Source organism: Nothoprocta perdicaria, unplaced genomic scaffold, assembly GCF_003342845.1.
Source record: "Nothoprocta perdicaria isolate Ctin4 unplaced genomic scaffold, notPer1 scaffold_241, whole genome shotgun sequence".
NCBI lineage: Eukaryota > Metazoa > Chordata > Aves > Tinamiformes > Tinamidae > Nothoprocta > Nothoprocta perdicaria.
Window position 1 is genome coordinate 202087 of NW_020455468.1, and position 72089 is coordinate 274175.

The following is a 72089-nucleotide window of genomic DNA, read 5'->3' on the forward strand; positions in this document are numbered from 1 at the left end:
AGTTTCTTTCACATAAAGTTCTTGGGTAACAGTAAAAACTCTAATTCAGCTTTCGTATTTCATAACTAATAGTGTTGAGTCTGCTGGTACTCAGGAATATTAATGCAGGACTTCAAAGAGAACAAACATGCAGCCATATAACTCCTTTAGACATTGCTTCTGGAACAAAATACAACAGGACAGACTGGTGCCTAGTAATGTGTAGCGGAGGGGAGATCTGAGTTCAATTCTTGGTTACCTTATATGAAATGTACTTCAGTACAAAAAAAAAAAAAAAAAATCTGATCCTTCAAAACATTAGCACTCCTGTACGCAAGAGTTGGCCTTTTATCTCAGTGAGACTGTTCAATGCAGAGACAAGCGGGGACAGGCAACTTAGGTTTGGTAAAAAACACGAAACCCCGATAAAAAGACTTGGCTGACACATACGCTGGGAAGGATAGACACAGTCCTTCCCTTACAAAAGGCTTAGGAAGCCGTGGCAGGAGGGTCACTTTCAGAAGGAGTCAGCCAGGCCAGAAGGAACGTGTGGGCGTGCGACAGGCACTGGCACTTGCTGATGCTCGGCTAGCACTTGTAGAGAAGGCGATAACAAGTGCTTCTGTTCCTCTGTGTATGCATGGCAAATAGGCTGTGCATAACAGGCTACAGGAAAAATCCACATCAGAGAAACATTAAAACATAGTGTCTTCCTTGTATGGCCCTGTGATGGTATTCCCACATGGAAATAAATGAAGTAAACACACTGGACACTTCGTTTTGCTTTCTTAAATTCATTTATTCCTCAGAAGAGGAAAACTTTGATTAGACTGGAGATACTTGGATTGCAGAAAGGAGGATGTCGCCAGAGAAGTCAATGTTATATGGTAGCTTAACCTAACATTTACACTCACCATTTCAGTGGGTAGGCTGGTCTGGAAGGCATATAGCAATTCTTCATATCCTTACTTTAGTTTCCCTCTAAATTGGCTTTCTTAGTAACCTCAAAATCCTCTTCGCACTTTCAGGAATAAGGCTTACAAAAACAAAGTCTTTCAAAACAAATTGTTTTCTTGGTGCCACATACATAGTTTGCAGATAATCTAGAAAAAGAATCCATATAGAAGGGCTTTTTAACCCTTGTTTTCAATACATGTAACTAGAATGTGTCTGAAGAGTACGTAGACAAATAGCACAGGCCCTCACTAAGATACCAGATTATTCTTGAGAATTTTTGTCAATGCTATATTTGAAAGTCCTTTTTATTCAGAATAATTACCCTTGAGCTCTTAAAATTTCAACTTCCTGTCTGACCTAGGCCATTTTTGACAAACCCTCTCCCCCTCCACATAATTTTGGTACTTCAGGTAGCTTACATTTTTGTACAGCAAGTTTTGTCAAGGATTTCTGACATATTTGAGGTATGGACTGTTTTGGAATCTTTTACTTTATTTTATTTTATTTTATTTTATTTTATTTTATTTTATTTTATTTTAGGGTGGTAGGCTACTTTTGTTCTCTTCCTGCCCTGAAGAGTTCAAAACAACTTTGATTTCTAATTGACATTCTATTACTGTTCCAGTGATAGGGTCTCTGTTGTACATCATCTATAATTAAATCAGGTAATACAGTAGATACAGGTATCTATCTTTCATTAAAGAGACTTATCTTTCAAGTATTCCTTTATCAGCTGTACATGTGTTCTGAAATAAGTCATAGATATTTTAGCATTGAGTTATATGACCAAAGAGATTGGAAATATTCAGATATTCTTAATAGAGAAAAGATTTTCCTTTTTATATTTAGAGGGAGAATTGACTTTAATAAAGTTTCGCGACATCCTCCAGAGAGTATAATCAAAGGATTTCTGTTCCTGTCCAGGTAGATGACTTCAGTGATCTATTTCACTATTCGTTTTCTCACTGTTCGGTAGCACTGCTAAAGGTAACAAGAACAGTTCTAGTCATGGAAAAAACTTGTTCATTGTTCTTTAGTAATGTATGTTTCACATGCAGCTTTGATGTGAAAGATGTAAGATCTTAAAATTAGAAAGTAGTCATTTAACTTTGATGTGGCATGAAGAATTAGTCTGCAAGAAATTGACTGTCTGATAGAAATGCAGGCAAAAATGAATATTCTCTGCCACAGTATCTTGCTGTGCATGCAGCAAATTGATAGACAAATTGATAGAAAAGTGCATAAAGTACTGCTAAACCAAAATGATAGTGTCTTGTATTCACTACAGTATAGTTGTCTACTTAAGGTAGAGGATCATAGTGGCAAAAGATTCAGGTTCTTCATATATTATTTTTGCATATATGACAAACCAATATATTTTGAATATAATTGCATATAAAATTTCACTTTTCTCAAGAAAAAAAAAGGCTTTTATATCTATTTTTAAGGGTAGATGTATATACATGCCCAGTATTAAACTAAATAAAACATAGGTTTATAAGTGCATATATGTATCATGTAATCTATGTTTTGTCTTTATAATGGGTGTCTACTGTCTACCTAGGACCTGAAGTTTTCTAGTGCTGAGCAATTCACTCAGGGTGATAAGATCAGAATATTAATACTATGTTCCTGGAGTCCTACTGAGTACTTAGCAGATTTCATCTGTTATTGAGAGTTATAAACTGTACCCAGCACCTTGTGATTAGCATTTAAAAACAAACTTAAAATAGAAATTTTAATAGGGTTATTGTGGATTTTTTAACGTACATCTATGTGATTTCCAAAATGAAAAAGTACCTACCAGATAGCTCAGTGAAATAGCAATTATCTCCATAAAATAGTTCGTAACAGGTCCTGAAAATGTGTATCCACCCTTTTTTATGAGATTGCTAAAGTGCTACATAAACTTAATTCATCATCTGACTGCTAAATTTTAATCATTTACATGATATTCTAGGTCAAGGAAAACCCAGAGTTTGGGCAGATAAAACAGACAGAGCTTTTTAAAGAGATGAATTCTTGGTTGTATTAACACAATTTGATTCTGATTTGCCAATACAATTAGTGTGCACACACACACTATGAGATGAGAGCTGTCATATCTAACATTATGTTCACAGGAGAGGAAAAAAACAATTACCTTTGCCTCAAGAACATTAACGCAGAAAGCTACTATACAAAACTGAATGGGAGCATAACTGCTATTTTCACAGTGTCCAAGTTCCATCAGTATTTAGAAGGATGAAGTTTCATGTTTTTGGCAGATCTTCTTCCTCTCATATCCTATTTTTGAATCTCTCTTGCTTATTCCATTTCTAGTTCTCAAAGAAAAAAAAAAAAAAAAGGCAGAAGTGGGCTCTACTGTTATCTTCCTGCACCTGTTTTCAAGAACAAAAATTCTACATTAGCTGATTATGCAGATGGCTTGTCAAGATTAGCTTTTTCCTTCAAGTACCAGAAACTTTTCCATTTTGGAGAATAAGAAAAATGATTCCTATACCTGATTAATACAGTTGGATATTTGCTAACAAGTACTTGATAATCTTCAGAATAACAGATATTGAAACATGTTGTCCATACTGTTCACTGATTATTTCTTCATAATGCTGTTTATACAGCTGCATGATTAACTATTACTCAGTGCTGACGCAGTTCTTATTGGCATTTCTAGCTATTTTGATCCACTCAAAGGTAAGCCACAGAAGAGTTACTAGTTCACAACCTCTGAGACAAGAACATATGAAAGTAATACCTTAAGCTTTATAAAATTAGTGCTTAAATATATATATATTTAAAATATATATAAAAATATATATTTTTTATAAAATTCAGCACAAAAACATCATCTTATTTGATGAGTAAATAATACAGTCTCAGGTGGAAAAGACATCTGGACCCATCATATCATGGAGGCTGTAGAATAAAACAGTAAATCAGTCTCCATTCTTGCTGTTAGCTTATAAGCACTGATGCACATTTCTGATTCTATACTACCCAGTCTTATAGAAATACTTGAATCACTTAGCTGGTAGTTTAACTCATAGTATTCTGCAACCTTATGTTATTAATGAGTATCTCTTCTGTGTATGTGTGTGTCCAATAAGTTTTTTTCTTCATATTCTCCATACTAGCTATGCAGGGGAGGAAGTGCTCATGGAGAGAGAGATATAGGGTAAGTGACTTAGTAGGAACTTGAAGCTTCTTACTGTTCTGTATCTCTTCTCTCATTGCTAGCTACTAGCTTATTTTTCCCTCTCTGCTGGCTTTAGGTGATTTACATAAAAATGGGGCATGTATGTCTGTCTTCAGGAATATCAAGTTTTCTTCTTCTGTCTGTTATTAATAACAGTCCTGGAACTTTAACCTTCTTTCAGGTAAATGTAGTCATTCCTTCTACACATGGCAGAAAGGATAGAACAACAACTCAGCAGGACTGGCTCAGTATTCTGTCTGATATGTCTGTACTTGAAAACAGGCTGCTTTTTATTTGGAGTTTTATGACTTCACTTTCAGCTTCACTTCATACAGCTTTTTTACTTCTGTCACTGTAACTTGGTATAGAATATAGTTGGGAGTATGTAATATAGCATATATGTTGATTGTTAACAATTTTTTTAAAGAAAAATAACATAAAAACATACATTCAATATATGCTTATGCAAGTCTACAGCACAGCAGTGTAAATTTACCATAAAAAAAACCTCATACTGTATTTTATGTGTAATAACATGTGTAAATGTATTTTTATACATTATATACATAAATGTATATGAGTGCTTATAAAGATGAGGAGGAAATTGAGGAACTTTGCTCAAAAGATAACTGGTAACTAACCTTTTCATAAACTTTTTCTCTTGAAATCTCTGGTGGTAAAAATATTTTAATGGTACTTCAGAACATAGTCTAGGAAAAAATATTTTTAATTGTTTTTGTGCATACAGTAAAAGAACAGAGCCTAAACAGAATGTTCAATATCAGAATAGCAATTACATTGACTGTCTATACAGCAGTGCCAATTTCAGTTAGACTAATATTGGCTTAGAAGGGGGGTTTCCTTTGTAAGTGTTCAAGTAGTTCAAGTTCTAAGTAGTTTTAGCATGAACTTAAACACTGCAAAGAGTACAAGGAGAAATTCATGATCATTGCCACTATATAGTTTAAAATTAAATTGCCCAAACTGTGGAAAGTTTTATGTTGTTTCTGCAAATATTCATTTTTAAATATAGATTTCCAATAGCTTGTGGTTATCAGAACATATGCTGCCGCCTAAAGCGTGCACAATTTAGGGATAGTACAGAACATTAGCAGATTGCTTAAAAGGGTTTTTTTTTAGTCGAAAAAAAGTGATCTTTGATCTTTGTTAGTTTCTGAGGACAGTACTGTTAAAATTATTATTTTTAAAACTGATTTTTAACACAATGTTAAAACTAATATTTTTGCAATGTTAAGAAATGGGTGCTTTCACATCCTTACTAATTGAAATAACCTGGAGAAAGGAGGGATATTGACTATTTCAGAGCTTATTTCATCTTCTCTTGCATTGATAAATCATGATATTTTTCTTGTTTTTATTTGATGCTCTCCAGATTTACCTTCTACATGTTCTATCTGAACTTTTTTTCCCGGCTCTTAATATGTTTTTGATGTCAGAGAAATTATGCTATTGCAGAATGTTTAGAGAAAAAATGTTAAATTTCTGCTTTGGGGATCTTATAACAGATTGTTGGAAGTTAACCATGATGCAAACAAGAATCTGGTTGTTTGGGTTGGGAAGCCAAAGATGTATTATATAAGATGTTGGCAATCTTTTTTATCTTCAATCAATTACAGAAATTGCATTGTCCCAGTGGTTGCAGGTGGCTCCTAAACAGTTTTCATTTTGCTCTGACTATTTCTGTTAACTGAGCTGTTACAGAAGTTTTCCACTTATATATACCATGGCATGAAAGACTAAAACTTCTGTTTTAGCTGTATTACATTCAGATTAATTTAAATGCTTTGTATAATATATCCTCTAAATGGTCAATTTTAATATCTTTTGACTTAACTGGAAACTTTCCCATTACCATTCTTCAGTGGGTCTTGGTAAAATGTTGAAAATATGTGTAAATCTACATAGGAATATTCTTTATTAAGGATAACTCACTACAGTATGGAAGCTCTTTTTCCGTGTCTGTATATTCTTACTGTAAACACAGAAAAAGAGTAGGAAGGGAAGGAAATGAATTCTGACTTTTGTTGCTCAAGATGTAAATAAAATTGACTCATTATTTTAGTAATATTTAAAGAGGATCTCCAAGTAGGGGCCACTACTGTGTGGAATTTAGGGGGCAGTCTGCAGAGAGAGCGTCAGCTCCATGCCCGGAGGCTGCTCCCCCTAAGGAAAAAGGAGCACTCGGAAGAAGCGGGGGGTGATTGTTATGGGTGACTCCCTGCTGCAGGGCACAGAGGCACCCATCTGCAGACCCAACCCCTTATCCAGGGAGGTCTGCTGCTTGCCAGGGGCTCGAATACGGGATGTTACAAAGAGGCTCCCCTGGATGGTCCGAAACACTGACTATTATCCCCTGCTGCTATTTCACGTGGGTGCTAATGATGCCATGGGGAAACTTTCCAAAATCAAGAAAGATTACAGAGCCCTAGGGTTGGCAGTAAAAGAGATGGGAGCCCAGGTAGTGTTCACCTCCCTCCTTCCAATGAGGGGAATGGATTCAAGTAGGAAAAAACAGATATTTGACATCAACAACTGGCTGCACCGCTGGTGTTGGCAGCAAGATTTTGGATTCTACGATCACAGGACTCTGTTTGACAACCACCAGCTAGTGGAGGGTGATGGGATCCACTTCACCAGGAAGGGCAGGCGTGTGTTTGCCAAAAGACTTGCCAGTCTTGTTAGCAGAGCTTTAAACCGAGCAAGAAGGGGGAAGGGGAGTGTCATATGGACTGGGGAATCAATCCCATATGACCTAAGTCAATGGCCGTCCAACAGGCCTATGGTGGTGGGGAAGTATGGCTAGGGCGTGATTGTAGAGGGTCCACTCTCATGCCTCCTGGGAAAAGTTCAGGCTGTATTACCTCCCTGAAGTGCTTATACACCAATGCACAAAGCATGGGGAATAAGCAAGACGAGCTGGAGATCTGTGTGCGGTCCCAGCACCACGATCTCATAGGAATCACAGAAACGTGGTGGGATAGCTCAAACAATTGGAGCGCTGTCATGGAGGGCTATGTGCTCTTTAGGAAGGACAGGCTGGGAAGGCGAGGTGGTGGAGTTGCTCTGTATGTGAGAGAGCAACTGGAATCCATGGAGCTCAGCCTGGGAGTGGATGATGAGAGGGTGGAGAGCTTGTGGGTAAGGGTTAAAGGGCAGGCCAACGTGGGAGACACTATGGTGGATGCCTGCTACAGGCCACCTGACCAGGAGGAGGAGGTTGACGAGGCCTTCTACAGGCAGCTGGAAGTTGCCTCACGGTCGCAGGCCCTGGTTCTCATGGGGGACTTTAACTTCCCTGACATCAGCTGGAAAGATAGCACAGCAAGGCACAAACGGTCCTGGAAGTTTCTGCAGCGCATCGATGACAACTTTTTGACGCAGGTTGTGGAGGAGCTGACAAGGAGAGGTGGGCTGCTGGACCTCATACTGACAAACAGAGAGGGCCTTGTTGGAGATGTGAAGGTCGGGGGCAGCCTTGGTGGAGTTCAGGATCCAAAGAGGAGGAGGCAGGGCAGTTAGTAGCCTTGCCACCCTGGACTTCAGGAGGGCCAACTTTAGCCTCTTCAGAGACCTACTGGGAAAGATCCCATGGGCTAGGGCTCTAGAAGGAAGAGGGGCCCAGGAGAGCTGGTTAGTTTTCAAGCGACATTTCCTCCATGCCCAGCAACAGTGCATCCCTGTGCGTAAGAAGTCAGGCAGAGGGGGCAGGAGACCTGCGTGGATGAGCAGGGAGCTCCTGGCAAAACTCAAGCAGAATAAAGCAGTATACAGAATGTGGAAGGACAGTCCCCTTGGGAGAAATACAGGAGCGTTGTTAGGGAATGCAGGGATGCTACGAGGAAAGCCAAGGCATGCTTGGAACTAAATCTGGCAAGGGATGTTAAGACCAACAAGAAAAACTTTTTCAAATATATTAACAACAAGAGGAAGGTCAGGGAGAACGTGGGTCCACTAGTGAATGGGGTGGGTACACTGGTTATGGAAAACACGGACAAAGCAGAGCTGCTGAATGCTGCCTTTGCTTCTGTGTTTGTCAGGGGCAGCCCTCTAGAATCCCAGGCCCTAGGGACACGAGAGCTGGAGAGAGGAAAGCTTGCCTTGGGTAGAGTGGGTCAGAGAGCACCTAAGGAAACTCGACATCCACAAATCCATGGGCCCTGATGGGATGCACCCCAGAGTGTTGTGGGAATTGGCAGATGTCATAGCCAAGTCGCTCGCCATCATCTTCCGGAGGTCCTGGAGAACGGGGGAGGTGCGGGAGGACTGGAAAAAAGCCAACGTCAGTCCAGTCTTCAAAAAGGGCAAGGAGGACCCGGGCAGCTACAGGCCGGTGAGCCTCACCTCCATCCCCGGAAAAGTGATGGAACAGTCATCCTGGCTGCTGTCTCCAGACACATGGAGGAGAAGAAGGTGCTCAGGAGTAGCCAGCATGGATTCACCAAGGGGAAATCATGCTTGACTAACCTGATGGCCTTCTATGAAGGGGTGACTAGCTGGATAGATGAGGGCAGAGCAGTGGATGTCATCTATCTGGACTTGAGCAAGGCTTTTGACACCATCCCTCACTGCATCCTCCTGGGCAAGCTCCAAAGGTGTGGGATAGATGAGTGGACGAGGAGGTGGATTAGAAATTGGCTCAGTGGCAGGGTGCAGAGAGAGGTAGTCAGTGGCGCGGAGTCTAGGTGGAGACCTGTAGTTAGCAGTGTCCCCCAGGGGTCAGTCCTTGGTCCAGTCCTGTTCAACTTATTCTTTAACGACCTGGATGAAGGGCTGGAGTGCTCCCTCAGCAAGTTTGCCAATGATACCAAACTGGGTGGAGTAGCTGATAGCCCTGAGGGCTGTGCTGCCATCCAGAGGGACCTGGACAGACTGGACAACTGGGCGATGAGAAACCTCATGAAGTTCAACAAGGGCAAGTCCTCCTTCACTTGGGGAGGAATAACCCCGGACACCAGGGGTCAACCAGCTGGAGAGCAGCCACGCAGAGAGGGACCTGTGCATCATGGTGGAGGACAAGATGACCATGAGGCAGCAGTGTGCCCTGGTGGCCAAGAAGGCCAACAGGATCCTGGGGTGCATTAAAAAGAGCGTCTCCAGCAGGTCGAGGGAGGTGATCGTCCCCCTCTACACAGCCCTGGTGAGGCCACATCTGGAGTACTGTGTCCAGTTCTGGGCTCCCCAGTACAAGAGGGATCTGGAGCTGCTGGACAGAGTCCAGCGCAGGGCTACGAGGATGATCAGGGGCCTGGAACATCTGCCCTATGAGCAAAGGCTGAGAGAGCTGGGTCTGTTCAGCCTGGAGAAGAGAAGGCTGAGGGGGGACCTGATCAGTGTGTATAAATACCTCAAGGGAGGCAGTGAGGAGGAGGGGGGCAGCCTCTTTTCAGTGGTGGCCAGCGATAGGACTAGAGGAAACGGCCACAAGCTGAGGCATCAAAAGTTCCACAGGAACTTGAGAAAACACTTTTTGACAGTGAGGGTGACATAGCCCTGGAACAGGCTGCCCAGAGAGGTTGTGGTGTCTCCTTCTTTGGAGATCTTTAAAACCCGCTTGGACGCAGCCCTGTGCCACGTGCTCTGGGTGACCCTGCGTGAGCGGGGGGATTGGACTAGATGACCTCTGAGGTCCCTTCCAACCTTAAGCATTCTGTGATTCTATGATTCGATATATTGCAGTACATACATTGCTTACAGTATACACATTAAGAATCTGAAGCATTTCCAATCATTCAAATTGTAAATCTAGTCTTCAAATTCTTCAAATAGTTATTTTTTTTCCTGAATTTCCTATCAGACTCATATTTATAAAGTCCACTTATACTGGACTCCAAATGGTGAGAGGGAGGGTGGACATCTATCTTGACATTTCACAGGATTCACACATTTCATAGAGTGTGAGAAGAGGGAAAGCATGCGGCAATTGTTTTAACACATTTTTTTTCAACCAATCTCTTGTTTCAATGAAATATTTGGACAGTTTTCTACCTATGTTAGTCATTATATACATATATTGAGAATCTAATTTCCACAGAAAGCAAACTATTCTTAGCAAGACAACTCATCCAATAGTTTCTCCAAGGCTGCTTGTATTTTTCTGCCTCTGCTACCTTTTGCTCTGGGAGTGATCTTTCCTGCCCTACTTGTGTGAGCCTATAGGTTTTCTGTCTTCTGGCCTCTGGAAACCATTAATTTTCTTCCGTCAGAAAGTTGCTAAAGGGGAACAGGTTGAAAGAGATCTTGTAACTAGACTCTGTTAGTACTTTCTGGCACCCCCAATGCTTTGATCTTGCAGCTGGGAGATGATATACGAGAAACGGAGAAAAAGGAACACCTACAGTCCAAGATCATGCGCCTACCGAAGAGGTACACAGGATTGTCTAAGATGAGGCTAAGCTGATACTTTCCCTTTCAAAACTGTCCACTCTTTTCTGTGTGCACATTTACTGTGCAAGCCTACAAGTTGGAGTGTTTTCTTTGAATCTGTTATATTGCACAGCAAGTATTTCCAGGTGAAATCCTGCTGGACCTTAGACTTTTAGAACTGTGATGAGTGTCCTCCTGAGTAGCATACAGAGTAAATGCAATCTTTCTTGTAAGTGATTTCTCTCTCTCTCTCTTCTCTTTTTTTTTTTTTTTTTTTTTTTTTTTTTTTTTTTTTTTTTTTTTTGTATCCTCAGCAGTTCTCAAACCGTACCTGTCTTAGGGGAAGGCTGAACTGCAGGAAGAGAAACAGAGTTTTCCAGCTGAGGAAATTCCTGTCTAAAGAAACTACTATTTAACTCCTTCCTGAGCTTCCTTATTCTGAGGAAACACAAAATCTTTTGACATATCAAATTGAAAATGTATTTTGATATTCTAAGTCACCATCTAATGGATGGTGCACTCTGGCTCGTGGGCTAGCTTAAGACATATACTGTGAATATTTTTTCTCCATCTTAGTTATAACCTAATGAACTTGCCTCATTATCCAGTCGTATACAATATTCACACTCCTACTGTAAACTACAATGTTCAAGAGAGGCCTGGCTTCTCCCTTTCCTAGTGCTAGTTTAATATCAGGATGAGAGCCGCTACTTGAGTCAATACCTTATACAAAGAGGTAGCAACACCTGAACTAAGGAATTGTTAAGTGACTCTTGTTAGGTCTGTGACAGTACTGATGCACTGTCCCAGAGCATTGCTTGTTTGATGGTTCTGCCACCCCTGGTCCTCCCATTTCTTTCATCTTTTGGTGTTCTGTGAATTACCAAGAGACATCCTATGCCTAGATGCTGAAAATCCAGTGCTCCCATCAGAAGTGCATTAGACTTCATTGTTCTCTAGCATAGCTCCTTAGAGCTAGCCAAGCTATACCCTAAACATAACTCAGTCCTAAATCTGGGGCACAGGCAGCAGTGAGCAGTCTGACTGCAACCAGAGTTGCAACCAGCTTGCTGGTCTTCATGAGGCAGTAGGTCTCCCTGTCATGGATTTATGTTTAATTCATGCTGTTGCTGTGAAGGAGCAGAAAGTCCATAAATTGCCTCATGGTTACATCAGTAGCAACCTGTTCCTAACTCACTCTTAGTACAAGGAAGGAAGGGTGGGAAAGAAGATGTTTAATTTTTTTATTCAGGCAAAGTTGTATGGATAAGTAAGCCTGTTCCTGCCAGGCATGCTGAATACTGTTTGCTACCTATACATGCAAACTCTTCCCTATCAGTTCAGCATAAGTGCTAGGAAATACTTCTGCATACTCCAGATGATGACTCTGATGTGGGAAGGAGTGGCCATGGAAACTTGAATGGACACCATTCCTCCCATTACTGGTTGTGGCTGCCCCAAAAGTACTTGAAGATCTGTCAGGTAGGATGTGAGAGAAAGAAAATGGGACTGATTACTGACAACTCCACCATGCACTAATGCAGAATTATGTCTTGAAATACATAGATTCCAGTGCAACATATGCTGAGCACACACACTGGGATAAGTTCTGCCATTTTTCCTGGGAATAATTAAAAGGAAGGCTGTATTGAGTCTGATGGGCTCTTTACTTGTTTGTGTGTGTTCAGACAAAAAATAAAAAACAATCAAAAAAATCCTGCTCTCACTTCCCGTACAGAATATTAAATAATAGCCCTTTATACACTGAGGTTCGTCTTCCACCTCCTTTGGTTTGAAGCTTTTCTCTAGGAGCTCCTTTTAATGATGCCTTGAGGGCTGCCTCACTTTTACCAGCTCTATCAGAGTAAATGGATGATCTGGACTCATTTCTTCCTCTTTCTCCATGGAAACGCTTTCTCCCAGTTTTCACAGTCTCTAATGAAACCTGACCCTTTTTGAGATGAGGTCACCAAGAAACCAAACACCTCCTCAGACATCTGTTATTGAGGTGTATTACAAGTATTCCCCTTCAACAGGGAATGCTAAGCCAAAGTTAGTGATGGATGCTACAGCTGCTTAGTTGTTTTCCAGATTGTATAAATACTGTATATTGTACTCTGGCTGAAAAGTGTATGGTGAGTAAAGATAAGAAAAGTTTTCTGTTATGTAACTGTTCTAATTTTGGTGCTTTGCACTGAGTGGCAATTTCTTGGGGATGGCAAGTTTGATCCTTTCCAGAGAACAGCCAGCTATGCTCAACCTGCAATACTGCAGAAAGGAAAGCCTCCATTAGAAACAAGAGTCTTGTTCCTGGGACAAAGAAGGCCCAGTGATGAGCTTCACAGGTGGTGGAAGGGAGGAGAGATTTCCTCAGCATCCAGGGGATATTGCCTAGAGTCTCATTTAGGAATACCTTGCACAAGTTGCCATATTGTGAATGAACATACCAGATAAGAGCACTTATTCTGACAAAATGCAGTAAACAAGCAGGAAATTGGTTTGTTTTTTTTTTTTTTTTTGGACTCCTTGCACAGAAAATCTGATTTTCTGAAAAAGATATCATTTTCTAATGCTAATTTGTTTTGCCGTGTTTTCAAACCTAATTTTAAGGAGTTGAAGCATTCTTCTATTTTCAAGCAGACAGAGAGGGGAAATGCCACTTCCACAGTCATATTCATGTATAGAATCTCTACATAGGGAAACTGGCTAAAGTGATAGATCTGTCAGCCTACCTTGAGACTGTTGTACAGAGAACAGATGAAAGAATAGTTTTAGCTGAAGCCTGACTGAAGCCTGAACCTCCTGATCAACCATCATCAGCAAATGCTGGTCGTGATCATTTTTGAAGCCTGATCACAAACTACTGATTAGCAAGAAGGTGAAGACCAATGCAAACATATCATACAGCTAAACAGATTTATTTTTCTGAATTTTGAAACTAACATGCAGCTATTCTGTGTATCCCAGTGATTCCCAATGCATCCAGACACATAAACAATTAAAATATTTATACACTATCCTAAATGTCTTTTCTCACCTGCTATTCTCTGTAAAACTCAACATTGAATATAGGAAAGAACAAGTGAGACAAACTTCTTCCAAAGCCTGCCATAATAAATTGGGACTTAACAGAATTCTTCTAATTGTAAATTTTGGAGATTTTCCACGTAACGCTGTGAAATGAAACTTTGTTTTCAGGCTTTTCCTCCTCTGTTTGTTTATTCTTAATTTCTAAGTATTGGCCTGGGGGATCCTTTTCCACATTGCTTATATCTTTTTTCTGTGGGAAATTTGATCTTTAAAATATTCAGAGGCGGACAGAACATCAATGTGTAATTAATTTTTTTTTACCGATCTATGTGAAGTAAAGGGAGGAGAAGAAGATAAAACAGATTAAAAAGGAGCCTCAGGAAATTAAGACAAATTGTATAGTTAGTATACATCATGTTGACCAGTAGTAATTATGGAAAAATGACTGTTATATTATTGTTTTCTTGAATTGTTATTAAACAGGTGGAAAGAAAAAAGTCTTACCCTAACTGCAGGAACAACCTGCTACATATCAAATTCTTGTTTAGAAGCCCTGTATGGATATTATTAACGTCCTCCTTTACAAATGTATTAAATATGAAAAGCTTTCAAGTATATTAATATGACTTTATATTGTCATAAAGATTATGAATTCCAATTGACCATTATGGTATTGATAATGACCAATTGACCATTATGGTATTGACATTTATGGTATGTACACTTGGTATGCTGGAAAGAATAAGGTTTCATATTGTAATGAAACTCCCTTGTGAATGCCTACAATAGTTTCTATAAGATCTGAACTTCACTTTTAGTTGTTAGGCCAATGAAATGGGAAAGTTATGGTCAGTTATGAAAAAAAATGCTTTCATTTATTTGCTGTTTTTTTTTAGGTAATGGGAAGATTTTTGTAATGAAGATTTTTGTAAGTAGGAAAAGATAAAATATTAATTACCTGGAAAAGAAAATATCTCATAATTTGGGAATTTATTTTAAGAAGCATTATTTCTATTCTCTATGAGACTTCAAAAGATTTTTTTTTTAAGGAAACATCTAAGTAACTGTAGGCAGAATATGTTGCTGCCTTTGTTTTCATTAAACATAGACGTATTTGTCAACCTTGTGTCTGCTGTTCTGCACAGATAGACAGATCCTACCTTATTGTTTTCCTCAGTCCTAAGTCTATTTCTTGAAATTCTTGTGTGAATACTTAACATTATGCATGGAATCACCCTGTAACATTTTTCACTTGTGGAACAGAAGTAAGAGAAAAGTAAGGAAGTTACCTTAGAGAGACATACCTTTTTTTCTGCAGCTATCAAAATGGTCAGGTGGTATTGACCACTGTTGACTAGGTATTAACACTAACTAGAAAAAGAAGAGAGAGACAGAACTGAATTTTCAAAGGAAGGTGATTTTTCAGTAGGGAAACTCCCAGTCATTTACTTTGTGTAAGTAATTAATATAGTTATAATAGTTAATATTATGTAATTATTCCTTAATACTTTCTTTCAGCTACTAAATCTACAGTGGTGTGACTTCATATGTGAGGCTGAAGAACCCATCCCTGCTAACCTCTTTTAATTCAGTTATGTTTAAATATCCTGGTTACTGACTTTTTTTAACAGACTTACAATACGTGTAACTTGCATAGTGTACTGCATATTCAAAGCACTATGTAGGCATAACAGCATAAGCAATCTCTGTCCCCAAAACAGCAGTGGGAAAATATTAGATATATTTCACAAAAGAAGAAACTAGAAGCAGAAAGCTGAAAGAACCACCTCAGTGAAGAATAACTGGCAGAGACAATTAGGAACTGCACACAATTTCAGTTTTTAATTCATTTATCTGAATTATGCTGTATCGTAGGGATGTGACTGGTGACTAGGATACTAGCTAACTCTGTGACTGTTCTTTTCGTGATATTGAAAGAAAAACAAAAAAGGAGAAAATCAGCTGCAATGGTACATCTATCAATAAGAATTTTAAATTAAATACTTACAAAAAATAATTATAAAAGACAAGCAATTGGGGCCTTATGCATCCCTTGAAGGATCTGATAAATGACTGTCAATACTTAACTGTTTGAATGAGGTGTCTATAAACTTCTTAAAAAAATGTAACCCTGCATTGTTCCTAGATTTAGTTAATTTTAAAGACACCCTGAGAAAGTAGTTAATTGGTAAAGGTGTGAAGTACATAGTTTAATTACAGTTCATTAGTTTATTTGGGTGGGGGTGGATGAGTTGTTTGCTTTTAGAGAGGTGAATTTAAAATCTCCTATTATTTCTTATAAAATACAGAAAGGCATTTGCTCTTATTCCATGTTAGTCTGCATATCAGAGGAACACATAATTCTTTCTAATGCTCTGTAAAACTGTTTGTTTTCTGAATACTGGTACTTAGCAGTTTGACTGAAGAATGAAGAAAAGAGGTATTCTAGCATGAAAGTATTTCATAATGGTTGTAGCAGAGGCTGTGCATAAGTGATGTTCACAGAATAGATTTTTCTATCTGTTATTCTAGAAACAAGGCAAATTAATGGAAGTTTCTGAATACTTTTTTTTTCTGAATAGTATTCTATATTTTTGATTCAAAAAGAAATAAAGGACCGATTATAGTCTGTTGCTGGTTTTATTTCATTTTGTTTCAAATGGCAGCTAAATATACCTATGATCACAAGACTGATAAAAATTTTGTGCTCTATATCACTGGTACATGAATCAGTGAGAAGGTAAAAGTAAACAGCTACAGTTTTCATACCAAGAAGATACTCTCCTTTGTAGTTGTTTCCATTCTGTCAGACCTGACTGAAATAGGTGGATTTATCAATACACTTCTAGCAGGCTATGAGAACCCATGTTGCATTATTTTCCTAATGTCTAGAATTGCTAAGATGGGCCAATTTGATGCTTCTAACAGGTTGTGAGACGGAATAATCACATTTTTGTATTCATGACCTAATTGTTATTAACAGTAAGTAATTCTTCTATCATCACAGTGATAACATTTCCATAAGTATTTTTATAATGAGAACTCTGTAAGGTGTATGTAGGTATAATTCCAGTAGTTTGCCTTTCATAATCTTTAATATACTGTTAAATTTAGATCTACTTAAGTTATATTGCATTATAATAATACAGTTAAGGTAGACTTTATTATACATAAGGAGAGGCCCTGCTATTTATGCACTGACCTTTAAGACTTGAGAGTTTAAATCTGGATTTCTTGAGAGAAGCACCTAAAAGTTCTTTGAGACTACAGGTCAGTGTGTCATGGACAGAGCCTCTCTCTATTAATGAAAGAAACTTAAAAATCCACTCTTGTGGAAATCTCTGGGCTGTATTATCCAAAACACTTTTGTGAATCCAATCATAGAGCAATACTGGAAGCTGGTCTGGACAGTGAGGTAACATTCTTTGGTGGGACTTTTGTAGGACAAAAATCAGACACATCTCATCATGACTCGTGGTAAATACTATTTTCCTCTTAGATGTCTTCACAGGTCTGTACACCTATCCAGCCAGTTCTTTAAAGTTTGAGGATCTTAAAATATATTAGTTTCAAATAAGAAGTAGTAACTAGATACTAGTTACTAGATTACTTACTAGATCCTACAACAGTGCAAAATTGAATGGGATTTTTTCCTTAATTGCTGGCAAATGACCTTCCATTATTCTGTTATATGGTGGAATACTTCCAATTCATGAAACAAACCAAGGAAGAGAAACAAAATTAATAATGTATGAAAGCACACTTCAGGACTGCCTCATTTTGTGTGTCTTTCCAAGCTTATTTTATTTAAATGGTAATAGGATTTTTCCAGACATGAGAAAGGAATTTGTATACAAATTCTGCTGAGAGTGGAAAGTGATATTGTAAGTTGAGTATACTTTGACAACAAGAAATATAATAATTAAGAGCTATTTAGTTTTTACCCTATTTGTTTCTGCTGGAAACTGTCAAGAAAAAAGTATATGCTTTCTCTTTTTTTGGTGTCAGCCAGAGGATAGGTGGCCATTTATGTACAGTTAAAGTAAAATCTCTTTGGAGTTTGGGGATTTTCTGAGTTATTTTTAATGAAGCAGTGAGCCACTATATATATTTTCCCTCAAGCTTTAAAGTTTTGGGTCTTATTTCTGTAACCAGTTCTTTTCGAATAGAGGTCTGAAATGGAATTTGCATGAAAAAGCAGATTGCAGCTTACAGGTTGAAGGCCTTTTCTTTGCTCATCATTAATAAGTCAGACGTTGCAAAACAAGAAATCCAAACTTTAAAACTTAAACTATTTAATTTTTGCAGACATGTTTTGATAGGAAATGGGTTAGGAAGCATTCACATAAGTGTTTGGAGCTGGTAGAGGACAAGCGAACGAATCCTTCAGTTTGACTGCTATTACACTTCACTCCTTTCTCAGCCATCTTAGCTAAGTGTGTCTCACAGTCATGGATACAGGTGAGCTTCAGCTTGTTTAGGATGCTACAGCTAAAACAGTCTTCCTACTTGTCTTCTGACAGTGCTACCTTCTGAAGGTCTTAAAAGTTTGTTGCATTTGCTTCTTTCCTCTTCCTTCATCATGTTTAAACTCTTTCATTTAATCCCTGCCTATCCTGGAATATTAATGCAGTTTTGAGGCAAATTTCATTGTTTTCTTTTCCTTATGAGAAGCAAGAGAGTAAATCAGAAGGCCCACTCCAGGCACATGTCAATGTAGTCCAGCCCCTCAAGGACACATAATAAATTGAAACTGCAACTGGATGGCTTATAGCCACACACATGTGGTGGGAACTTATTGTTCAGAGGACTGGACAAAGTCTAATCCAGTACAAAGCCCTAATTACACAGACAGAGCCTTCAGTGCTATCTCCTTCTATTATATTGATCCATTCCTGTGCCATACTAGTTACAAATATAGCCATAGCTAGGAAAGCACAGCCCAGAGTTTTAATTCTCAGAGTAATATTCAATATGCTACATGATTCTAGAACTATCCTGAGACATAAAGGATCCCAGACCCACCTCTCTTTGTTCACCATGAGCTCATTACAGTGTTCAATGTTTTCCTTCCTAACAGATGGTGGCTTTTTGGTCTTCTTTCAAGCATCATCCCAATTCATCCTGCTGGGAGTTAACTCCTGCCACTCTTCTTGAAGGCAGTGCTGGAGGGCATCCCACCTGGATTGTCTTTCCATGAAGTGTGGCGGTCAGGATGAGTGCCATGCTTGTTGCAAAATGATTATATCTCAGCCAGATTTATCTCTTCTTCTCCCTCCCCTCTCCCCATTTTTTCATCTTGAATAAAAGCTGCACAGTTTGTATGATATTCTAAATTGTCATGAAGGGAACTCTTATAAGGAAAAGACAGGGTAACAATTGTACAGAACCTATATATAAATACTGGAGAAAAAAATAAGAAAGAAACAAACCTTATCCATTTGGTAGTTTTTTTGGCCCTGATTTTATGCTGTTTCTCAACATAATACAGCTAGGCTGAGTATTCTTCAGAACATCAAAGCCTGTGTAATTCTTTGTATGTAGAAGATTTGAGGGACTTTTTCCTTAAGTGCACATAAAAGAGTCAGGACTTTGTCCTTAAGTATTTAAATCCTCTTTAGACAGAGCCGAGTGATTTCTTGCATTTATATCTTATGCTATGGTAAAATAACTATATGGTGTATTTATTTATTTGGGTCGGGGAGACAGGGTGGAATATGACCTGAAAGGAAACAATTTCTGGATCGCTGTGTATGACCAAAACACCATTCAATATATGTGTAAGAACATTTCATCTACAAAAAAAATGGTACATATTACCTCACCTACAAGCAATGTGTTTACTGAATGTAAGAAAATTAGACACATTGAATGAGACAACGTCACAATTTACTTATTAGATACAATAGAGACATAGATAGTAGGTAAGAATGTGCTTATGTTTAGGCACAAATGTTTAATGTGAAGCACATTAAGAATGTGCTTCACTAAATTCAGAACCTAAAGAGTCAAAGGGGCATTGACAAACTTCTGTAAAATGTGACCAAGGACATTCTGTTCCCAAATCACTCACTGCTATGATAATATCTTTATATTCAAGTAACACATTTGATTATGTATGGTTTTGTTTTTTCTTTTTTTTTTTGCTTGTTTGTTTTTTACTCTAATTAGAAAATAGAGAAAATTCCTTTGAAAATGATGTACTGGAGTACAAGCAAAGTTTAGAAAAACTATTAGACTTCAGCATAACAAGGTGAAACAAAGCCTGTTGAAGATTGCCCTACCGTGTTTCTGCATAACAAGACAATTTAAAATGCTGATTTACTTTTAGGTTTCCTAGAAGTGATACATTAACACATCTGTCAAGCTTTTCTTTTCTAAAGTAAATCAAGAAAAAAAGTAAAAAAAACTAGAATGCAAACTATGTGGGATGGAAAAAAAAAGCAATATAGTTCTGTGTTTAAATTTACGGTCTTTATTTTCATTATAAATGTCAACAGCAAAGCTACCCAGGATAACTTAATTCTTTTGTTGTTGTTTCATAATGCCTACAAATAGTCCTTAATTATATTTTCACATTCAATTTATTTCACATGTTGAGCTCTTTGTCAGTGTCAGTATGGATATAATTCTCTTAAAGAAGCTTGTCTTCACCTTTTGATGGTTCTAGAGCTTTGTGAAAACCATCATGTGCCTCATGGGTCCTCTGAGGAATCTTCTCCTACTTTGTGCATTCTTTCAGCTTTTCCCTGAAAACAGAAAGATTTACTTCCTAGAAGGTTATGCAATAATATTCATGAATAGAAAGTTCACAGTACTCTATCGTATAAGAGGAAACCAAGGTATATAGATTTAAAATCTTAATCATCCATGTATTTTAGTAAATCTTTTACTTCCTTAGGCATTCCTGACATTTTTATAATCTCCTGTGTTAAAAACATTGTTCTCATTTTGTCCACACTTTAATTTTGTATGTTCTTAGTTCCCTTAGCTGCAGATTGTAGAAACTTGCCAACTCCTTTTAGAAAGCACCTGCTAAAGCTGTGAAAGAGTAACTCTATTTCATCCTTTCAGCTCCCATCTACGCACAATCCCTAACAAAATTATCATCTTTACAGCTGCATTTTCCTTTGTTAATTTTCCTCAAACATTTCTTTCCAAAATCAACATTTATATAAAGCCTCCCTCATTCTGTATTATCTCTCTTCAGTACTTTTATTACTTCATATTTCCTTTTTAGTAAATCTTCTTAAAGCATAACAGTTACAACATATCACCTATCTGTGATAAAACACTTAAATCACACTATAGGGTCTTTGATTTTGTTTTTAAAGGGGATCAGAGCAAGAATCTGGCTATGCAAATTCCTGTTTTTTTCTTCCATCATCAAATCATATGATACTATATAATGCAGCTGTTACACCAATAATTCATTCCTCAATATCCAGCTACTTAAGTGATTAAATCAACTCTTACCTTAGCTTTGTGCTTTCTTAATTATTTTGAAGCCTCATACTTGAAACACTTTCATTCTTGAAACACTTTCGTTCTTGAATACAAAGCATTCTGCAAGTGGAATTTATTACATAGGTAATCTCACTAAATTCCCCAGCATGAGAAATGCCTGTCTTTTGAGCATGGTCCTGCTTAACTTTGCTAGTGACACTAGCTCTTGAAGACCCATGTAAAGGTATATTGCTTATCCCTCTCATTCCATAGTCCACTCTGATGTGATTTAAAGACTGATTTTCTGGTTTTCTTCCTCTTTTTAATTTACTTGAATAATAGGAACTGGAGCATTTTACAAGCAGTAAACATTACCTTGTGCAGCTTCTGCAGTTATGAGCCCAGGTGACATTATTACCTCTCATATGTTCCACGAATGGGGAGGTTATCGTTTAATTAACCCTGATAATGTCAAAAGGAAATGCATAAATGTCAAGCTATTTCCAACAACTTTTTTTATGGATAAGCCTAGGAGAACTAGTAATAGCTCATATTAACATGTACATGCTGGGGAAAAAAAAAAAAAAAAAGAAAAAAAAAACCAATCATCCAACCTTTTAGTTTCCCAGGTTTAGTATTACCTTACTTTCAGTACTGAAATAAAAGAAACAATAAAAATGTATGCTCAGAATTCAATCTTGTAAGTATAAATTATATTTGGATTTACTTAATTCAGTTTACTGAATAGGCCTTATTTTTTTTTTATTGATATTGACCAGCATCAATAGCCCATTTACAGAATATGTTGCAATGCATTGTCTGTATGTAGACTGCTGGATCTAAATCCATATGTGTGTTAGATAAAATGATAGACTTCCTTAACATATACATGTATATATGTAACTAGCTACTAGATGATTTCATATGAAGGCAATAAATTAGTTTTAGAACAAAGTTGTTATACATTTATACCAAATACCACTGCACTCACCGTGGATTATTATTGTATTTTAATGAGGGAAAGATAATATTCATCATGAAAAAATATTTTATTACCTAGCCCTTAATGAGCGTGATGGAACTAGCATTAACACCTAACGACGTAAACACCCACCACCTCTTCAGCATTTTTTAAAAGCCTCCAATTTTTCTACTTGATGAGCTGACACCTCATGCAATGACAGGTTACAAACATGACAATTTATTATGCCCATCATTTCCAGGAATGACACATGCTGTGACATAAGTGAAGCTATTTTGGCTCCGGTGCTTTACTATATTGCAAACTTGCTTTCTGTGCATTTTATTTTAATAGTGCATTTATTAAAAATATACCTTAAAGATTCTAAATTAACTTTTATAGAAATGAGATAATTGGGTATGCTTGTGTATATTTTTATTATATTCAGGAATATATTTTGTTTCATTACTCTGCAAGGCAGTTTAGTGTATGGTGGAATTTTCAGTATTTCAAATTCTTAGGTGGAACAGTTATCAAAATGAAATAGTCACCTCTGCCTTATGGATAAATACAATGGAATATTATTTTTCCTTCCCTAAGACAGTCTGTTTTGTTTTATTTTGTTTTAATTTATTATGGATTTGTCTTTTATATGTGTGTGGCAAGCTGAAAATAATCAGTGCCACCTTTTTAATGTATTTTATTCCTTTAATACTTTCTAAGTGATGCCATATTGCAGGTTAAAAAAACTAGTTCTTCCTGCCTTAAGACCTCAGTTTAGTCTGAACTGATTTTCATAGACATTTATATCTCTAGTGTAAGTAGAAGCATTACAAGTAGCTTCAACATAAGAGCTCTTGATAACCAGTACTCTCTTTAATTTCATTCATCTTGGAATCATTCTAGATTCTAGAATTCATCAAGAATTTTGAAAAAGAAGCCAATATAAACCTAAGTGAATTCAAAATTTTGATTACTACTTTGACAATGGTCTGTATGTGATGGTACTTCTTGATGTAAAAAGTCATATAAAAACATAATGTAAATCATTACTGGTAATAGCAAAGCTGACAATAATCAGCAGAATATTTGTTCTTTCCATATTTCATTTTTCATATAAGCATTTTGGCAAATCTGCTTAGCATATTTCCACTTTTGTGTTTCAGCATTTGCCACATAAATTTTTGTGAAGAAAATTACTTACATGAATGCTGTAAGCAAAACTCCCAGAATATTGAGGAAAATTAATATCACGCTCATAATTATAAGCATAATAATAATGATTTTGCATGATGAATATGATTCTAATCTACCTTGGGCACAAAAGCATATCATATGTAATAAATGCCAGGTCACAACTGATTATCATCAACATATCCTGTGAAAGGTACTATGCAAATAAAGTACAAACAAATTCAAAATAAACACAAAAAAACCCTAAAATATTTCTGGAGAGTTTGAAGTACAGACTTTTAGCAAAAAAAGGAGCAAGATAGAAACACAGTCCCCAAAAGCATCCTCTTCCCACTTCGTCCTACATTTATGCATAAGCTTAAAACTGTGTTAGCAGAAAATCATTTTTGAGCTGTAACCTGAAAAATCTTTTGAGGGACCCTATACTACACTAAATATTTTTTCTTTACACCTTGAAATTAAACCTAGTTTTCCTCATAAGTTTTAAACCCTACATTCAGAGCATTACAGTAGTCCATCCACAACTTTAAATTATTGAGAGGAATTTCTGATTTTGCACACTATTTTTCTTCCAGTAATACTGGAAAACTTCAGTCCCACTTCTACAAAACATTACTTTTCTGAAAATATCCATTTTTATCTTAGTGTCTAAAGATATTCCAAATATACTTAAAGAAGTGGAAAATGTTGTTCTTGTAAACTATCCCAGTTCTCCTATTGAGAAGCATACAATGTATTTATGAATACATTTGAGGCCTTTGTCTTGCTTCGGCAACATGACTCTGAGCTAAAAGAGGAATAAAATGTCAACTTTAAATGTTACTTTAAATGTAAGTACAAGACCAACACATAATTCTGTTTTGCCTTGTATCATATCTCTAACAAATAAATATCTGACAAATAAACATGGTGTTCACAAATGATGCCTTGTCTGCCTGCATCTATGCTCAAATATCCAAATGTCATTTTGTATACTGATTGTAGCTGCCAGAGTGAAAAAGGGTTATAAGTTCAGCCTGCATTCTGTTACTGGAAAATGCAAAAGCCAGTGTTCTCATGTATGTGTCTATAATTAGGCATTGACTAGGATAATTTCCATTAATGTTGGCACTGGCCAATTTCAGAGAAAGAAGCAAATGCTTAGGACACATAAAAATCAGGCCCATAAAGATCTGGCTTACATGGTAGGATTTTGTATGTTTGTAAAGCCCTTTCTTCTTATAGAAACGATCCTGCATACGAAGACCTACTGATACTTCCATTATATGATTAAAGAAGAATATTTATCCCTAGGAAAACAGTTCTTAAGAGATTGTCTCCAAGCTTGTAAATAAGGTTATCATTCTTCCCTTCTGACTTTACTGATATAAGAGGAAAATATGCCAGACACTATGTCTATCAAATATATTTGAAAAATAGTTTCTATTTTGTTCTCAAGTGGTTGAATATTTTTTAAATATTATAATATGTATTATTATATATTATTTTGAACTAAATTTCCAATGATAAAATAAAGCACATTCTATTCTCCAAAATTTTAATTTTTCATAACATATCAGGTAACAGAATGCTATGACTTAGAACTGGAGGCCTAGAGTTTGTAGTAACTTTTCATAATGTCATAACTGTCCGTAAGGTACAAGTTCTTTCACACTAAAGAGTAAATTTAACAGTCATTTCATTTTGATACACTTTAGTCATTTTATTTTGGCCTTTATTTGCACTGGGGCAAATATCTTTCCTAAGACTGATACATAGAGAAGAGAAGTTCTGTGTTCTCCAGTTCAGGAGACTTAAGAATACAATACAGATTCATACACAAAAAGAAATCTACATCTTTAAAATCCTCCTTCCTGTTTATAATATCACTAGGGGGTAAAAAGACATATGTTAAGAAGCTTGATTAAAGTTTTTATTTTCCAGATGTACAGGAGAGTGTGGCAGAAGTTACCACACATATTTAATAAAGCAATGCTAAGTAATGTTTCTGAAAAGGTGCATAAAATTGTTGCAAAAGACAGAAGAATTGGACATTCATAATGGAAATAGCTGGAATATCTTTTTTTTTTTTTTTTTGGTTAACAGGGGAAATTTACCTCTGTAGTTTAATTGCTGACAGTTTTATAATTAGTTGCATAAAGGATGGAGTCCAAGCAAGAATTAAGATATGAAATGAGCAGTAAAGTTTCATACATTTTTCCTGGCTAACTGTATATAAAACTTACTGCTCTCTCTTCCTCCTTTAGCATTGTATCTAACTAAATACCTCTTCCTTATTTTATGAAACAAGGATTCTGGTAAAATTTGAAATATATCTCAGTATTTGATTATATAGCATGAAACTACAGCCTTGATCATGGTGTGGTGCATGTCTCTAGTGTTGCTCTGCTGCAATCAGAACTTCAAGTTGAAGTAGGTCAAAAGGGCTAGTATATAGGAGATGAAGCAGGGAGTAAGACAAAGGCTAGTTGACCTTTCTTACATCTTTGAGTTTCAATCTTACCACGGTAAGACTGAGTGAAGAGCTCCATTCAAGTCTGGAGTTGACAGTCCAAGATTTTTGCCACCCCATGTGAAAATTATAACTGTTCTCCTGCTATTACCTTTAAAGATAAGGTTAATGCTATTGAGCCTGGTCTGTCACCATTTTCAAGACATCATGTTCCTTTATGTAAATTCTAGCACCAGGAAGCTCAGACCAGCCCCCAGTTATTCAGAAGGATTTTATATTTAAGTTAAGAGAAATAGGAATTAGGCCTGAGGACTTTTCATCTAAAACTGCAGCAATCTCATCTGTTCCTATTGGCAAAAACACCAAAGATATGCAAATAAATAAACACAATGGCAAACGACCTAAGTTTAACAAGGGCCTGACAGTTTTACTAATGCCTGAATGTTTGGATGTTATAAACTATTGTTGTGCCAGAAAAGCCTAGGGAAGAAACAGAAGCCAACATTGCATTTTGTTTGCTCTTGCCAGGAAGAACTGGTGCTACCATTTACTGATGTAGTAATCACAAGTCATTGAGAGCTTGGGTTTTAAAGATATGAGGTAATTCTTCCAAAACCACCTAAATAAGAACTTCGTTCCGATTGATACTTCCTGCAAACCAGCAATCTCAGGAGTTAGTAGACAATGAAAAGCACCACGAAGCAGCAGTGAAAACAAACATAGAAACAAATTTCAGACGGATTCATACAGAAGTGTTGAGGCTCAAAGGAAGCTCTGGAAAAGAACTAGAGCAGGTTGCCCACAACAGTTTCCAGATTAGGATTTTGAGTGACTCCAAGAAGACTTCACAACTTTCACGGGCATCCTGTTCCAGTGCTCAACAATCATCACAGTGAAATAAAGTTTTCTTTCCTTATATTTCAATAAATTTTCTTGTATTTTAGTTTGTGCCTATTTCCTCTTTTTCTTTCACTGGACACCACTGGAAAGTCTGGTTTCACCCTCTTTACTCTTCCCATATACTCACTAATAATATCCCCCTGAACTTTCTCTTCTCCAGGCTAAATAGTGCGAGCTCTTTCATCCCCTATCTGCATGTCAGCTTTAATCACTGAACTGATCTTTCTGGTCCTTTGGTGGATTGTTTCAGTAACTCCATTCCGCTCTTCTTCTTGGGAGCCCAGGACTGGACCCAGAGCTCCAGTCTCACCAGTGCTAAGTAGAGGCGAAGAATCATCTCCTCCTTTCAATAATCTTCTTAATGCAGTCCAGGAGGTTGTTGGCTTCCAAGATTCTTCTGTGCAAAGCTATCTGGTCAGCCCCCATTCTGACAAAGTGCATGGGACTCACAGATTTAAAACTTGACATTTTCCTCTGTTGAGCTTCATGGTCCCATCTCTCCAGCCTATTGATGTCTCTCTCAAGGACAGCACAGCCCTCTGATGCATCAGCCACTCCTTCTGGTATTGTATCATGTTCAAGTTTGCTGAGAGTGCTCTCTGTCCCTTCATTCAGGTTGTTAAAGATGTTATTCAGGTTGTTAAAGATGTTAAACACCCTTGGTCCTGGCATCAACAGCTGGAACACTCACTAGTGACTCCCTCCCGTTGGACTTTGTGCAAAGGATCGCAATCCTTTGAGCTTAGTAATTTTTCCAGTTTTCAATCCACCTCATGGTCCATTTATCTAGCCTATACTTGGTCAACTTGTCTATGAGGAAGTTGCAGGAGCCTCAGATTGGCCAGCTTATGCTATATATTTTTTGTAGTAATGACCAGCATTATCTGAAAGAAGGCATGATTTGTACATTTTATTTGAAAGAACAACTTCTTTCCTAAAAGAAAAAGATGAAATCTTAGCAGGCTACCTCAAGGCAGAATGAGAAGCAAAGGAGAAGGCACAGACCCAGAATTTAAAGATAAAAGGATACAAGCAGTATATTTACTTAAAGTAAATAAAAGGAAAAAGGAACAACACTGAAGAATTAGACCTAGGCTATAAATTACTCAAAACCTCAAAATTACAAAATGGAGACCCTGAACATGGCGTGAGGAAATGGTGGTGATGTTATGAAAAAAAAGTTAAATCTGATGAAAACAGCAGTCAAAGAGCAACTTCACTGATGGCATCAATAGCATAATGAAAAGGGGGAAGACATATCAGGGAGTTCAGCTACAAGGAAACTGTAATAATCATGAGTAAAATATAAAACGTTCTTGGATGGAGTTTTAGTTTCGGAATAGAAGAAACAGCAGCGTATGGGGATGTGGAAGAGGAAAAAACAAGATATGATAACTGGTGATGAGCTAGTATGTAGGGAAGGAGAGATGAATGTGATACAAAGGACTTCAGGACTGGAAAGATTTTTGAAGCTGAGAGCAATGTCAGGGGGACAGGGAGGTATTGGGACTATTTCATTTTCAAAGAGCTGGTCACATTTAGACATTGTCTTTTAGGAGTTATCAAATACAAAGATCTAATGTATTTGCTTGAACAGCCTCTCTCAGTTTATTAGTATTATAATGCTCTAGCTCCTAATCATTTTTTATTCACAATGTACACATCATTACCCACTTCTTATTTCTGAACTATATAACTCTTTTGTTCTAGATTATAAAACATATTTTCCTAAAGGCATATTTAAAATTATTTCAGTTTATCATATATATTTTAGTAAACACATCGCATTTTCTCAACATAATATTCAAATAAGTCTCCTAATGTATTACATATAATGCCAATCTGTTTTCCAAATTCAGGGTTGTTAAATATTCTTTGATCCATGAAGGATTATTTTCTTTGGCAATTCTAGGACTATGTCATTTTCTGAACTGAATAAATAAGTACAGGTTTGAGAGGAAAGGAGGGGTTTTTAAGACATAATGACATCCCTTTAAATATGTTGCTGCTATTCCAGATTTCATTTATTTGGTAAGATGGGGAGAAATAACAACAAAGGAAAACCTAATAAAGACTCACTGGACCTAACTTAATAAGTGTTCTATCAAGTATTCTTTTTGATGCATAATGTTAACATTTTCCATCTTCAATTTTTGGTTTTATTTGGAGATTGGTCTGTCGTACTCCTCTAAGCTCAAAATCCTCATATTAAAACATATTCTATTGCTTGGATGTATGCAGCTATATTTACAGTTATGTTGCTACTAAGTGTTTTGTATATGTTTGGTACACATACATAGTTTAAATTAAGAATTTTTTATTGGCTTGCCAAAACGAAGTCATGTAGAGAAGTGTAGATGCAGTGAACTTGTTTACAGGAAATTGTTCTGCAAAGTCCCTATCCAAAAGGATGGGATAATAGTGATTGTTAGTCACTAATAGAGGGCTATGCCCTGTTCATTTAAGGATCTACACAGAAATTTGGAGAGCAGGATGATACTACCAAGAATAATAATCTGGCCAAGATTCAAGTTTCTGGTGTCTTATTCTGCTTACAAATGTTATAGGGCTTTTACAACCTGAATAGATTAATAATTTGAGGTTGGCTTTTGCCTCAAAGATAGTATTTGAAAAGGGGTATCACTTGCTCTTTCGGTTTTAACCCAGAATATGAACTTAGTGTTTATTTTTCACTCCTATATTGGAATAGAGTTTATTCTTTTAACTTTTATTGTTTCCTGAAGCCTTTCTCTGAACCTATAAAATATCTTATGTTCTGACATTGGCTACAAAAAGATACTGAATGGTGTTCTACTTTAAGAAAGGTAATATCCATTTTTCTACCAACCAGGTAAACGGGATGATTGCTCAAGGCTTGACTACTCCCAATACCTGTTGATTTTGGTCAGTAACAATAATGTTCATGTTTGTGTGTTTCACAGTTAGACTATGTTGTTCTTTCAGCATATAAACATATATATAAATTGTCTTATGTCATATATGCAGTTGGTTTTGCTGACTATATTTCCTTCTTCTTTTCCTTAAAATGTTTATTTTAAAGTAGGTATTTAAATTTCATTATTAAGGTTTATTTTGTGGTAATAACTTTAATTCACATCTAACAAATTAATACACAACATTTCTGCTATCCTTCTGCTCTACCTTCCCGAAAGCAGCCCCGCAGAGAGGGACCTGGGCATCATGGTGAACGACAAGCTGACAATGAGGTAGCAGTGTGCCCTTGTGGCCAAGAAGGACAGTGGAATCATGGGGTGTATTAAGAAGAGCATCTCCAGCAGGTCAGGGGAGGTGATTGTCCCCCTCGGCCTTACTGAGGCCACATCTGGAGTACTGTGTCCAGTTCTGGGCTCCCCAGTACAAGAGGGATGTGGAGCTGCTGGAGAGAGTCCAGCGCAGGGCTACCAAGATGATCAGGGGCCTGGAACATCTGCCCTATGAGCAAAGGCTGAGAGAGCTGGGCCTGTTCAGCCTGGAGAAGAGAAGGCTGAGGGGGAACCTGATCAGTGTGTATAAATACCTCAAGGGAGGGAGGGAGGAGGAGGGGGGCGGCCTCTTTTCAGTGGTGGACAGTGATAGGACTAGAGGAAATGGCTTCAAACTGAAGCATCAAAAGTTCCACAGGAACTTAAGAAAACATTTCTTAACGTTGAGGGTGACAAAGCACTGGAAGAGGCTGCCCAGAGAGGTTGTGGAGTCTCCTTCTTTGGAGATCTTTAAAACCTGTTTGGACGCAGCCCTGTGCTCTAGGTGAGCCTGCGTGTGCAGAGGGGTTGGATTAGATGACATCTGAGGTCCCTTCCAACCTTAAGCATTCTATGATTCTATGATCTTTTCAGAGTTTTTCAAGCCTCACATTTCAGAAGTAGAGAATACCTCTTGTAAGAACTATCTGTATATACACATAAACATATAAACACATTTTATTTGAAAATATGTTTTCAAATTATAGAAAAAATGAACAGTATTTAGTTATGAAGTCTTTAGAAGAAGATCATAAAAACAGAAATAATTGTAACTTTTCACTGCCATTTCCATTTGAATTGATTTGTCAAATTATATTTTAATAGGAAAGTAAAATCACAAAGTTGCCAAATTTTGATGGGAATTGTTTTTCAAAAAGTGGTATAAAAAAGTTTATGAAAAAGTGATGCAATTTTATCAAAGTGCATGTTAAAAAAAATCAAATACCTTTTACTTATGAGAAAAGAATCATTAACATTTTGTATAAACAGGTACTAGTGAGCTACAGACCCAAAGGAATTTGCAATTCTGAATAATTTATAAGATGAAAAAACAGTTTCTTAAATGAATGAAATAAGTCCATTATAGAAGTTTTTACATCAACAGTGGTAAGATTATATGCAGACTCAAAATATAGTATACATTTTAATATGTTGTGCTAGGTAAAGGGAAAAGTGTAAAGAAAGATTGTTTCAGTTTTGAAGTTTTGAAAGTGTAGGGATTGTTCAGGATGGGTCTGAGATGAGCTTATGTCTACAGACATAGAGAACACCATTTTTTGATTACCCGAGATAAATGCTGATGCAGCCATATTTCTTGTTATATAGCAGAAAGATGCAGCACTTGTTTCTGCTACAGTCTGATGAAACAAGATATAGGAATGTTTATTGAGCCAGTACAGTAAGATAGAAAGTAGAAGACATAGATAAATGAGCTTTTAGAACCTACAGAAACAATAAAATGTAGAAGTATTGGCAGGACAATGATACTAAAGGCAAAGATTCATTGAAGACATAAAAGTTTGGAGTTCTGGAGTGCACTAGAGTCTTGGGAGTGAGACTAGATATGGAATATCTAAAAGGATATTCCTTTAGCTACAAATTTCTGTGAACATGCAAGATAACGAAGCACATTCTAGTGAGATGAAATCACAAAAGATTCTTCCTCTCTCCCTGAAGAAAATTATGTAAACTGCTTCTCTCAGAATAGAAAAGTCACTTGGACTAAACAGTTATGTCAATAAATTTAATATCAACGAATCACAGAATCACCGAATGGTTGAGGTTGGAAGGGACTCCTGGAGATCATCTAGTCCAACCCCCCTGCTCAAGCAGGAACACCTTGAGCACATGGCATAGAGTTGCATCCAAGCAGATTTGGAAGATTTCCAGAGAAGAAGATTCTACAGCCTCCCTGGGCAGCCTGTTCCAGGGCTTTGTCACCCTCACAGTCAAGAACTTCTTCCTCATATGGAGATGGAACTTCCTGTGTTTCAACTTACACCCATTACCCCTTGTCCTGTCACAAGCCACCACTGAGAAGATTTTGGCCCCATCCTCCCTACAGTCACCCCTCAGGTACTTATTCATTCGATCAGATCTCCTCTCAGGCTTCTCTTCTCCAGGCTAAACAGGCCCAACTCAATTAGTCTTTCTTCATACGAGAAATGCTCCAGTCCCTTAATCATCTTTGTTGCTCTCCACTGGACCCTCTCTAGAAGCTCCACATCCTTCTTTTCCTGGGGGGCCCAGAACTGCCCTCAATACTCCAGGTGCGGCCTCACCAGAGCTGAGGAGAGGGGCAGGATCCCCTCCCTCTACTTGCTGGCAACACTCCTCCTGATGCAGGCCAGGATCCCATTGGCCTTCTTGGCCACGAGGGCACGCTGATGCCTCATGGTTAACTTGTCAACATGGACTCCCAAATCTCTCTCTGCAAAGCTGCTTTACAGCAAATCAACCTCTAGTCTGTACTGGTGTCTGGAGTTACTGCTCCCCAGGTGCAGACCCCTGCACTTGTCCTTGTTGAAACCTCATGAGGTTCCTCTCTGGAGACTTGGGCAGAGAGTGACCAACACTCCAGAAGGCTGTGCTGACATCAGGGACCTAGACAGCCTTCTGGAGTGTTGGTGACTCCACTCAGTTTGGTATCATCCACAAACTTGCTCGGGGTGAACTCAGTACCCTTGTCCATGTCATTGATGAAGAAGTTGAACAGCACTGGGCCCAGTACTGACCTCTGCAGGACACTACTGGCCACAGGCCTTCAAATAGGCTCTGTCCCATTTACCATCACCCTCTGAACTCTCAGTTCTCAATCCACCTCACTATCCACTCATATATCTAACCCACACTTCCTGAGCTTGCCCATGAGGATGTTATGGGAGACGATGTCAAAAACCTTGCTGAAGTTAAGGTAGACAACATCCCTGGCTCTCCCATCATCCGTCCAGCCAGTCATCCCATCATAGAAGGCTATCAGGTTCATCAAACATGACTTCCCCTTGGTGAATCCATGCTGGCTACTCCTGATCACTTTCTTTTCCTTGACATTGCTAGAGATAACCTCTAGGATGAGATTCTCCATTACCTTTCCAGGGATGAAGGTGAGGCTGGCCAACCTGTAGTTCTCTGAGTCCTCCCTTTTGCCTTTTTTGAAGACTGGAGTGACACTGTATTTCTTCCAGTCTCCTGGCACATCCTCTGCTTTTTATTACCTCATGGATGATGGAAAGTGGCTGAACAATAACCCCTGCCAGTTCCCTCAGCACTCTTGAGTGCATCCCATCTGCACTCATGGCTGTCCAGTTTGCCTATAATCTTTAAGTCAATTCTCCACGAGCAGCAGAAAGCCTTCCTCTCTCTCCTGGTTTTCCTCCTTGTGTTTAGGTTATGTAGTTCACGGGGACTAGCTTTAACAGTAAAGATAAAAGCAAAGAAGGCATTTAGTAACTGCCTTCTCTGCATCCTCCGTCACCAAGGTACCCTCCCCATTCAGCAGCAGACTAACATTTTCCCTAGTCTTCTTGCTGATGATGTATTTGTAGAAACCCTTCCTGTTGTCCCGACATCTCTTGCTAATTCCAAATGGGCCTTGGCCTTCCTCGTTGCATTCCTGCATTCTCTGACTGTGTTCGTATGTTCTTCCCATGTGGTCTGACCCTTCTTTCACATTATGTGTATTTTCTTTTTCTCATTAAGTTTACCCTACAGATCTTTGCTCATCCACACAGGTCTCTTGCCCACCTTGCTCAACTGCTTTCTTGTAGGAATACACCAATCCTGAGCTAGGAGAAAGTTGTAGTGTTTAAATATTAGCTAACTCTTCTGGACCCCCTTTCCTTCTAGGGCCCTGGGCCTGAGGATTCCTCCAAGGAGTTCCATGAAGAGATCAAAGTTAGCTCTCTTGAATTACACGGTTGCAGTCCTACTTCTTGACTGGCTTCCTCTTCACAGGATTGCTGTAGTTTACTTTTGAGTGTTTCCTTTCTTTATAGTCTTCTTCCTAGATTCAGAGTTCACACTTACTTGTTTTAAACTCAATGAAGTTACTTCCGGTGTAAGTTAGTAAAGGTGAAATGCTAACCTCACTCTTTTCCTGTGATTTGAATCTCTTCAGCCTTTGAGTTCTAAAATTCTCTCCTAAACTTTAAATTAAAATATTTTTCCTATTTTTTTTTATGATTGAATGAGATCTATATTTGATAGTTATTTGATAGTTATAGAAATTGTTATAGTGTATTGCTGATTTTTGAAGAGTATTTTGACACAAATTTGTCCATATTTTATTTCTCTTGAATTAAAATTCTACTCTCAGGAAATGTCTTGCCAAAGCATTGAAAGTACACACACATAATCCTATTAGCAAAGCATTTCAGCATGTACTTAAATTTAGGTTCATGAATAATTCTATTTTTTATCAGAAAGACCTTTATATATAAAATCTTAACAATAATTTTCTGACTGATGTTGCTCAGCAAGTGAAAAATGGACAATTAAAATCCAACCTATTTTAACAGATAATGAGAAGAAATTAATTTAATTTTCCACTAATTTAAATAAAATACTTTCTTCAATAATATTGTAGTGTTTACAGTAGACTGTGTTTCTAAATCCTTGAAATTCCTACTTTCTTGTGAGATTCTAATGTTTTAGGGACAAGTAGAAGTAGAACAGGTAAGCTCTTCTTTCAAGAAAGGGAACAGGCTCAATTACTGACTTGAGTGTGACTAACTTAAAAGTCTGGATATTGATCATCATTCATTAAAAACTGTAAGAATGAAATCTATTAGGATCCTGAGGAGAGGCCAAGGCGGGAGAAAAGTGTTTGCCTGAAGCCACAAATGCCCTGTGTTGTTGCAGTGAAGCTACAGAGAGTAGGACAGAACAGAACAGTGGAATGGAGCAGAACAGAGTGGAAGAGGATACGACAGAATAGAATAGTTCTAGGTGAGATTAGGATGAAATACACTCAGAGAAACAAAATTATTTTCTTTCTTTTCTTTTTTTTCCTTTTAAATATAATGTAAAAGTTCTTATGTAACTGGACAGAGAGGGTTTTTTTTAATGTATCCCTACAATTTTTGATAAAAAATGATTAATTTGAGTTTTCCAATTGTTCATTTGTTTCAAAACAAGCTATCACAGCATGCAGTAAACAATATAATTTGCGTAAGATTGACACCGTTTCACTTTTTAATACATATTTGTATTATTTTGTTTGATAGACACACTAAACTCTTCTAGAGTGTGGATATTTCTAAGATTGATAGACTGACTATATTCAAGCAATAGTTCCTCTCCCCTAGGGCTATTTAACTTCAACTGAGGGCTCTCTATTCTAACTTCAAATATTTTATGTGCACACTCTTTAATGAATGCAATTTAAGTGATGTGTTTTCCATGCTGAACCAATGAGCACTGTTAGGAAAAGCATTCAGTCATGTTGATCTATTACAGCGCTGGTTTAAAAAAATATATCTCTCTTGAACTGCATCCTAATAATTTTTCTTTCAAAGCAAGAAAATCATTAGGTAACTTAAGACTTGTGTGAAGAGAAAGATGTACAAAATTTTAATGACAATGAAAATGTATACAGTTACCTGCTACTATTCACTTAATGAGAAAGGAAAAAAAAAGAAAAAAAAAAACTTTACTCCCCTTGCTCTAATGAAGCAGATTATGTGAAATATACTGAACTATCTGTGTTCCCAGAATGGTTAGGATTCATCAGTTGATTATATGGAATAATTATGTTACAGACCTTGGAAATTCTTGAATAAAATTACTATAACATCTTCGCTTTGGAGCACAATACATTATTATATGTGGAAAATCAAAGGTGAAACACACACAAATGAGGAGGATGAAGAGGATTTACATGCAATTTAAGCTTGCTAATAAAGATTCATAGATGGAGTTGTTGGTGGAGCAGAATTGTGAAAGGATGGAAGGCTATTCATAAAAAACAGGCAGAAACACTAATAACCCTTTAATAAACTGAATATTATGTAAGCTTGCCTGAGCTGGGCAAGGAAAACTGCGATAGCAATTCTTTCTCTAATTAGCCTATGTAAATGAAAAGCTACATTAATATTCTAGCAAAGTCACAGTAAGAACAAGGTGAAGTTTTTTATTTGAACATTTAGTTGGGAAGCATCTGTGTGCTGTGATTGGGCAAACGTTTATAATCCTCCTAAGAATATTATAGAAGATCTTGGAGGAATCGCCTGCAAGGAGGAGAATTTAAATCCCTGGGTAATATTTACTTCATTCAAGGATTCTGGAGAAAGTCTTTGTAGCTTTAAGTCCATAACAAGATTTCATGTTACATGAGTCTATAACAGATGGACAATTTCTTTATTTGTGGAATGATTCATATAGCTAAATATTAACTATGGGATGTCTTTTTTAGATTAAATAAAATTTGTCACTTTTATACAATATTCTAGTACTATTTATTTGTAAGCTTATGTACAAGATATTCCTGTTAGCTTATCTACATATATTCCTGTTAGAATCCTGTGATTTATGAAATGAATGGGCCAAAATCTGTAGATTTGGGGAAAATGAACAAATCATGTGGGTTCAGTTAACCATGTATTTGCAATAATCCTGTGTCAGCAATAGGAATCAATTTCATTTCAGATATTTTATTAAAGCAGAAGACCATGAGTATAATAATCAGATGCTTAATGTTTTCACTTCAGAATACTATCCACTAGGAAGACATAAATATGTACTTATTTAGGGACCATTTCAGTTGGCCAGAGAATGATAAAATGTTCTATTAATGATGCAATTCTGTCTGAGCTCAGAAATATGCATTTATTGATACATGCATGTGTCATACATAAGGGCTTAAGACTCTTAAACTTTAAGCTTAAGCAAAAGTCATTCTGTTGCAAATTCTGTACTAACTCTCTTGAATAAAATATACTGTGCCAGTGAACTTGTACTGGTCTGACTGAATAAGTACCTATCATTGTACTAATGGACAAAATGTTCCAAAAACCAAGGTGATTCTAGAATATGGTTGAAAATTGAGATAATTCTTCATTTTACATTTTGTATTTTGATTTCCATAACTAATGGTTTAACTGATCAGCGTATTAGAAACTCCCTGACTGCACAGGTAAAATAATCATTATTATATGGACATAAATAGCATGTAGTACTGACGGTAGTACCATTTACAACTGCTGTAATAATATTTTACAAGTTAATTTAGCTCCATTATGCAGTAGAATAATTGCCTTTGCAGATTTAACAAGTTCGTTTAAAAATCATGTGTTCTGGTAAGATATTTAAAAATGAGACAGCTTCACTTAACCTAAACTAACCTTCCTTGTTAAAATCTTATGAGTATTAGGTAAAGGATATGAGCTGCTGTTATTGTTTCTTTCAGTATGTGTAGCTGTTTTTCTAAATACATTTTAGCGTGTATTTAAATCTGTTATGATATGTGTATGTAACACCACACTGAGCTGCTGATTTCTTTCTTTTTCTAGAGCCTTGTCAGGCACACTTAAATCAGCCTAATTGCTCAGTGAACATCATTTTTACTCTCATTCATTTTAACGCACTTTTAATAAAGACAGACATTTTATTAAAAAAAAAAAACAACCTCATGGAATATATAATTTGACAGCATATATGAAATTTTCAGTATAAATGCATAAACATTTGTTAAAATTGCTTTAGCATCTGTGGGTTCTCACATACTCGTTTTATTATAAAAATAAATTAGAAAATAAGAGACAGATGACTGGCAGCATTCCAGTGTGCCCTATTTTGGTGCTGTACTATAAATTGTAACAATGGTTCAAGGTCTTTAGACAAGTCTTTGCTCTTAAATTGTCTGGAGAAGTGGCTAAAATATGTGCATGTAGAATTGGGGAAAGCAGAAATATTGTTACTAGAGAGGCTTACTTTTAAGAACTTAGTTTTCACAGATAGAGTTAGAGACACTAGGAAATGAATTTTCTTATTTTGGTCTAATTTTAACAAGTAAGGAGTGTGTTGTTATATTCTGAAAATGAGCACTTTGTGACTGTAAAGTTACTGACACACACCTAAATATTTCTAATGGTTTTGGAAACACTTGGTATTAATATAGTCTTCAGAGACATTTCTGATTTTCCTTGTTTCCTTAAGCACTGAAGATAAGCTTTCATTTTCTAGTATGACTCAGGCACATATATGTAAAGCGATTGAAAAGCCAAAATTCTGATTTGGGGTGATTTTACAGTAGCTTTCTTCCCAACTTCCACATATATACTACATGAAGCCCAGGAGAAATCAAACAGATGTAGAAGACATCAGGTTTTGAGATGGTGCTTCTGTTATGGGGGAAAGACACAAGTTTGGCAGGATAAAATGGAATATGTGTCACGGAATGGAAATAATAAAATAGGAAAAAGAGTAGTCCTGTTTATACAGGTTGCAACAAGCATACCAACACAACAGTAACCATGTTTTTTCATAAATGCTAGAGTTCTAAGTGTAGCTGAGGAAATCAGAAGGCTTACACCTACATGAAGGTATTGACATAAGAGGCTTATTGGAAATGTGGTGAAAGACAGTCAGTCAGTGTGACACCGTAACATCAGGATGACATCGGCCCTACTGATGTTAGAGTGATGAAAAATGTCAAGGAGATCTTAGAATCAAATCAAACCAATGAAGTACTCATCCACCTATCAGACACTGTATGAAACGATATTCCAGCCTAAGTAAAAAGAAGAACATAGTACTGGTTCTGAACTGCCTGCTATACATTTAGGATGCGGATATTTGCACATATTTATGAGGCTACAAGGAAACTACATAAAAAAATGAAGATCATCTTTTTGGAGACTGTTGAAGGGGCACCATACTTGAAACATAGGGCAAACAACATTTACAGAAGGTTTTCAGAGAGGAAAGAAGGAAATGGAAGTAAATAAGAAGTCATTAGCTATATATGTAGGGTTCCTTCAGAAAGCTGGATTCAATTCCAAATGAAAAAAAAAAAAAAAACAAGAAAAACAAAACAAAAGGACAAAAAGCACTGCCAGACCAAATGCAAAATAAGCAAACAAACAGAAAACAACACCTGCAACAGCAAGAAAACACATGAAAAAAAAGAAGGACAAAATGACTTTGAGAAAAAACTAATGGATCCAAAATTACCAGTAAGACTTTAAAACAAGTCAATAGCAGGAAGACTTCAGGGCAGTCTGTAGGACTTGATTATGATTACAGTATATAACAAAGACTCAGAAGAGATCCAACTTACTGCACAGAGCAAAATAAGCTCCTTGCATTAGCATTCATAGAAAAGAAACTGAGCAGATTCCCATGCTTTAACTTTTCTTTGTGGGGGACTTTTCATGGGCTCTACCTGAAATAGGAGTGATTGTGGAAGAGACTATGGTTCAAATAGAAAGAATGCTAGCAAACATCAGGACTGAATAGTATTTATTCAAGTTGAATAAAAGCAGATGTATGTAGTCTCCTTAAAAATTCTTTTGTGTGAGTGCAAGCTGGCAAATGTGATGCCAGTTCTTTAAAAGTGTTTTGGGGGAGACATGGAGGGCCCTGTACATTTGTACTGCATGGGTTAGTAAAATTATAGTAACTGGCAGAATGAATGGACACTCATCTCCATTAATGTGATCTGTATTTGGAGATTCAGTCTCTCCATGTACCTTCCACGACTTTTGTTTACTTGAATGTCTAAAAGATTTTCAGTAAAGTTGGTCACAAAAGATTTTTAAGGAAACTAAGCCATCAAAGTGTAAGAAGAGAAATTCATGCATGGAATTGTATAGTTTGCTGGTAAAGCAAAACTATTCTTGGCAATAGGGTTGTGGTTCAGTTGTAAAAAAATGCAGAACTTCTCTAAGACTGAGTAATGGGGAAATAATATGGCAGGTAAAATTCAGTATAAGAGAAGGTAACGTCATGTAAGTGGCAGAAAAAGCAGTCCTACCTTGCATACAAAATGGTGAATATTGGGCTAGTCATTACAGATAAGACATAAGACCTTGGGGTCGTAATATATTTGTATATATCTTTTCTACCCACATCTTGATTTCTGTACAAATTTCTAGATTTTTTGAACTTTTGGTTTTCTTCTCCTTTTTTGAAAAGGATATAGTCAACTGGAAAAGGTTCAGGTGAAGGGAACAAGGATGATGAAGATTATAATTGTTTTTATACAAGGAATAATTCCTCACATTGTGAAAAGATAAGGGAAGTAACTTGGGTGGCATGGGCAACATTACAGGCTTTTGATACTACTCTGTATTTAAAAATGAGAGGACATTTAAAAAAAATCAAGTAGGAGACAGATCACCAAAATCATAGAAAATACAGTGTGAGTGAAAAATAGCTGGAGAATAGGAAAGTGTTCAGGGAATTGCCATACACAAGGCATTTATCTGTGATTGATGTTAGATATAAGTTACTCAGGTAAGTCAAACTTTATCTCACCTATCTTGGACATTTGTGGTAGAAAACACAAGAAAGAAATTCCTTCACATTCCTTCACATAAGCCATTCTGTAGTGGTCATTTTTTATTCTGATACATGAATTTATTGCCTATGTTAAAACCTATAGAATTACAATTAATTGGGAGAAAAGTCAAATATTTATACAAATTCAATCACATTGGTAGGCTTTGGGATTGTAAATTATCTGAAATGTTCATGTGATCACTGAAAATACAGTAAAAATCTTAATTACTGCAGTTCAATTTACCTAAAAAAAAATGGAATTTAGACAAATTACCTTGTCTAAAATAAATGGAAGAATCTTTAAAGAGTTATAAAGATGTCAGAGATGATAGTTCTTTAGTGGCTGTTGCCTATTTCTCCTGAAATCATGGTGAGACTTCTAGCAGTTCATTCAGAGAGCTGTTAATATGAGGAAACAAAGCAATGTATATAATAAGGAAGAGAAAAAAAAGTAAAATAGAATAAAAAACTTGCCAGGTTTTAGAAAATGGTGATGCAATTAAATGAATTACATGCATCACCAACATGTGGAAAAGATAAAATTTCATCCAGATAAGCTGGCGTGATGTACACCTATACATATAGTAAGTATACATGTGTAGATACATATGTACCTATATGTATATATATATATATAGTATAGCAACCAATGCCTCTCTTTCCTATTGACCAGTGATTGTGAGGGAGATCCTAAATTCAATGGTAGGACACAAGACTATCACTCTCAGTGCCATTTCTGTGTCAGACTATGGATAGGCTAAGTACTCATTTTTTCCTATTCCATTTTTTAGAGCTGCTGTTGCTACACACTCACTAGTGAAACACTAATATGCTTCCCTTACCTCCTTCTCTGCAAACCGGTACAGAATGCTTTGATTATGGTTGTTAGCACTTCAAAACATAAATGTGTTTTAAAAGCATAAGTGATGTGGGAGGGCTTTGCATGAGTTAAAGTGGATTTCAAGCTTTCTCATGCAGAGAAATTACATCCTTCCTGTAAAGCTCATCATTGCCACAGGAAGGATTGGCATTTCTGTAAAAGTCACTCAGAGTTCACTGCTGGTAGATTTAGAGCTACATGTGCTGACTGCAGTGACCAAGGTAACTTTTTAAAACTTCTTTTTTCCCTCTTCATTGGCACTGTTTTAAACTACACAGAGAAGAGAGTTACCTAGATTCCAGTATCTCCAGCTCAGCCTTACAACTTCTCTACTCTAAGTGGCTACCACAAGTAAGAATTAGTTGAAACCACAAAAGTCTCTTGAGAGGGTCACAGGTGACACTGAGAGCCACAATTTACAAACAGTAGGAATGCACATCTCTACCCAGGAGCATGATTTTAGGCTGTGAAATCATTATGGCAAGGGAGAATTAAGAAGTCAGCCAGCTTGAGTTCAGGGTACAGAGGAGTTTCTGCAGTTTAATCCACAGGAACTGAACAGGCACATTTTTTTTTCCTATTGAAAAAAAAAAAAAAAAAAAAAAAAAAAAAAAAAAAAAAAAAAAAAAAAAAAAAAAAAAAAAAAAAAAAAAGAGAGGCTTATCCTTCCAAAATTTTCCTCAAAAAGACCACAAAAATGGAGTCTGTACAACTACTGAAGATAGGTATTTCATTCCTTTTTGAGAAATCATCTATATCCATCATAGCCTACAGGACTGCTAGCCATATCACCTGTAGGGTAAGCCTAAAATCTGAGGTTCAAAATGATTTAAAGAGATAAGTCAAACTATGAAGGAGGCAATGGAAGCTTGACTTCTAATAAATGAGCATAGCGAGTTTGAGGGGAGGATTGCAGGAGCATCAACTAATGATGATTCCCTGTGCCTTTACTGAGGGGAGTCTAATGTCTGCTCTGAACCTTGTAATTGCCTGACGACAGCTTAGAGAAGCTGTTACTTTTGAAACTACAAGCCAGTGTTTACCCTCACTTTATTAGCAACTCAGTTGAACATCTAAGAAGCTGACACTAGTCAGCTACCAGCATTTTGGAGTCTGCTCAAAATTCAGGCTGGACCATGGCACATCACATTTGTTATTATATGTAGCACTGCTTATCTACAGGCCAGGGAAAAATACCCTCTCAGTGAAAACATTAATCTCACAGTGTGTCTATCTCCATGAGGCTGCAAGAATGAATAAAAATGCCCAGGAGATGTTTGGGCCTTTGCTTTCAAACAAAATTCAGATTATTGTTGTAGTCAGATTCACCTCCAGCTGTGGACTCCAAACCCATATAATCCCATGCAATAGGGTTTACACTTCCCTTTAGATTGCTTTTATACCAAAAACATGCCACAGGCATCACTGCAGTTTTCCAGTGCTTAGTTGGAATAGTACATGGATGAAGAACAGCAAACTAAAGCAAAATCTAAGCTTACGGAAGGTTAAATGTACAGAGAGAAAACATTCTGAAAAGTTTTACATTTCCTTGGGCAGCTTCTTCCAAGTTATCAATGTACCCAAGCACACATAGCAAATCTGTCTTCTTGTCATACGCACAGGAGCAACTTTCCAGGGTAAAGTGTGGATAGATATGTGGTTTTTTCACAGTAACTCTTTTGCATTTTGGAGGCTCTGAGAAATTTGTCTATACTTCTTCTGCCCATCAGATTATATTCTGTTATCTTTGCAGTAATGTCCTCTTAGTTGTTGGATTTTATGGTCCCAATCAGGAGTTTTTTTGAAGAAGTACACTTTGTAAACTCACGTTATGTTTTATGTTTTTAACAGATGCATTTTGTGTAACTACTAATCAAAAATATTATACTTAATTGCGCTTCTATATGAGAGAATTCTTTTTGTCTTTTAACATTATTCTTATGACGTAATAAGTCTAGTGCAAATCAAATGAGCGTTGAGATCTACATTTCTGATATGTAAATCCATTTTTGACTTTGTATTTTATGTATCGTATCTTCCATATATGACTGCTGTATTGACCCATGAAAGTCCAAGTGAATTAAATGTTCAAGTAACTGCAAAATTCCTACATAGTTGTTAGGATGATATTTATTCTACTTCTTCTTAAAAATTTTTAATACTTTATATTTGAAACAGTGAAAATAAAAGATGCTAAGATATATAAAATGAAAGATAACTGTGCATATAAAATATAAATGTACACATATGTATATATTATATATATATAGTCATCTCTTTTGCAGCTCTCAACTGTTCTCCATGGCAGAAGCTTCATAAATAATCTGATTAAACAGTTTTGGCAATATAACAGATTTTTTTTTTTCCTCTGGGCAGAGTATTATTTAAAGATATAATTCATGATCTCCATTGGCTCAACTGTGTAATGAATTATCCCTCTTATGATCCTTCTGAGCATATCTCACTGTTCTCCTTGATAATGTTGACAGAATCAGTTAATTCAAAAAGCAACAAGAAGAAATAAAACAAATTAAAGAATGTTTTGGAGTAAAAAAATTCAGTGAAATTCACAGCAATTCATATCTGGTGCTTCATTAAAACATATAAATATATATATATATTTATACACACACATATACTTACATGCATTTATATATGTGAGGTTGTATGTATTTTATCTATCTGACAGATAATGTACAAATCTGAAAAGTTTTGCTCCATAGCATTATATAAATTGTTTTTTCTATTTATTTTTTCTCCTGAGGCTTCAGTAAACACTTCTTTTTGTAAACTTTTAGTAAAAATACTAATTTATTCAGTGTAAAAAAATAGTTCAGTAGCAAACTACCTTTTTTATGTACTGAATTAATTGGTATCTTTTTAGACTTATAGTATTTTGTTTTCAGGCTTGACAGACCTTTCCCAGTTTCTTCTTTGAAGTTATATATTTGTAGTTCAATATTTTTTGAGGCAATATAGGTGGAGGAAGGGAAAGGAGGTTGTTCATCAGAGCAAAAGCAAGGAGAGACAGTTAGTGGTACCACTGATGAGGTGGAGAGGTGAGTGCCTCTGTAATCTCTGTTCAAGTGCCAGTTTGGAAAATTTGTGGAGTTAAATGTGTTGAAGGAAGCCAGAGTAAAACTTTGCAGATAAAGACTAGGTAACGAGAATAGAAAACCTGTCATCTGGTAGTTGCTGCTACTTTCTTAAAAATTCTTTATCAATTCTTTCTTCTTTGTTTCTTATATATTCTCTTATTTTAGAGGATTACACATTCCTTTTTTTTTTTTTCTTTTAATTTAGTCCTAAAAGAATATGTTTAAAAAATCATCACAGTGCCTTATCACAAATAAATACAAAATACTTAAATATGCACTAGGACTTCATCAGAAAGCTACCCTTGAATTTCAGAGCTGTTCTTCGTGAAGGTGTTTTGTTTGTATTTGGTTTTGAATTTTTGTTGTTGTCATTGGGTGATTTTTGTTATTGTTGTTATTGTTGTTTTCTGTAGCATTATCCTAGTCCTTGCAACTTCATCCAGATTCTTTTAGGCTTCACAGCCTTTAATGAGGTGTCCTAACTAAACTGGAATTACTATAAAGCTGTATACCATGTAAATCAGGTTGTCACATAGTTTAAGATTAAAAATTCATAGATAATATTAACATATTATCTCCTGAGGCAATAGTATCTGATTTAATATGCTAATACTCTAGAATCTGCTGCAGAAGCAGACTATCATGATTGCATTGCTTACTTATAAAAAGATTGTTTTAAGTTTATCTTTAATTGCCAGTACTTTGCTCATATATTAAAATAGAAATATCAATATTTTTCTCAGGCAGAACTTCATTTCTACTCTTATATTCATTATAAAATTACTTCCGGTAGTCACTGAAGAGCTTTTATTATGTAGAGGGCTTCTATGCTAAAAGATTTTTGTCATTAATTTACAATAAAGTGTTAAAATTGCCATTTTCACCCTGACTAACCCATGAAATCAGTTGCCTGTCTGATTTACTGGAAGTTAGCCTATTTTTATAAATGCTTTAGAGGAATAGTGGCTTCTGAGAAACAAGTTCCCTCTTTACACTTTTAAAAAGTCTCATAACAAATCAATTCTGTCATAAAAATGACAAGAGCAAGGCAGATTGTGGACCATAAGATTTTGTCTGAGTGTTTGTAGGCCAAATATTTTGCCTTCATTACATCTTAGCAGAAAAGGTCATCTTTATTTATTGATGTATATGGTCACATGGGAGTAAAATGGTTACTGTCAGCATACCAAGGAAGTATAGATGAACTTTTTGCATCTGATGAAGAATATTAAATTATTATTATGCTAAGTGTATCACAGATGTCAAGTGCATCCTATTTTGACAACTAAAGAGGAAAGAATGAAGAAAAAACACAAAATTGTAAAAAAAAAAGAGTAAAGGACAGAATATAAAACTATTTGAGTATGATCTTTGAGACATCAAACAAATTAATAACAATAAAAACATTCAGAACTGTCTGCATTATATTAGAATTAACAGACTACCTATTGGCAGAATAAGAGATAATGCATTCTTTTTTGTATCTTTTGTACTTTCCAAAGAATATTTTTTTGACTGATAAAAATACTGTCACTAAGGGAAAAAAAAAATCTAACTTAAACTGCAAAAAAATATATTTTTGAAGAATATTTGAAGAATACAGGAAGAAGCTCTCAGCAAACTACTGATATCTAGGTTATTTTCAACTATAAAGATCACTTAAAGGTTTAGAAATATTTGTCACAATTTCATAAAACATTCTAGTAATCAAAAGAACGTTTGCTGTGAATTCTGTAAGATTTAAATGTTAAATAATTCTGTATAGAGAAACATATCTCTGTAATGACACAGTCCCTTTCTAATTAACTTTAAATATATATTTGAGTCTTATCGAACCCTTAGGACTTCAGCATAGGAACAGCTTAACTATTAGGGCACAATATACTTTCATTTTAAAACTGTATGCACATTTTTAGCCTTGCCTCCCAGATAAGGTTTCAGGGTCTGCCATTTTCCAGCTTTCTCAGTTTTCAAAACATCACAACAATGTTTTTACAGTTCTTCCTGTGACCTAGCTCAGGGACCCGGTTCTACTAGCAGCTCAAGCTTTCTCAGGCATCGAGGACATGACAGACATCTCAACTGGTAAGCCTGACCCCTCCTCTGATTCTTTCTGGTGGGGGAAAAATGATTTTGAAAATCTGTAAAGAATATTTTTGCATTTTTGTTTCCAAAACTAAAAAAGATGATCTTTCTGTTCCTCAAGGGCTAACTAACGTGCTATCCACTATACCTTTGAATCAATATCTAATTCCATATTTTGTGACATTTCCTAAACAGATGGAATGACACAATTCTTAATCCATCAATGTAATGAATCCATAGCATTTGGTTGAGTGTCATAGATGTAGAAATAAAAAGCTCCCAAATCACCAATTGAATTCTGAGACCATCAGGACCAAGGCACATAATCATCAGCAAGGGAGCTGGATATTACAAGTATGTTCCATCCAACCAAATGACATTGCTTTATGGGATCATACTGTATTTAAAGTACAAATGGTTTCTAAGTGTTAGAGCATTTGTTAAAAAACATTCTAGGTGCAAATGCTTTAAATACCATTGTGCAATGTCCTAGTACTAGAAAATAAATCAGGCAAAGGGAATTACTTCCAGTTCTTCCAGGAAGAAGTAAAAATGTAAATATCCAAATAAGTGAGTTTTTCCACAGGACTGGAAGTGGATAGCTAAGAACAAATTAAGTTTGCTTTCCTTTGTGTAACTGCACAATAATGAAATAATAATAAATACATCCAAATAGTTTAGATTATAATAAATTTGCTAGTTCAAAAATTGGTGATAGTTTTTTTTTCTCCTTTCCATTTCTCTGAAAAATCATATTTTTTAACTGCTAAAACATAAAACCCTGAAATATTCTGAAGGCCTGACCTGCTGCACCTTATTCAAGTGAATAGTGCCACTACATACCTGGAAATAAAATTACTAATACTACCTCTTATATAATGTGTTTAATAAGGAATCATTAATCTTTGAAACTCAAGATTAGTTGATCAATCAACTCGTTGTGATTAGTTGATCATTGTGATAACTCATAACTCGTTGTGATTAGTTGATCAACTCAACTCAAGATAAGCTGATCCCAATGAGTTGTGATCGCCTGAAATTCAAATCAATAAGGAGAGTCCCTGTTTTACTGATTGTTTGGTTTTGTTCCTATATCTTTGTTCCTATATCTTGTTTTCAGGACATCCTGAATATGAATGAAAGATTAAGGCAACTCTAACATCTTTCCCATCTTGACTAGAAAACTCAGAGTCTGTGTTGCTTTTCCCGCTTGTTCCCATTTATGAGATGGGGCCCAATCAGCCAGCACATAGCATCCTGTAGCAGCAATCTGCTTTGGCAACAAAAAGCCTCTAAGGATTATAGGACTCACCAATACCACAGGAAAAGAGTGGAAGATAAGACCTAAAATTGTCTCACCTCACTCCTGACCAGTTCTACGACAAATTAGTACTTGTATTTGCCTGTTTTGTGCTTCTTTCTTTCTTTCTTTCTTTCTTTCTTTCTTTCTTTCTTTCTTTCTTTCTTTCTTTCTTTCTTTCTTTCTTTCTTTCTTTCTTTCTTTCTAAATCATCTCTTGCTGTCTGTAGTGTTGTATCTTGGAAAGGCACATTGTCTGTTTACTCCTGCCAAACAATAGAAACTATAATTGTACTGCTTCAGTTCATATGAGATGATAATGAGTTTTTACATTGATGTTAATTGTGCTCCTACAAAGACTGGAGCTGTCCTACCACAGTTGAAGAGCAAAATAAAATAGTGACAACTCTAAAGCAGAGCTAGTCCTTTGCGAGGAAGCATTCATTATATTAACTAACGATGAAAATCGTGTTAAAGCATTAGACAAAAAGATCAGCATTTGAAAAGGTACGAGCACAATATGCGGTTTTGTATCTCTTCTCTAAAGCTTCCTCCTTAGTGTGAGACCATACACACTGGTCATTGGTGCCAGTTTAATAACCAAGGCATTTATGTGTGGCCGCTAATTGAGTGGTTGAAAACAATTCTTGTTTTTGAGCATGAGTGGGATGCTTCACAGTTGTTTTTACACATCCTGTGCATTTTCACAAATCTGGGTGCTTAGGTTTTGTTTGTTTGTTTGTTTGGAAATATGCATCACGTTTGATTTAGAGCAGAGTTTAGGATTCACTACAAGGACTTTGCATATGTGATCTGCTAACTGGTGAGTTACAGTGCACACAGTAAACAGTTTAACTTAATTCAGCATTTTGACAGAAACTGACATTCCTAAGAATTAGTTTTATTTGTGGGAAATAATACTTAACTGTCCATCACTTATAGTATGTGCTTGAGAGAGCAGAATTCTCCAGGTAAGACTTGGTAGATTGCAAGGCATTTTCTTGCCTGTTCAACCCTTCCTGACAGGTCAAATTAGAAGCTTGCTGTCATTATGCCAAGTGTTGTTTGTGTTCTAGAAGTCTAAGTATGAGGTAAGTTCATGCTCTTTGACAAAATTACTGTAGCAATATTACTGTTACATGGAGGTAACTAAATGCTGAATTTGGGAAACCTTCTCACAGTGTCATAATCATATCCCATCCATTCTAATCACATACTGTATTTCTCAAGGGATTTAATGGCGTTTCAAATCTCATAAAGAATCATATTATTCTTATGGCTCTATATCCATTACTAAATGGACGCATTTTCTTGATAGTTCACTAGAAAACAGCTGAAGACACTGTTACTCTAATAGCTGCAAAATTCGTGTTACATTCATTAGAGATAAGTTTTAAAGCTGTAGCGAAGCCAAGACTTTAAGGATTTGTGCAGTAAAAACGTTGCACGGCATGGATTATAGTCCTAATTTGGATAGAATTAACTAATAGGGGATTCAGCATTTTGGGGGAATTCCAGTGATGTTGGGGTACCAATTCCTCTTACTGTATTTCAGTTCAGAAATTGCCTTATGTGCTATGTGCATCATTAGAATCTAAACCATCTAACTTTCCCTCTCTGAGTCTTGACTTGCGAGCAGTGTCTGTTTATATGTTTCATCTCATGACAAAAGTACTATCAGTACTAAATAAGAGAAGTGAGAGAATGACTTAAATATTTTATTATTTCCATCAAAATACATTCCAAAATTTTTTGAAATATTATCAAATGGCAATAAGAACATGACCTTAAGGTCATATGTTTGTATCTACATGCAGTATGCCTAATTAAGCTATAGTTTCACTGGTTATAAAAACAAAAATATCATGTTATTCTTATGACATATTTGTAATCCAAGCAGACATTTACACATAAAATTTTAGAGTTATATGTTATATGATAAAGATAGATCAGTATATACTGTGCTTTAACATGAACTTATCCTTTTCATGTTAGCTGGAGGAGAGTGTTCCTTTCACTATACTAATAAAGGGTATTATATTGCTAGTGTTGTGGATTCTTTGTCTAACATGAAACTTTTCATCTAAAGTGTTCATATATATACATATATGTATGTGTATATCTAATGATAACAGCAGTATCTGCTTAGCATTTATGACTACTTAATTTTCAAATTCTAGCAGAGGGAACATAAGCCATACAATTGTAACATGCTTAGAGCACAGACAGTAATCTTCTTGCATCCTTTCACTTGCAGAGTCTCAGATCTTTGACTGGCACCCAGCTAAGCTCCCCTTTCATAGTTGCTGGCCGGATTCTGTGAGAGCAAGAACATGAAGTTTTAAGGAAGAGGTTATTATTTGCCTTATGATGCTGATTTATTTGGCATGATGAACTAAGCTAAATACTTTAAATGCATTTCTTTTGTTTGGCTTGTAGCCGTGAGCAGTGTAGAGGTTCAAAAGCAGAATATAGAGTTATATCTTTTAGACTTTCTCAGAATTTGAAGATTTGTCTGTTTCTGTGAAAGCAGGAAAAGGATATGAAAGAGTATCAGTGTGAATATCAGTGTGAATGAATCATTGTCATATACAAACACATTATTGAAACATAGTGCTTTGATGTGAAACAGTCCTATAGCAAAAATACCCAATGCGTAATTTAGAGATCAGGCAAATTTGCTCAAAATTTCAAAGAATTTTGGTTAATGAGCTTTCTTTTAGGATAAAGAAAAAAAAAAAAAAAAGCTCTTTAAAGAGTGTGGAAAAGAAGTCAAAATGATTAGAAGGAAAATAAATTGTTATGTCCTCTCAAACCTTTCCTTTCAACTCCCTTGTAAATAGCAATACAGAAGTCACAACTATTACATGAAACTGAAGAGAATAGTGCTAATGTTAAATGTAGGAGGGAGGGTCAAGAAACTACTGAGCATATCAGAAGTAAGAATGCAATAAATTTTGAAGAAAAGTTTTTAATAGCTCTGATCTAGCAAAGCACCAGCTTTCAGTGAATATGGTTCAGCAGAAAAGCAATTGTAAAAGTAATTCTGAACTGGAACTGGAGTATGGAACAGAGAAAGGACAAAGTATGTGTTATCCAGAAGTTGAGTTAATTAGAAGTAGTAAATTGGCTCACCTGTTGAACAAGATACAGCAACTCATAAGCTTTTCAAACTCCCTTGATCTGACTACTTGAAGATTCAACAATAATTTGTTTATTTTTCATATAGCTGCTCTGTTCTGGAGAAAAAAAAAAAAAAAAAAAGAAGAAGAAGATATCTTAAAACTTCTGTTTTAGCACTCTTTCATTATGAAAAAGTGATATTCCCTCATTTACTCATTGCTTCATGTGCTTTCAGTTGTTTTATGAGGGCAATGAAATAAGTGCCAATCTCTATTTTATTTTCTTTTTTTGGGGGTGGGGAAGAGGGGGCAGGGAAAGGAATAGGAACTGGTGTGATTTGAAGTGAAACACTTTTCTGCCACTTTCAACATTCAAGTAAGCATCATTCTGTGTGGAGATGGATGCTTTCTGCTGCTAGTATGCCATGTCTTTGCCAGTCTACTGAAGAGTACGCAGTGCTTATCCAGATTTCCTTAAGTTCATTAAACATATCTATTATGAGCCTCTATCTCTTAAATGTCCTATGAGGTTATTGCATACTACTTCTGAATATCAAGTTTCTAGTGGTGTCTGTGGGGGTGAGTGTGTGTGTGTGTGTGTGTGTGTGTGTGTGTGTGTGTATGTATATATATACTTGTAAATGCACACTCACCCTTCTCCACACTCATATATATGTAGCATAATAAAATATGAGGATCATATAAAAATTTCTAGACGCCTAAAAACTATGTAGGATTTACCAATACTATGAAAATAGCATCCTGAAAAAAATATTACCAGTTGATAAAAATAACTGAACTCCTCCAGGGCACCATATACTAGTAAAAGTTGCTCTAGGAGAGAATTTCAATTTTTCTTTCAGCTAAAAGTCATAGTCAATTGTCTTTTTCCTTTTAAGATGTTCGTTATTTTTCATTTTGTCTTCTGGTTTGCTCAGCCTTATACCCAACAGGCTATTAAAAGTGAAAACTTGCATACAAAAATTTTGAATAAGAATAACAATTTGCAGATCTTTAACTTATCTTCCATCATGCTCTTGGCTTCAGAAGCAACAGAAGTCCTGACTGAAAGCTGACAAGTTCTGCTAATAGTGTTAGAAGGTAGTCTTCTGTCAACAAAGCGATTTATAAGAGAAATGCTAACACATACCACAGTCTAATGGAAGGAGGAGATGCAGTAACAAGTGTGGATCAATTGCTTGAAAGGGGGATACTTAGAGAAAAACTAGCACCTAACAGATGTTGGAGCATTACAGAAGCTTGCTTGGGGATACAGAGTTGCCACCTCCAGGATGGTTGGGATGGTTGGGATGGTTGGGATGGTTGGTACCCACTGACTGCTCCTCCACAGTTCTCTAGGCTACACAATCTGCCCTCCTAGCAGTTGCAAAGAGGAGTAATGGAAGATGGAGCAGAGTGAAGACATCACGGCCAAACTCTTTCATATACCCTGTGCAATGCTGCTGATAAGCTGCACAGTAGCTGCCCAGTGGGAGATGTATGATAACATGTCTGGTGCTGAGCCAGCAAGGGTGGCAAATCATTCCTTTAGGAGGAACTTTGCTTGAACTTTGCTTATTATAATGTCAAAATACATCTCCATCCCAAAAGTTACCCACCTCCGAGATACGACCACTCCTCACACAGCATGTGCTCTAGATTTTTAAATGAAAGTGAGAAACTTTTTCACCAGTCAGTAACAAAAGTATGACTATAGTCACTCAAACTCCACCCATTTGTATTTTATCTATACATAAAAGGTGAACTAAGGAGGAGGAAAGATTTCATCATAACTTCTGGATCATTTCAGGGCTTTCCTCCCCTTGGAACAGGATGCTGCCTGAGGAGACATGAGACGAGAGCCCTCTCCCATCTTCTGCGGTGAGTGATGCACATTTGTACATCAGAGCTAGCTGTACATCAGACATCCAAAACTTGCTTTGTAAATGTTGCATTTGAATAAGTCATGCTATTTATGAGTTTGACTACTTGTTTGGAAGGCTAACAGACCTACAGTCAACAGATGGTTCATGAATCTGATACTGCCAGAGTCGGGCCTATAGCTACCACAGTATTTGATCTCTCTTCTCCTACCGCTTCAAATGCTTCTCATTGCAATAATAAGGAACCAACTGCAGCAAGTGTACCAAGTGGTTTTTTTATGATTATGGATACTTCTACTAGCAAGTTAATTGTCGGAAGCAATAATAATTCTCAGTGCCTGTTTCTGCTATTAATATACATTTTAAATGATAGATTCCTTTTCTGTACTTTATCATCTTTTTTTTTTACACTTAAAATGTAAGGTGTGTACATTTAAGTGCTATACTTAAATGTAAAAATGTAGACTGAATACAGATTACCTGTTAATGTAATTATGCGTTATAGAGAAGCACTGATATCTCGACTCTTGCATGAAGCTGAGCAATGTAAAATACCGTGCAGGTAGGATAATAAAACATATTAAACTATTTGATTCATTCTACAGGAGGGAAAATCCTTAACATCCTTAACTGCAACAAAAAAGAGAATGTTAATTAGCAATAAGAGGTAGTCAACCAAGATGCAGTTAAAAGTCATACCTAAATAAGTTTCAATGTAAAATAAAGGTAAGACATGATAATTTTGTCTGCATTTTGCAGCTGGCTATATTAAACACTAGAAATAGCAATGAAACAGTGAAAATCCCCGATCTTTTCAGATCCCTTTTGATGCTGTGTATACAGTTGTGTCCAGGTGTTGCAATATTTCTTGTTGGTGCTGAAATTTGTGTTTCTTCACAGAGGTTGTGGAAGTATTCAGTTCTATCTTCCTTGCATAACAAGGAGGGTTTATCCCCCCTTTGAATAATCTTAGTTGCAAAAAAGTTATAGGAATGTACTGGATCAGAAATCACTGAGTAGGAAGAATATTGTCTCTGTTCTTCTTGGGGCTACTGTGTTAACTTTCCCCATTCCTTGATGTCAGTAATTTCACTCACAGTTTGAACCACTTATTTGTTGTTCTCATGCTGATAACTACTGCAATCATTGTTCCAGCAATTCCATAGTGGAAACTGTTTTTTTTTTTCTCAGATATTTTCTTTTTTTTTTTCTTGTTTTTAATCCTCCTGGTCATTTCTCTCTTTTCATTGTTCTGCCTTTTCAGCAGAATCATATAAAGACTTATACACTGTCATTCTTGTTTTGTTCACTTTGACTATCTTCTTTTATCAAACTGAGTCCTACAGGCAGATCGTAGATACTATCTCTAGCTATATTTAAATCAATTTAGTTTCAACTAAATTTAGCTTGGAGTTAGAATTATGCTGTCTTGAGCCAGGTTAAAATTTAATTAAGTATCAATGTTGTATTATGAACCTGTCGGATTCAGTTGGTTTAGAGACACATCTTGTGTTGAGCCGGCAGAAAAGTCACAAGGTACACTTGTGCCTCAAGCATGGGTCAGTCACGTAATTTAAGCCTTCATAATTGATAAATCTGAGAGGTGGGAAAAACAGTAGTGACAGAGGAGGAGAGGAACTATGAATAAAATTTAGAAATTGTATTATTAAATACACAGTTTATCACATTGGCATGGTACCTATGTGAAGTCATATAATTGAACACAAGCATAAAGAAGGAGAGGTTAAGATGGACAGCTAGATTTATAAGTCATCTGTATAGACTTTTTTTTTAAGGAAGAAGGTGTTCTCACCTATTTTGGGGCACTTGGCATGAAAAGCAACTTACCTCTGGAGAAGCAGAACTGGTGGGGATTTCTGTTTGATTTCTTTTGTGTTGTAATGTGGAGAGTTACTTTACTGTGACACTCAGTCACTAAAAAAAAAAAAAAGAAAGAAAGAAATTTACTGTCAACCTTGCCAACATTAGAAGTATCAGTGAAATAATTGCTCCATTTCCAGTAGACACTTCACATTATAATTAACCAGTAGTGATTTTTATTAAAAATGAATCGTATTATGGCTACTGTAATCTGATCTCCTACTGTTATTGAGACAGATGGTACATTTTTAATGTTATAAATATAAATGAGAGTATTAATACCATTAGGAATTAATGTAATACCAAGTACATGTATGATACATTTTCTAGAGTATGTTTTTAAAAGTCTGTATTTTGGATGCAACAAATGATGCATTTTGATGGATGTTTGTGAGTTTAAAATTCCTTTCTAGAGCAAAGAAAGATCCTTAAGATGTCTCCTTATAATTCAAACTGCTATCTTGTAAAATACTGTTTTACACAGTTTATGTACTTATCAAAGAATCTTTAAAGGAAGAAAGTTATGTAAAAAAGAATATATCTGTACAGTGAAAAAAACAAGGAAATTAGGAACCATATAATATAAATATATATTGATATGTCATAAATATATATAAATACACAATATAGTAAAATATATAGTATGTAATGTATAATATATGTACAATATAATCAACGTGTGTGTTTAACCAACTTTTTCCTTTTTCAAAATAATTAACACATATCAAAGTGAATCATTATACATTGAAATCAGAGGTCATTTTTAATTCTGGATAAAAGGGTGTTGTATTTTTTTCTTTCAATACAAAAGACTAAAATGTCAGAATTTTCAGAATTCTGAAAACCTTCTGCCATATTTATTTTGTATCACTAAAGACAAAATAGAAGTAGATCTGTGTCTGGAAGTCATAATATAGATATTCTGCATCCTAGGCAATTGTAAACTATGCTGTGAACTTCACCAAACCTTAGCTGCTTTTCCTGTGAGGTGCTATGCAGGTGCACTCACTGTAGTCAGAGTGGATTGGCAGCAACTGTAGTACCTCTATCACACAACAAGGAGGATGGAAAAAAATGCTGTTTTATCCTTTTGTTCACATTAAGTAAATTTTGACAAGTGTGAGAATCATGGAGAGATATTAAAAACCTTGGGTCACTGTTGTGCATCCTTCATGAAAAGCTGGCAGATGAGCAGCATTAACCTCACTCAGGCTTCAGCTTGTATTTCAGGGTGAGTTAATTAACTTTCATATAAAGAATAACTGCAGTTAAGCCAAAGGTTTTTGTGTGTCAATAAGAAGTCTGGAAGAGGCAACACTCAAGTAAAACTCTAAATTAACTCTAAAGAATCAGATTCCCTATATGCCAAACCTTCTCCACCTTCGTTCAACAAAAAAATACTAGTTGATACAAGAATTTAAGCCAGTAATGAAGGTCAAATGCAGCCTATATTACCTAATTAGCAGGAAAAATAATTAGTTTTGGACCTTCAACACTAAAGTCAAAAGTTAGAGCCAACTTGGTGTTTAAAAAAAATAATTATACACTTAGAATGAAGATAGGATTATAATGGGAGAGTCTGTCCTGGTTAATTAGATAATTGGCATCATTGCGTATTGTGGAAATGTATGAAGATAATAATGAAGAAAAGACACTTTCAAACACAGTGGTGCTAGTTTGCGTCCCCGTGTCATTTGAATAAAGCATTGAATATTGTATTTGGGGTGAAGATTTGTGACTTTGAATGTTGGATAATTAAGTAATCTTATAAGATTATATTTCTGGTTTATCTCATTCTCCATAGCATCATACTTCATGAACTGGTCTTTGAGTGTATAACTAACAAAGACAGCATTTAGACATGTAATAGGAACTTCTAGTCATCTGGCCCAATATTCAGAAATCTCCACAACTTTTTGTCAAAAAGGAAGAGAGACATACTTCCTTTCACAGAGAGATGTCAAATTTTGTTACAATGTGGCTCCAAGAAAAATAATAAGGCATTTAAAGATCAAAAATATATTTTTTTACATATATAATTAGTGGAATCAATACCATGAACTGGAAGTCATTCTATCTGCTATATATTTATCTGCTATTCTATATTTATATATAAAATAAAAAATATAAACATATAAATATTTATATATATAATATATAACATATAAATGTATTAATATAGAAATATATTTTTTATCTTACTGAACTTTATATCATACTCTCCTATGAAGAGCACAAAGTTTAGAGTAACCTGACTACTATGGATGAATACATACAGGTGTGTTGGGAGCTTGGTAGAAAGACTGTCAGTTGCGTATTAGAATAGCAGTCCTGGGAAATTCAAATCATATGGGAAAAAATAAAGCAGGTTATGCCAGTGATGTAGTATTTTAAAGAAAGCTTGGAACCAGAGCAGTTTAGTGAACTCATGCTGTCAATGAATAATGTGAAATCCCTATATGTTAAAATTCTAGGCATAGGTAGCAGATAAATTGCTACAGCATTGATATTTTATCAACAACTGTCTGTCTGTCCAAGATGGTGACACTCATTGTAGCACAATGAGGGAGATCGCAGAGGTCATGAGAGCAGGAAATGTGATGGTAATAGGAAACTTTAACTAGGGTTCTACAGAGATGGCAAATATTACATCAGGGTGTGATGGTAAGATGACATTTTAAGATGTAATCAATGACAGTGTCAAGCAGCAGCTGGTTAGGGAGTTAGTGACAGGAGAATCAACCCTTGCCTTGGATCTGTATAACGTGCAGGAGCTGATTTTTAATCTTAAAAAGAGACACAGTTCTTTTGACTGTATCTTTTCTGAAGCAAAAAATCTCCACAGATACATCCCACTTGTGCCTATTTTTAAGAGTATCTACAAATAAGTGAAGATATTTGTTAAAGAAAGTTATATGCTCCATCTAACTTGACAATTATTTAGAGACTTCATGCTAGAGACACAAAGAAAATTACTGACACCTGTCAAATATATTTAACAAAAATCAAAATAAAACATCCACTGTATTGAAAGAAGGGTAGTGTAAGGGAAAATACTGAAAGTAAGAAACCACTCTTTGACAAAGCAAAAGCATTTCCAACTGAAGATTATAGATTACTGAGCCCTGTGATATTAAATGATTAATGCAATAAGAAAAATCCAAGATGAGCCTGAGAAACAGTTCTGAAATGACAATAAAAGAATGCCATCAGTGGACACATAGATAAGAATGAGAAATTAGGAAAGAGTCAAGAGCCATAAAATGTCATGCCCACACATTTTTGGAGTTCTCTGAAGACATCAATAAATGTGATCTTGTTGATAGCGTCAAACTGCAAGGTCTGTCTATCAGAATTTCTGAAGGAAAGTATGCAGGCATGATATATGTGTGTGTGTGTGTGTGTGTGAAATAGTTTGAATGGACTAATAAATAGTTAAAGAAGAAAAATAAAGATGAGGAGTGAACATGAAGTTTTCAAAATAAATTTTAAAAGAATGAAAAAGTAATGGAATTTTGCTCAGACATGATACAAACAGATTTATAAGTAATCCTAAAATTGTTTTGAATAATGAAGAGGTAAAATTTTCTGGTAATTCAGGATAGTAAGAAGGAGGTCCCACTGTAAAAGATTATAGAAAGAATGACTGAATAGTCATGTGGCCAATAAATCTCACAGTAGATTAAATGCAAAATGGTGTGCTTGGGGAAAACCTAACATCAAGCTGATGGGCTCCAAACTGACCCTTGTTCTCAGGAGTAAAATCTTAGAGTTCTGACAGAAGTTTACACACAAAATCCTGGTCAAAAAACAAACTAAATTTCAGAAGAGCCAAAAACAAAACAGAGAACTTTGATATGGCACTATCTCTCATATATAAATATCTGTCTATATCTATCTATCTATATATATATAAAAACATATATGTGTGTGTATGTATATATGTGTGTGTATATGTATTTATGTATTTTTGTGTGTGTAAATATATACATATATAGGTACCAACCAGATCTTGACTAATTCTCCCCCTATCTGCAGAGCTGGAAAAAATAAGAACATGAAAAATGTCAAAGAAAGGAAAAAAAGGTAAACAAAGGAGTGAGATACGGAGTGGCTTCTATACAGTAGTCATTGCATCAACTAGGAATCTTTATTTTGGAAATAAAGTCACATGATGGGGACTTTTTACAAAGATAGAGTCAAGAGATTCATGAGAATCATTATAGAGTGAATAGGGATTCCTTTACTGTCTCTCCTATATGGCAGTTTGGAAATGCTTTTAGAAGGCAAGTTCAAAACAAAAGTGTGTAGTTAGCCCATACAGTTAATCGTAGTCTTCCTTGCCACACTTGGTAACTGTGATAACTTATGTGGACTGAAGAGGGACCAGATAAGTTCATGGAAGTGTAATCCATCAAAGGTTGTTAAATATATACAATTCTCATCAGCTCTAGATTTTCCAAATATACAAATTGTTGGGGATCAGGAAACTTTCAGTTAATATTTCTCTAAGAATCTGCTGTGGAGCTTTATTTTCTGGTTCTTCTTCAATTGCAATCAGTATTTTTTATGTACAGATTTCAGTAAGTTGGAAGTGTGACAGGACATCCATTTCTTATCTGAATAAACAAACAAAAAATAGTTTTATATGTGCAAAAAAATAATATTTTTAGATATAAGATATATACTATATATTTAGATATATAAGTTTGAAAATAAGCAGAAATTGTAGGGAGAGTAAGAATATTTATGTTTTATTATATATTGGTGTCTGCATATCTTTTGCAAGCAGGAGTATGTAAGCTTTACAAACTCTGAGGTGATTAGAAGTTGTGTCTCCATGGTAATTTTCTGACATGTTCAAATTCTATACTTTTATCTTCCAGTAATAAAATCTTACTTAAAAAAATTCACATGGGCAGATGGACTTTATGCATTCCTGTAAAATACCATGTAGATACTCACTGTATGACTCATATACAGTAAATTGTGCCTATGCCAAAGAATTATTATGTAACTTCAAATGACAAACATTGGAAAAAATGATAGGGGAGCTATTTTAGCTACAGTACCTTAGAAGTGGTCCTCGTAGTAGTCTTCATAGTCCTCATTTCATAGTCCTAGAGAGTACTTGATGCTTCATTTGTTTTCTATCATGTTTGCCTTTTAGATAAAAGTCTCAGTTAGTGGGGTCACCTATGTTCCTAACATGGTTTTGTTTTCCACTTACGGGCTGTGACTCCATTCCCCAAAACTTTCAGGATGAGTACTGATTTGTAGTTATTATACTTGTTTCTTCTTCTCAGAAGATGAAGCCAATGACACAGTCACAGCAGCCAATGACATTGTTTAAGATGTTCAGTAAAGATGTTTATCTTCCCGTTCTAATTGACACAAAATTTTAAATTCATGAAGGATCAAGACCAAAACTCCAAAAACAATCTATAAATTCATTCTATTGGAAATACAAAGTTAATCAGCCATTTCACACTTCTACCTTTAACTCAAGTCAATTAAAATAAAGCCAATTTTAAAAACGCTTAGTACCAGCCACAATCTCCTGGAGAGATACACGGTTAATATCACATCACAAAAGATAGAGACAAAAATGGAATGTAGACAGATTTTAGACATATCTGAACAACTTCTAGCAGTAGTGATAAATTTTTTAACTGTAAAAGCTGAAGTGGTAGAGTTCATGTCACAGGAGCTATACTCTGTATGCTACAAAGTGAATTTGAGACTATTCTTCAGGGAGAAGTGTGTGGGCAGAGGACAGGATAGCTGATGTAACAGGGCTATTCCGTCTTTAAATTCTTCCATTCTGTGATTAATGGTCATTGATCTGACTGCATACACACTGTTCTTTTCATATCAGCTTTAAAAAAAAACAGCAATCGGATTGCTGTCAGCTCCTGAATCTGTGTTAGGTGGGTCATCACTCCTTGCATTTTTCTTGCCTGAATATTGTACATTTTTGGCCTTTTGAGGATGTTTTCCTTTCTTTTTATAATTCCTGAGAAATGTAGAAGTGACATTTATTCTCCCTAGAACAAAGTGTTTCAGAGAGAACCTGATCAGAAATCATGTTAATGGAGCTCCTTTTCTGCCACTATAGCAGGTTGTAATCACCTTTAAGTACATGAACCTGTGCAATCAAATACTCTGTGTGTGACCTATCTTTCTGTCGATACTTTATTTTAGAACTGTTTTCATTAGGTATTGTGGAGACGTGTGTCTGGGATGCTTGGTATAAAGAAACTCTGCAGAAACCCTGAGAGCACAGTTCACTGCATTAAGATTCCTGACTCAAAGGGCACATGCATAAAACACAAGATGTGTGACAGTGATGAGGGACAACATAAGAAGAAATCTATGTTATTCTTTGGAATTAGCATAAGAGAATTTGCAATAAGATTTCACGGGCTTCAGCTGGTATAAAATATCAGATGATTTGCATGACTTGACAGTTAACTTGCACAATGTTTGAAAGCAGTCAGTCTCAAGTTGTAGCCTGCCAGTGGTCAGTACTTGCTGAGCTGCTTGCTTTTGTTCTGCAGAACAAGATGCTAGTCTTATTAGTTGCTGCCATTTCTTGTTTCCATGAGCTGCCAAAAAGAGTCATGACAGGAAGAAGAAAAAAACCTGCTTCAGAAGGAAAGGATAAGAAGAAGGTACTTATTGATCAATGAATAGACATAGAGTTGCTAGGCACTACCGGAAGTTGCTAGTCAGATGCCACTTTATGGAGATCTGGTAAGAGAATAATATCCTAAATATTACAGACAAGAGAAGCAAAAACTGTGAAAACACTCCCCAGGTGGGAGAAAACAAACCTGATACAGAAAGGAGCTGTATGTTCTTCAGTGTGTAGTTAACGAAAAAATGTTTAGCATCCTTCTTTGGAGATCTTTAAAACCCGCTTGGATGCAGCCCTGTGCCACGTGCTCTAGGTGACCCTGCGTGAGCAGGGGGGGTTGGACTCGATGACCTCTGAGGTCCCTTCCAACCTTCAGCATTCTATGATTCTATGATTCTATGATTTATAAAAGCAAAATTTAAATGCATTAAAAATTCATATATATTTTCATCCTCAATATTAGTCTTCCACTTCTCAATCATAAAATAGTGCAAAGGAAAATTATGTTAATATTTTCAATTCCCTTTCAATATTTTATATTAACACTTTCAATTCCCTGTATTGCAAAATACATTACAGTTGCATTCCTACATTTATTGGAATCATAAAATCCTTAAGATTAGAAGCGACCTTTAGAAATCATCTAGTCCAAACCCGCCCTGCACTCACAGGGACACCTAGAGCATGTGGCACAGGGCTGCATCCAAACAGGTTTTGGGCACAGGGCTGCCCAAACAGGGCAGCCTGTTCCTGGGCTCTGTCACCCTCCCTGACAAGAAATCTTTCCTTAAGTTCTTGCAGAACTTCCAGTGCTTCTGTTTGTGCCCATTTCCTCTAGTTCTATCAGTGGCCACCACTGAAAAGAGGCTGACCCCCTCCTCCTCACTCCTTCCCCGTGAGCAGGGGGGTTGGACTCGATGACCTCTGAGGTCCCTTCCAACCTTCGGCATTCTATGATTCTATGATTCTATGATTCTATGATTTATAGACACTGATCAGATCCCCCCTCAGCCTTTTCAAAGAATGTCAGTAATTGGTAAAGAATGTCAGTAATTTCCAATCTTAAATTATCCTAATACACATTTAGGGCTTTGTCCTTATGCATGCTCCTTTTATAAAAGTACAAAAATACTAAGACCTGGTCAACATAAAGGGAACAAATCATGCTACAGATTGTCTTATCAAACTTAACAGTTAGCCCTACGAACAAGAGCCAAGCAGATCTTGGCTTTTTTTCTCTTTTCTCATAGAATCACAGAATCCATAAGGTTAGAAGGGACCTCCAGAGATCATCTAGTCCAACCCTCCTGCACATGAAGGATCACCTAGAGCATGTGACACAGGATTCTATCCAAGGGGGTTTTGAAGTCCTCCAGAGAAGGAGAATCCACAACCTGTCTTGGCCCCCTGTTCGAGTTCTCTGTCACTCTCACTGTTGAGAAATTTTTCCTTAAGTTCCTGTGGAACTTTTGGTGCTTCAGTTTGTAGCCATTTCCTCTAGTCCTATCAGTGGCCACCACTGAAAAGAAGCTGGCCCCCTCCTCCTCACTCCCTCCCTTGAGGTGTTTACAGACACTTCTTCAGAATGAACAGGCCCAGCTCTCTCAGCCCTCTCTTATCCCATAGGGCAGATGTTTTGGGCCCCTGATCATCCTTGTAGCGCTGCACTGGACTCTCTCCAGCAGCTCCACATCCCTCTTGTACTGGGCAGCCCAAAACTGGACACAGAGCTCCAGGTGTGGTCTCACCAGGGCTGTGTAGAGGGGAACGATCACCTCCCTCAATCTGCTGGAGACACTCTTCTTAATGCACCCCAGGATCTTGTTGGCCTTCTTGGCCACAAGGGCCAGACTACAGGCTAGATAACACCGTTGACTATAGCCCTCCAATGGACTCTGTGCCACTGATCACCACCCTCTGAGCTCTGCCATCCAGCCAGTTCTCAGTCCTTGTATTTTTCCAGTTACGTTAACATCTGCAATAGCGTACTAGTATTATTAAAGTGATATTCTTTCATTTGATTTGAGAGAAATCTAAGCAAAACCTTAGTCATGAACAGTTCTTTGGAAGCGTTTCGAGTTGATGAGCTTTAAGTAAAAATGCCTTGAAATTTTATGGACTGAAGCTGTCCTGTAGAAATGCATAACAGAATGGCGTGAAACAGAAAGGAAAACAATAGCCCTTAAAATCGGAAGTTTTAAAAACAGGAGCTTGTCTTATTGCAGCCATTTAGTGAATCACTTTCTAGGGTACTCAGAGCTTGCAGGTTTTAAGAAAGCCCGTACAAACTGTGTTTAACTTCTGATTTGAACTGACATAATGCAACATCATTCATTACCATTGCTATTGAGAGATTTGCTATTGTACGTTAGTTGGATCTCAGGATATAGTTTCCAAAAAAGTACTTTTCTAGATATTATTATATATCTGTAGATAAATAACTTTTAAAAACTATGCTAGAAATTATTTATTTTGTAACTGAAAATTATTTTCCAAAAATGTTGTATATATAAACTCTCTCTATATAAATATACATATAAAACAATATTCAAGTTTTACATATACTATTCTACATAAAATATGTTATTCTACCTTTTTTACATATATACATATATATACATACATATATATGTACATATATATATATATATATGTATGTATATGTACATATATATGTATGTATATATATGTATATATCACTATGTGATAAAATATTTTTTTGAAAATACTTCTCCAGGAAATCTTCCAAAACTTCTATCATGGGAAGTTCATCTGGGAAATTATATCTAATAAACTAAAAGAAGTATCTCTTTAGTCCTGAATTCTTTCTAAACAATGATATCATGTACTTATTACTACAATATCCAGTTTCTTTTCATGCCTATTGTTTTACCGCTGCAATGTTATACCATGAATGCCATGACAATGAACAGATTTTTAGGATGCCGAGAGCTTTTTGCTGTGTCTGAGCTAGTTCACTCATTTCTAATTTTAAATACTTGAGTTGTTTCTATGAAGCATTCCAAATGCCATCCAAAAAGACTTTGAGTATTTTTTTTTTTTGATATAGTATTGCATTGAAACCTTTTTGAAGCGTTACATATAAAACTGCTTTCAGCTTTACTTAAGTAACAGGGTGGGTTTTTTCTATTTTTCTTAATTTTTTTACTTTGTTTTTACCTTTTAAGGGTAATTAATTTACATGCAAAGCTTTCCTTTAATGACTACCTAGGTGGTAGTTAAAGACAAGAAATGAATAAAAATAAATGAGGAGAAACTACTAAATGGATTAGAAGGAAAGGAGACTATTGTCATAGAAAAAAATTCAAAGAATAAAATAAGTCCTGAGCAGACTCAAGATTGAGAAAGGAAATTAGGGAAGGAAAGGAAATCCTGTTCAATAAATTTACATAAGCTAGTTCAAATCGAATTCTAGAGAACTAACTTGTGAAATTAGCATCTTGTTCAGTAAGAACAGTTCAAAAAGTTACAATATCAAAGTTACTAGAGACAGAAATATGTATTTCTCTTCAAATGCTGAGTTCATCCATTCCCACCCAGCAAGGTCAAAGTGGCAGAGTGAGAAGAATAGGGTGATGCTAGTGATGGGAAAAGGAGGATTTTATGTCAAGTACTTAGAGTTAAATCCTATTGGCCTGCGTGTCCTTTGCACTACTGGATAAGGCAGCCATACATCCTCTGAGGCTTCCCTTATGACAGCTCTTGCCTTAAGGCAAGATAAAGTCTGCTTTCCACTACAGTAGCACAAAAGGAAATTACAAGAACTCAAGGAAAAGACCTTTCACTTTCAGACATAATAGACAATTTTGGCATGTTTTCAGCTCAGGATTTAAAATACACTGAAATTCAGTCCCCATAGGCGATAGAAATTTATACGGATAGTATAGAGCCTTATTACATCCTAAAGTAATTATTTCCTCTTTCTTACTTTGTTCTTTGGTAGCTTCATAAGAACAGACATAGCAGTTGCAGTGTGTCAGTTTCCATATGACTTAATATGGAATAGGGTAGCAAGGATTGGTTTTATAAACCTTTTTTTTTTTCTGTCCTCTCTATCTCTCTGTATATTCATATATCTATATATATGTGTATGTATATTTAGTGACTAGGGAGGTGGTGGGGGAAAGGGGAGGATTTGATTAAAGGCTGTTGCTTTCAATAGTATAAAAAAAATTGAAGAACAGGAAGAAAAAGGAACAAATAAACATTAGGTAATATTATGCCTACTTACAATACTGAATTTCTCAGATATCTTTCCAAGTGAAATGTGTGTCTTCTATAATGTCTTTGAAATTGAGCACAACCATACAGAAAAGTAGTCTTCACTGTTGGAAGTGCATAAGGGAGTAAGGTAAATAGAAAGCTTCTTAAGAGTAGATTTAGCTTTCCCTTTATTTCATGGAATAGTGCAGAACTTAACCAGGTTGAGTCTGGCTTCAACCCTCTCATGTAAGTTCAGAAGCCCTTTTCCCAGTATAACTTATGCTGTCTGTTTGAATAAAAATCTGTATCAAAATTAAATGACATGAATGATACCTATACTATGTGAGTACAAGTCCTAAAGCCTTTTTTTTTTTTTTTTTTTTTTTTTTTTTTACAATGCTGGTAACTGCTGTGAAAAACTTTCAAAAGTCTAGTTGTAGGCTGGAGATGCCAGAAAGACACAAAAGTAATACTTTATTGGATTCATATGCAGTCTTTCTATGCATCTCCATCTATTAAAAAGATTTCAGGATTTGCTGCTACTTCTCAATTTTGTTTTGAGTATGAGTAACGAATGAATAACATTGAAAAGCTTTCTTTTAAACAGTTGGTCTACTAGATTTACTTAGAGGAATTTACTATATAGGACCATAGAAATCAGTGGATTTTATTTTGGTCCATGTTTTCAAATGGATTAGTAACTTCATGTTTGACTGGAACACCTTTGATTGGTGCCTGGTAGTACTAAATACAGTCTGAACTGAAGGAAATAGGAATTAATGTTTCTAAGACTTAAATCTGTCTCATTTGGTCAATTGAAGGTCAATGGATATTTTTCTTTTTAACTTCGTAAGACAAAGGATACTTATCAAATCAAACTTACCGCATTCCCTGAGAGACCAACAATAACTGACAATTTTAGAAACTGTTATTTTTTTCCTGTTGTTTTGAACTGTCTTGAGTAAAATCATAATATATTCTACATCAGAGGAAGGCAATGAAAGCAGTATGAACTCAATATATACCATAAAAGTCTAATATTAATGAGACATTGAGTGACAAAACTGAAGACAGATGTAAAATAGTGAAATAGTGTATTATGTGGGATTGTTATAAAAAAATTAAAACTTTTTTTTCAAAAAATGTAACATATGTAGTGCACTCTTCTCAATAATAAACGAACAATATTTTGTTGTTGCAAACAGCAGCAACATTTTGTTGCCAAACTCTGACTTGACAGATATTTGGTCTTACCTTTCTGAATAATGTTTCTATTAATGGCATAACTTGAGTTTTTCCAAACACCTCCTGACAAGATCATTTAGTAAAATGGTCCTAAATGTCATTTCTGAATCAGAGTTTTTCAACTTTAAAACATGATGTGTTAGTCTTGACTAAATATTACTGAGTTCTTTTCATTGTCTGCTATTATCAAGTTGAAAAAGGGATATATTTGTTGATCTAATCCAAAATAGATGGATCTGGCTCCTGATTCTTTGCCCTACCTTTTTTTCCTTTCATGAAGACCAAGAGACTTGATAGAGACATGACTATGTTTAAAAATTTAATGGTATAGCAACTTACAGCCACTAAGTTAAGTCTAAGAATTACCTTGAGAAAAAACGTATGATGCTGAATGTATAATGTTCATTTTCTGTTACAGTCTTGCTAGTCTAGAGACAAGGGTGTATAAATATTAAAAAGTTGGATGAGTCCAGAGATTGCATCTTTAACTAGATTAATTAAACTTCATTTCTGAGTAAAGATTTAATGTATACTTTATTGGAAATATGGATAGTTAAAGCAGAATTATTGATTCCTATTAGCTAAGCAATGCAATTACTGTGTTGCAGTAGAACACTCCTGTGCAGTTTCTGTGCCTAAGCTTTGTAATTAAATTAAATGTGCTCATAGTTCCTACAGATATTTTCCAAAACAATAAGAATTTTTTTCTACTGATATAACTCACGCACATTTCATGCAGATATAGGCTGTTCTGACCTTCAGATGGAGGCAACCAATGCTGAGTTTTAAAAGCGCTACAGCAAAAGTTTGCAATTTTGGTTTTGAAACGTTGTTTGCGTGTATTGACTATTTCTCTTCCTCCTTTTTTTTTTTNTTTTGTTTTGTTTTTCGTTCATTGGTTGCTTGGTTAGTTGGTTGATTGAATATTTTTTTTTTAATGAAAATGGTACATATGTAGAAATAGGATGTTTAGTTTTAAGACCCTGCTCCTAAAATGACTTACAGAACTTCCATAAATTGATATGTGAGAAGATAACTCTATTAATAGGAAATCAATAATTTTGACTAGCTCAGTCAGTTGTGGTTATAGTGCAGTTGGAAGAAAAATGGAGAATTACTGGACCATATTTTATTTGCATGGACCATATTTATATGCATTAAAAAATGCTTTTAAAACGACCTCAAGAAAAGGAAACTGAAACATTTTCAGATTTAAAGGAATGTAAAGCTAATTATCTACTCCCTCTCCCTTCCCCAACACCATCCCACACCAAAATGGGCTTCATTATCCATACTACCTGGAGAATTTCGAATGCCTTTCTATTTTTTTTTTTATTATGAAGCAAATTATATTTCTTTAATAAGAAACAATATGAAGAAAAATTGTTAGCTCTGATTTTGTCAGAAATTTCTTGAAAAACATTTGAAACTTCATCCAATTGTAAGTGGAACCATATCTATGGAAGCCTCAAAATATCCTCCCACTGTAAGTAAAAATATCAAAAAGACAACTGCTACTATGTTACTGACTACCAGAAAGGAGGATGATGCCACTTGCTCAAGCAGAATAAAAGAGATGCAGAGCAGTGCAGAGGCTGCTGGTGGAAAGCAATGGGGATCACAAGGTACTGCAGACCAGGGGCTGCCCCCAACCGAAGAGGATGCAGTAACTAACCTCAGCTCAACTGACTCAAAACCCTGACATTTATCAGTTTCTAAATTTGCTTTTTTCAACAGTCATGTTCTTTCTAGTTCCCATTGAAGCAGACTTTGTGTGCGAGGGATGTGGGCTGAAGCAGCTTTGCCTCCTCTCTACCAGTTAATAATCAAATTCTGAGGCAAATGTTCAGGCGCCAGAAAGCTTTCCCTAAGCAAATGTCAGCATAGGAAGCCTCACTATATGGTAGCTTAAGTTCTAAATTCAGTATATTTCAGCTTTTGACCCTCTTCAAGGGAAGACTTGGATATTTCAAGGTATTCTGCAAAATTCCTTGTGAATTTTCCAATTATTTTTAAAGACTAGATGTCAATGTCTTCCTACTCATATGTGGAAGAAAACTTCATTTGTTGTTATAGAAAATAACGTAGGATAGTGCCTTTGCTCTTAAGAGTAGCTACGTAACAGTCAGCAACACAATCCAATAAAGAGAGTAAAGATTTGATCATTTTGGAAAAGAAGAGCTATTTACAGAATGTGTAGGGGGGAAAATGATTTTTTTTTACTTTTTTTTTTGAATTATGCAACAGCTGATGTTTATCTTAAGCCTGTATTTTCTCTTATCTATAGCAAATCCCAGGAATCTGTTTTTACTGTAGAAGGAAATTTCCTGCATTCAAGACTGTTGAGAAGAACTTCAGAGTTGAGGAAAGGGCTCCTTTTATATACATCCCCTAAATGAATAAACTCCTTATACGTTTTGTTCCTAAAAATCTCAATTTGAACTTTCTTCAAGATTGTTTTAATATTTGAAGTTGAAAATCCTAAAAGTGTTGTCCTGTCCCAAACTCTTTTAATATATGCTATATGCAGTTTAATGAAATTTGTATTTAAGAGTATAATTCTTGTGAGCACAGTTGTTAGCTAGCATATAAATGCTATTTGGATTATTTTTTGTTTGTTTGTCATGCTTTTCCTACTTTGTAATCCCCCTTTCAAGCACTGAGGCATAGTTTTCTTCCCCAACTAATAAAGGAAAAGTTACATAGCCTGTGGAAAGAATTTTTTTTTCCACTGAGAAAGTCAAGCACAGTGATCAGAGTGATGGTATCATTCTTCAACTGCTGTCAGGTAGACTAAAATCTTGTATATTTATTATTCTGAAAGGGAAACTTGACTCTATGAACATATTGTATGGTGTCTAGGAATTCTGCACTGTCAAGATTTAAATATGGGTCTTGATCAGGAAAGAGGAAACTATTTAAATATAACTTTTATTTCTTTACCTGCTCCTATTGGTTATTATTGCAACACTCCAATAATTAATATTGCAACAACAGTCATCCCAAGTACTGTTAAGTAGTCCATAGAGCTGATTCTTGCTGTAATGTCACTTGAGGCCTAATTCAGAGTGCATTGAGGCAGATAGACTTTGCATTCTCATTCCTTGGGTTTTGGAATAGACCCTTATGAATAACATTTAAAAGCAGGTGAGCTCTTTGTAACAAAAGTATTCAGCTCCCTTTGTAAGTGAAAGTTAATTCATAGTTATTAGCACTCAGATATTATGGTAGCATATTTATTAAAAATACTCAGAGCAGATTGAAGCAGAAAGAAAAAACAGGCTCCTTTTCAGATAGTGTAGTTTTTTTTTCTTATGAGAACTCTATAGCCTACTACTGTATATATCAGGACAGCAGCAAAGGCTTACAAAACTGTGTTCCCAAGTCTTTGAACCAAATACGCGTAATGTCTGTCTGATACACCTGCAAAGTAAACACATTAGACGAAGCAGGCACAAAGACCAGAACTGAGGAATGTCAGAAAGCCAGCTGGAAAATGATCAGACAGAGAAAATAATCTGCCCCATGCTGTTAAACCTTAAATACTGAAGGCTGCTTTAACTTATCCTCCTTCTGCAGCTGCTGGAGCAGCATAATGCTGAGGAAGCGTGTGGAAAAGCGCTGCTTCAGCAACCCCATGTGGAGGTCGCGCACCTTTGTGTGGTAGCCCATGTGTGCCAAGGGCTGCCCACAGCACGCTGTGCTGTGAGCTGAGCACCTCAGAAGCTGCAGATTGGCCACAAGCCGCTGAAGTCCTCAGTGAAATTGAACGATGCTCCTGTGCATCCTGGCAGAGTGCAGCCCAGGGTAGGTCAACCCAAAGCCCTGATGGGCCTCCTGCTGTTGGATTTGAGAGTTTTTTTCTTAAGCCTTCCTCTCTATCCCTTTCCACAGCTTATCCCTTGTGTAAAAACTGTCATGCTAGGCCAGGATAAAGCTTTCCTGTCCCCTGTGGTAAATGATTTGAAAAAAAGACTATTAGATCCTGGGAACTGCCTTCCTCCTATCCCTAGTGTCTGGCTACCAGCAGTTCTGAGATCCTCCTATTCCTGAGGTCATGTCCCCAGTGTCAGGTTTAAAACATCCAGATGCACGTTTCTTCAACCAAAGTGTTCTACTGGACTTTAAAATTACTATTGTATAGCTAAAAAGTTTTTAACTTCTGCTGTTCTACATTCCATAGTTTATGGGTATGTGTATATCAAAAAGCACTTCACTCTTCTAGTTTCACATCAACTGAATGATACTTTGCCTATGAAAAATGGCAAATAAATGTCACATTTCACTTTCTGCATGACACGACGAACTTTGTATATACTTACTACGTCATCTCATGTTCATAGTTTGAACATACTAACAGGGTATGATCTCGGGATATTTAATTTTTGTCAAATTGAAACTTCCAATTCATTTGACCTGTCATTCTAAACAGTTTCTAGACCTTCTTGAGAGGGAGGTGGACAGTGCCATAAGAAGTATCCACAAGCTGAATTCAACAGGGACTTAAATAATGACATAACAAAATATTCTTTTACTTTCTTTTTGCTTTTCCTTTTTTTTTCTTCTAATCCCCAAATTTTTACATGAATTTTGACTGTTGCTAAACACTAATCTAGTATTTACATATCCATAATACCTCCTAGCTTTCTTTCCTAAATGTTAATAGTAATTTAGAGCTCATCACAGTATATGGATAATTGTGATTGTTTTCTCTCTCATGTGCATTACTTTGCATTTATCAGTGCTGAATTTCATCTGCCATTTTTATCACCTAGTCATTCACAACTGTATGATCCCTCTGAGGCACTTTGTAGATAGATCCAATTTTGTATTGTCAGCAGGCTGTAGTCACCTCCCTATTTCCCCTTTTATTCTGTGAAATCTCAACTGTTGAAACTTGCTTCTTTACAACTTTGATTTCCTATCTATGCTTTTTCTTCCTGAAAGAAAATTAAATAAAGATTATTAATCTATCAGATAACTACTCCCTTATGATCTGTTCTCTATGAGAATCTTTGTTAAGTTACCTTATAAAAAATTAGTGTAAATCTAAGCAAATTATATAAACTGGATCAGTCTTATCCAAAGCATGTCATAGAACTTGAATAGATTCTGAGTCATGACTTCCTTCAGGGAAAGTCATGTTGAATCTTCCGTATGCTGTCACTTCTTCTGTTCCTAACTAGTTTCTATCTACTTCTCCAATGCAGAAATCGATGTCACTCATCTGTAGTCATTTCTATTCTTCTATGCAGACTATACCAAATCAAATAATTAGTTACAAATGACAAGCAATAATATGGTGGTTTCAAAACCTCTGACAGAATTCAAATACGAGTGAAAGTCATTTTGTTTCTGTATAACTTTTCTATGTTCTTTGTTTTAATGTTTTGTTCTGAAATCTCTACTGATACTCCAATGCAAGATACCTTTTCAAAGTTCTTCCTTGTAAAGAAAGGGAAGAAATGAA